Below are 67,678 nucleotides of genomic sequence, written 5' to 3'. Positions count from 1 at the left end.
ATAGAGAGTATAATTTAATGATATATATATATATATATATATATATATATATATATATATATATTTTAAATAGATCTAAATTTCTCATCATCCTCAAAAGCTTGATCATCATTAATTTCTAGAAAGCAAATTTGCTTGAATTAATTTTAAGTACATATATTTTCAAAAAAAAAAAAAAGTACATATATCTATGCGCAACAACATTGTAATATAGTATACATCATAATAATAAAATTATAATAATCAAATTATATTTTTATATTACAAAATACATCATACAAATTTATTTTTCTCTATTACTAATTTATAAACCACACCTTCTAATATTTCATATTCCGTATATAGCTAGCTAGTAGTACATTTAAATATGTACAAGTCGTCTCTTGTCAATATTCTCTTGATCACAAAAGTGAAGACTAAATATGTGAAACATAATTTTTTTTTATATTTAAAAATTACGAATTTAATTATTATCTAAAATATGCTACAATCCATTTCACATGGTTCTATTATTTGCAGGTTATATATTATTTAGGAGTAAGTAGCAGTGGTTGTGAGTTCAAATATTATAATTGTTTAGGTGGTCTATAGGTTTGGATGAAGTCATAAATCAAAATTATTAAAATGCCATGCAATAACGACGCGTCAAAGTGCTTCGAAGTTCCATTTGCAAAGGATGGAGCACATAATAAATTATGTAAAATAATATAAAATGTAATGCTCCATATGAAAACATTACTCCATGTAACATTATAATATTATATTATATTGCTCCATTAAAAAGGATGATATATGCTACATAATACTAAAACTATCAAATAACACCCAAAACTTAACTAAAATTAATGAATCTAAACCCTTCAAGAGATTCTCCAAAACCTATAATTGATTGACTTTCATGGGTGCAAATGATTACTATTTAATGAATCACGCTTAATTCTAACATAAATTTGAAAAAATGTAATGGAGTTAACTCAGTGGTCCGCGCTTGAAGGAATAAAGTAATCATGCAATTGCATTAATTGCTCAAGCTATTACAAAGGATATTATGATTTGTTTTTGTCGGGTCCCAATTGTTATACCATGGACCAGAGTTCATATATTCTGAACAGACTCTAACTATATGAGTCACCGTATCATACTCAGACTAATTCCCGTTCGTACCGGACATACCTAATTAATGGGCAAAATGTTGGCCATATATATTGATTTTATACTTGATTTGCTCTTATACTTGACTTCATCCAGTAATATCCTGCACGAATCGGCTGCCACCCGCTCGGGACAGATAGTTACGGCCCCTCTTGACGACGTTTTCAACTGCCTTGGTCGAGCCCACGAAGGGGGACCCAACCAACCCGGCCTCTTGAGTCTTGAGCTCGGGTTGGCTTGTCTGGGGCCGACCTCATGGTCGGTCTAGCCCAGGTTGGGTTCAACTTGGCATTCTCTCGGGTTAGTTTGTTCGGGACTTATCTCTAATATATTCATTAAGATGTTATATTTTAATTAAAAGTAATTTATATGGATAATTGGATTGTATATTTATATTTTATATATTAAATTATAATTCCACATCTATGAATATATAGAGGGTATGTGGGGGCCGGGAGAGCTGAGTAGCTTAATTAGGGCGGTGGCATTTAATGTGCTGTTTGGTACTTCAATGGCATTATATTGAAGAATGAAGAATATGAAAACTTATCAGAGATGTAAGCATTTCACCTGCACCAGTGCACCACTACTCCATATTCATCCACCAGAATATATTCTTCTACTTTATCCATTTTTTTAAAAATATATTTAATCAATAAAGTATTCCTTCTGTTATATGATTACACATAAATAACATTAATTAGGATATCATACTATGTACTCGTATTTACTCATTAATTAATTGCAGATTCGCAGAAGTTATATCTTTCAATTCGTCACATATATTAATATGATAATGTACTCTGTAGTTGTTATGATTCAAACATGGCTGAAATAAGCACCACAAACTCGTAACCATTATTCAAAATTACACATTAGGTAAACTCTAATCTTGTGTAATAACATGCAAACCACATAAAAAATGTAAATTGCACTAAAAGGATTTAATGTGACAAACTTGATAAAGAAAGGGTTGGCAAAAATCAAACTCATTACTATAGAATTGATCAAAAAATAGAAATACATGTGTGTTGTAAATAAATTAAAAGTGATGTCAAGTTGTATGATGATTTTGTTGTAGTTAGTTGGAGAGAGAGAAAAAAAGAAGAAGAAATTAATGTATTCAATGTTTACAAGCTCCATATATATATATATATTGTATTTAGTGATATTATATCTCTAATAAGGTGTCAAAGACCTTGTGGTCTAATGACACCCGGTGTCCCCGTGTACACTTTCACATAGATGATGGGAGTGTGTTCGAGTCTCAGTACAAATACTACAGCTTTAACAGAGTCAGCCATGAAGTAATGGGAGAGTAAGGGTTGAGTCACATAAAACTTTAATTTTGACCTATTTATTAATTAAGAAAGAGAGGTTAATTACCTTTTTTTTTTTTTTTTGAAACTACTAGAGGTTAATTACTATGCATGCAATGATATGTTCCATATGAAACATATACAAATCCCGGGCCGTCCCAATAAAAATAAAGGTCCTGTGAGATATTTGAATTTGGGCCCCTTTTCACAGGAATATTTATTAATCTATAGAATCAAGGACATCTTAATTTTTTAGATCATATACGTCAAATAAAAACGAATCATTCGGTTTATCATTGTAACCAACATCATCTAAACAACCATCAACATTCCTATATCATTTTCATCGTCACAGTGATACTTATCATTTTTGTGCGCATTATCATTTAAATTTTTTCAAGCCTCACAATCACCTTGATCTTTTTTATGAAGATTAAGTATTAGCATCTAACAAATTTTCATTGGCATCATCTTTTGCTCATCTATTTGATATTTTTTTGTAATGAATTTTTTCAAGAGCTCCTTTTGTGATTGAGTTAATTGCTCAATCCTTTTTTTCTTTTAATGCTTCTCAAATCCAAATGAATATTATTTTTAGAAAACATAATTACAAAATTCTAGAAAAAAATTATTTAGAATCTCTATCAATAAATAATTTATCAAGAAACAAAATCTTGAATATATTATTCAATATTTAAAATTATTAAGCCAATAAGCCATATTAATAAATAATAATTGTGAAATAAATTAAATAATATGTACAATTAAGTTAATAAGTTTTAATTAATAATTACTAGATGTCTGATGGTGAAAGTATATTATTTATGCATGTAAAGTACATTATTTGAATACTAAAAGTATACTATTGTATATACTTTCAAATAATATATATTCAGTATACAAATAATGTATTTTTAGTATATTAAAAATGTATCTTAAATTCATGGTCCATACAATAATTTGTCCATAATAATCTCATATTATATATGTATATAATATTTTCAAAAACAAATTTGGGGCCAATTGTAAAAAAAAAAATGTATATATACTATACAACAGGCTACTGACTGTTGTATAGTATATAAACATATGATGTATTATGGCCTATGGGGCCCCCAAAAATTGGGGGCCCTGTGCAATGGCCCTGGGCAACAGCCCTGTACAAATCCTAATACAAACCTAGCAAGGACAAGGAAAAACAATCAAATTCATTTACTCGATATATGATACATTTCTATTACAAATAGTATTCCTAATACCCGGCCTTCTCAAATTGAAGGAGGGTGAGAAGCAATGCAAAACTTGTTGATCACATAGTACACAGAAACATAAAGAGGTCGGTAAGTCTATTTCTTTGTACGAGCATCATCTTTATATTTTCATGATATGAGATTAGAATACTATTATGTGGTATTAGTTTCAAAGTCGGGTTACATATTCTGAATCTTCTCTCTCCCTTCTTTTCTCTCTTCTTTTTTGGGTCATACTGTTGTCTTCCAACCCCTTTTCTTACGACTTAGCAGTACAACAAAAACACAAAAATGTAGACCAATTAATGACCACTATTGAACTTATGATTTCTTTTAATTAAATCAGTGTAATGAATGTTAGTATTCCGCTTTATTTTATTTTATTTTATTTTTATCTAGTAAGTTATGGCATTATATTGGAGTATGATTTGAAGGGGCCGGGAAATTAAAGAGAGAATAAGGAGTGAAATTGCATTAGTAGCATTCATCAATTAAAATTTTTGAAAAGTAACTATAAATTTAATAACTATCCAAGAAGTCCTAAACAGAAACTAGTAAAAAATATATAACTCTATTTTTTCTTAATAATAACAAGATATGGATTACTTGACTTATAAGTACTCCAAACAATATCCCTAGCTAGCTCCAACACAAACTCATAGGTAGTGGGACCAAATTAAAAGCTAACAACTAGTTGGAGATTAAAAGTAGTGCGGCAACATGAAAGCATACAATTACTCTCTTCTCCCATGCGCATGATCCTCAATCACCAACAAAATAATTGATCTACATACATGTGTATGTGTTTACAGGCCACATATATATAATATAATACACAATGCAAAGACACAATGAAATCAGGCACATGTACTTGTTCCCTAAACAAATTAAATAAACTTCAATATACCAATATACACACACAAGCACTACATATATATTAAGGAAATAAAGGAATGAATACATAATCACCTTAAGGTATGTAAGCCCATCAAACTTCCTAATACCATTTACTTTTTCTATATAGTTTGCAAACTATTAAACATAAATAAAATTTATCCAATACACCCCTTCAAGTAATAATTGCGAGTTTCACTCATAAAAAAAATACATAATCAAAATACAAATTCAGGCACAACAAAGAAGCAGCACATGTAGTTACATACATAATGAAGTCCTAGCTCTTAGTTTCCCCCTAGCCTCTCTCTCTCTCTTTCTAAAGATGCTCAGCTTGTAAGAAATCGACTGTCCATGTTCCATGTATGCAATTAAGTAAAGTCTCAGCTCCTGCTCTTGCAGATTTTCATAGCTCTTGGTGCTTCTGATCCTCTCATTATGCGTAGGCGATTGCACGACTCCACAAACATCCTAAGTATTATCAAAAGAATATTTATGAATTTCTTCGTGAACATTATTAAACGAACACAAGCAAGTTTGTTCACGAGTTACGTTCTTAGCAAAACAGCCTACGATTGTTCAGACTTTGTTCTTTTATGAATCAAACTCTAAAATTTGTTCAATAAACGAATACGAACACGAGTAGTTTACCAAAAACTATGTTCGTTAATAACACCTTTAGTTATTACTACCAAGTATTATTGGTTTAAAGTTTAAATTATTTATGATGTTCATGTACTTGCTTGAGTGTAAATTTATGATGCTCATGTACTTCCTATTAGAATCTTGTCGGTCAAAGCAGGATAGAAAGTAATTTCTTTGATTTACAAAAAAGTTTGTCTCTATCTAAATTAAAGGGGCACCCTAGATAAAATTGTCTTTGTGATCTGACCAATAAAAGACTATAAGGAAGTAAATCAGCATAAATTGTTCTTAGTTGACGGGTTAAAATTGAAAAGTTAGGTCAATAGTGTGTTTTCATTGGAAGTAAACTTTAAAATCTTAATAGTTATCGAATTATAATTCCACTAACTCTCTAGAGTTGAAAGTAATTTGTTTGAAGGGAGAGAGAGAGAGAGGGGGTAGGGGCTTACTCCCAAGGAACGTCTCCCACGAGCATCCAGTCTCCATCCTTATCTTCATAGGTGGGCACATATTCGGAAGTGTTGAGTAGGTCCATCACCTTCCTCTCATTCATGAAATCTATCATTCCATTAGTACCTGCAATGCATATACAATGTACACATATCACAACTTGTACTCATCATTTTACTTTTTAGATCACAATACAGATATGCATGTCTCATCTCAATTAAACCTAAATTTAATTTGTACTCATCAAGCCTTTGAAATAAAGCTAGGCTCACTAGCTAGTTAACTTTGACTAAGAAAAGTTCTCGGTCTAATACCAAAAGGATCAAATTAAAAGATCATATCAAATATCAATTAAAGGTTACCTTTAATTTTGAATCTTAATATATATCAAGATATTGTTGTGTAAAAACTTTTATTCCTAGATGACAATCCAATCTTTTCATATAATACCGCACATTCAATTCTTTTTTTTTTTTAATACTACTAACTCTATCCCGCACATTCAATTCTAAGATGTCTTGAGTGTTAAATGGTGGAAAATGTTGTAGGGGTTGGTTGTCTAATCTAGATTGTGTAATATTTTAGTGGTGCTTTCTTTTTCTAGGTATGAAATAAATACATGCTAGTATTAACTCAACCAAATTAATCATATCAGGCTATTAATTTGGTAACCACAAGATTACAAGTTCAATTCCCAACAAGAGCAACCTATTGGCATATTTGAGCTGGTCAGCTATCTTTTGTCTGTTAGGGATAAGTAAGATTTATCAGGTGCACACCCTTGAGTAATAGTTATGGGTTTAATTTTCCTCCTCACAAAAAAAAAAAAAAAAAAAAAGTAATTTTGTACTAAAGTATATATACAAGCTAGCTAGCTAGAAATAGCATGCACGATGGAACTTACCAATTGTAGTGAAGGAAGTGAACATGTTGGCCAAGGCATCATAGAGGTGTTGGTAGCTTCTGTACATCTTCAAGTCCACCTTTCTAAGGTAAGGCGCACCATCCATGCACACCTTCACCAGATTTGCTGCACTGCTACCGCTACTGCTGCTACTTTTCTCTTCTTCTGATCCCTCTGTGCTGCTCTTCTGGGCCATTTTCTTTCTGTAATTCTTCACTGGAGGCCAACCCACCACTTGTGCCCTGCAAAATTGTTCCAAACAACATCACATCATTTGTGAGTCATCAATGCCCATATTCTATGACAACCCGACCAACTAATTAAGTTGATCAGATCTTAAACTTGATAACTATTATGTTACAAGTTTAATTGAAAGTTGAACCAATTCAACTTTAATTTCTTGGTTTGAACTGGTTTGCTATGGGTAACTTAAGCTGGTTTATATTTTTAGAAAGAATTGAGGTAGTGAAACATACTTGGGAGGTGGCATGATGATAGGTTCATGCTGGGAAGAAGAAGAAGCTTTCATCTTCTTCTCGCAATCCAGAGATGAGTCGTGGTCGTCACTGTTGGGTTGAAGGTTGAGTTTGAGGTCTACAGTCTCAGAAAACTCTCTTTTTCTGGTTATCTTCAAGCACTCTGCAGATTCATTACCACCACGGTCGCCGCCGGGGAGGCCAAGGCAAAGATCAGTCTCTCCATGGATCAGCATTGTCGCCATTATATTTTCCGGCCAACTTCACTTCTGGTTTAATTTGATCACCTTCAATTCGATTCTTTATTTCAGAGAGTAATGTAATGAGATATATGGTTGATGAGTATTGTATATATATGTGGTTCCTATTATATATATATTATATTGGTGTATGTATATCAACACGTATCAAGGTTTCCACCCACCGTGCATGTGGAAACACATGGCACGTACGTTGGTCTTTTAACTCAAGGACGACTGATCAAGAAGAAGGCTTTTAGATATAATGTAAGACATTGGCATCTTGTTTTGTGGGTTGAATGTTATTCAACATTGTGACACACACACATGGCATGTTCAATTCAATTTGTCTTCAACATTAAGCTAAGGTAGATTATGCATATGCATCTAATCAAATTAAATAATTACATTCTACTCTAATGAACTAGTACATGGAGAATACCTTATTCATGAGAGAGCTGTCCTGAATAGGTCCGCACATGACAGAAACTCATATACATTACAAATTCTCTAACTAATTTATAAAACTTAATAGTGCATTACTTGATACTACTCTGGTCCCTTGTCCCATTTCGTTTATTGTTCATTAATCAAACTAACTTTTTTTTTTATTGATTTTCTTTACTATTTTCTTATTATTATTAGTTTTTTGTTGTGTTTAATAGTAATTTTTAATAAATCACTTTTATAAACTAATACTAAACATAATATTATGAAAAATGAATTGTAAATAACCTTAGTGAAACTAACCGAACCAGATAAGATATATAAAATGGGAAAGAGAAAGTACTTAGGATAAGTAAGCTCTAAGTAAGTGTCTTAAATCAAGTATCTATTATTACTATACATAAAAAAATTATAACTAACAACAAAAACACAACTTTATATTTTATATTTATGTAATAGTCAACCCCGTATTTAAATAATAGGATGTTGGACTTGTCCTCTAAAATTTTGCTAATGGTGTCAAATTAAAGACATTAAACTAAATATATAATAATAATAATAAATTATGTAAGGTGATGATATGGTTGTCGCCTAAAGACAGGTCATATCCCCAAGCAGAAGAAGCAAATTAAACACCCGAAACCCTAGCTGTGCCCTTGCCCAGTCAACATCCCCACCTCCAATCTATTTATTTTCCCTTGTTTCTTTCCAACCTGCCCTAATATCATGAATGATCCCATCATCTTCCGTTAATGCCAATATGTTTTCCATTTTTTTTTTACTCAAAAACCAAAATATATAGTTTTCCAATTATTGGACAGGGCTTTAAGCCTCTCAGAGAGATATGTATTACCACAAATTAAGAACTTCATTATGGACAGAACTAATACCAATTATATATTAGTGCTCTTATTATATATTATTAACATGGGTTGGTACGTGTTTGAACTTATAAGGATCAGACCCAACACTACTCATCAAGAATCATTCATGAATAAAATAATTTAAAGAAAATAATTAAGTATTCACTACATAACTTCTACATGAAAATTTAATAGAAAAAAAATCCATCCTACAGGTGTGTATTATAAATTAATATTAAAAAAAATTATTGTGGATTGAACTAATACAAATTGTTGATCCAATTATATATACCAATCCTTTTATGATATATTAACATGATGTTTAAACTTTTAGAGGCCCAACAAAATCTATTAAGAATAAGTCAGGAGTAAAATAACTTAAATAAAGACACAATTTTACATAGGATTCTGGGTCAAGTTTTTCTAGATTAAGACTTTGAATTTTGCAAGCAGTTCAGCTCAAATCCATATTAATCTCAGTAGTCGGGATATTGAATGATGTATGAAAATTAAATAAAAATAAATAAAAAAACTATAGGCTCTTTTTTTTTTTTTTTTGGGTTAAATTAAGCTAAAGGTTTCACTATATCATTGTAGTATGTAGTACATGTGCATGAAAGAGTTTGGTTTGAAAGCCATTAATGCATGGTGTTTATTTTTGGGGCCATATGATGAAGAAGATGAAGAAGAAAGGGTGGTTTCTTTGTTGAGAGGGAAGAGTATAGTAGGTGGTCCTAAGGAAGTGAAAGAAAGACCATTGATCTTGTTTCTTTCATTTATATTGTCTTCTTTCTTCTTGTATAGCTAAACTCCAAATAAGAGGCCAAAGAGAAATTTTTCTTAAACTTCAAATAATAATTAATTCAACTTAACTCCTTAAATGGAATACATGCATGCTTGAATCATTCGTATTTGATCAATAAGTTATTTAAAATTTTCAACTAGATTTCGATGAGTCGTGAATATTTCCAGCATATTAATAATGTGCGTGCAGTGCTTATCCCTTAGCATGAAGTGATGAAACATACATCATTTTATCCATTCTGATATATAGAGACTACTAAACAGGCATTGAAATTAGTGGTCCAAAACACAATTAATAGAAAGCTATTGAATTCGATTGCATTATATATATTATGCAAATCCAAAATGCATGCATGCAGCTAGTGGTCCATCCAAAATGGGTATGGAGTCTCCATCACATACATACACACATGACTCAATTCACAACTAGCTGTGCTGCAGATCAGATTGCATTGGATCCTACAATTATTGGAAAATAATGTAATTAATTAATTCTATGCTTTTGAAAATTAAACAGAAAAAAAATATTGGCCAAACATTCCTTCTAGCCTCCATTATCACATTCAATTCTCAGAATTTATTTCCATCTATCTGTGATTGATAAATACACAAAGACAATATTCTTATTGGCGGATAGAATGATAATAATTATTATATTGTACATTTCTACTCAATCAAAATTCTTGCATTCATTATATTTGCTTAGCTGCTCCCCTGGCTGGCTAGCTAGAGTAGTTGTTCATCATGCATGGAAATAAATGAGATTATATAATTCAAGATGCAAATGTAGATGTATGCTTGAATATTCATCAGCCGACATTGTATATATATATATATATATGAACTTCAATTTCTGGATGGTCTTTATTCTTTAAAGTAAGTAGTCACAAGTAATGTTTGTCTTTTTTGTTCCACATAGCCTAGTTGGATTTATATTGTGAATATGATGGAAAAGAGAGAAGGGCTACCCATTTAGCTCGAGAGCGATGATAGATGGAAGGGTGTCCGTAGTTAGGCACGGAGCATGGTCTTTCTCTTGATAAAAAAAAAATCATAAAATACGTACTATAAGCTACTTAATTAATTGGCAAAACATCTCACATTAACGTGTTGTGATTGACTGATTGTCCAATCATAAAAAATTTGTACACATTGAAAATTGCCCAATTATAAACACATTAAGTTAGATTGTATTTTTAGGTCAAGAGTAACTTTATCATTTCCAAACCGTACAATTAAGAGAATGTGCGTAGGTCATACTGCCATGAGGTGTGCAAATGAGAAGTTAGGCTTATAAATGCAATTATACAACAAAGGCAACTGTGGGTATCTCACCTTCTCTCTTAGGACCACTAAGCAGGAATACTTAATATTAACCCGCAGATTTGTATTATGCCATTAACAGTCATATTCTTCATGTATTCAAACGCATATATATATTATCAATACAATTATGGGACTGGAAAGACACTAACTGCCTAATGTCTCTCTATCCCCATCCCCTTCACTTTTTCTACACTATATACGGCAATCCACCTAATTTGCATGTGTTAAGCCTATAATAATAAACCAACAATGAGAACCACTCTTCTGATCTGATCTCCTCGGATATGGATATTGGATCCAATTATATTGAGTTAATTAACCTGTTTGAATTGGGCTCAAAGATTAGGCCAAGCATAATGAGGTCCAATCATTATTTGATTTATTCCATAGACCATGACTCACACAACCATAAATAAAAAGTAATACATTTTTAATATACTAAAAGTAAATTATTTATATACTACGTATAGTATATTATTTGATTATTGAACGTATATTATTTTTGTATACCATCACATAATGTACATTCAATATACAACTAAATAATGTACTTTTAGGGTGTGTTTGGTTTGCACAGGGAAATCAGAAATGGAATGAGAATCAAATAGTACTTGGTAATGATAATGAGTTTACGTGAAAGTATTTTGCATGTTTGGTAGTAGGGTAGAATTGGAATGATTATCAATATTATTGATCTTTGGTTATTTATGACCCTATAATGGGAATAAAGGTTTTTAAAATACAAAAATAAAAAGTCAAGGCAATTGATCCTAATATAATGACCTCCAAACCAACAATATGAACAACAAAAATCAAAACAAAAATCTAAAAACACTAATCCAAACTTAAAAAATTAGATTACTAATAAGATGGAATGATACCGATTTTTAATTAAGGAATGAGATTATTAATTGAAGGAGCTGAGTAATCAAATCTCATAGTTATGTTTTAAAAAAATTTCAACCAAACACTAACTATGATTTTGATTCTCATTCCTAATGTATAAACCTATGAACCAAATATACCATAGTATATTAAAAATGTACCTTGTGTTCATGGTCTACACAGCTGTGTGAATTATATTCGGCATAAAAATTTGCCAATGAGGTCGAGCCAGGACGGAGAAAGCTAACCTGGCCACCTTACTAGACCACAAGCTCAATCGGCAAAAGAGATAAACCTATAGTAGCATCGCAATCCAATATGAACAAAGCTGGAGACAAGCAAGTTAGTAGTCACCATTTTATTTAAGACAAATCAAAATTCTTTTCCTTAAACCACATGCCGTACGTTAGTGTCGTTTCTTTCATTATTATGAAATGGCTAAGATTAATGAAGGAAGAACACATAAAACATATTATTTAGGTGGTTTAATTAAGTGTAATAAAGTTTGATGGGCCAAATGGCATTTAAGGGTATCACCAAGATTGGGGCCCAATCCAGTGGTGTTAGAGGCACATACGTGGTGTCTTTCCACTCTGACAAAAATGTGCTCCTCTTTGGGCCAAATTATTGTATGGACCATGGTCCACATAGCTGTGTGGACCAAAAATAAAAAGTACATTATTTTTATACTGAAGATACATTATTTTTGTATTATAGATACATTATTTGACCGTATATATCAAATAATGTACCTTCAGTACAAAAATAATGTACCCTAAAATAATATACCTACAATATAAAAATAATGTACCTTCAGTACAAAAATAATGTACTTTTTATTTTTGGTTCACACAGCTGTGTGGACCATGGTCCATGCAATAATGATCGCCTCTTGGGTCTTCAAGCTTTGCAGTCCAATAAATGGTATAGGGTAGGGCCAAATTTGAACCCAAAATTATACTATGAACTAAATCTATCTTATATTGTGAAACTTAATCCAAAACGATATTCAGATTATGTATTTATTATAAAGAGTTAATTCTATTTTTGGTCCTAGATTTATAGGTATCAATTCACTTTTAGTCTTTTTTTTAGAACATTCATCTTTGGTCCTAGTATTATTGTGGCATGACCATTTTTTGTCCTTTGTTAACAAAATCATTGAAATGTCGTTAAATACAATACCATTTTGATCATTTTATACAATGTGGGTTAACTCGCTATACTTTTACTTTTATTTTTTTGAAAAAAAATTTATAATTGAAGACTTAAATGTCATTGTATTTTACAAAATTTAAATGATTTTGTTGATGGAATACAAAAAATGATCATGCTACAATAGTACTAGAACCAAAGAAGGATGGTTTAAAAAAAATGACTAAAAGTGGATTACCACCTATAAATTTATGACAAAAAATGGAATTAACTTTTATTATAAATATAATATATTATGTACCTTCAATTAATTGATTATGTACATAGTACATGCATGTAAATTGAAGTTACATAATATGTTAATTGTAAATATATAATATAGGAAAAAGTGTCAAGTTGGCCCCCTAAGTCAGATGGATAGTGCAATTAGGCACCCTAAGTGAGAAAAGCTCCATTCAAGCCACCTAAATTGGTAAAATTGTTCAATTAAGTCCAAGTTGACTTGTTTATCGGGTCAAATTCGTGAGGTGTTGACACATGTCCTTTTTTTTTAATTTTATTTTCCAAATAAATATTTTTATTTATTAAAAATATTATTTATTATAAATAAAAGATAAATAATATTAAAAAAATAGCCTCCGTCCATGAAAATAAAAAGATTATTTATAATAAATAATATTTTTATAAATAAAAATATTTGTTTTGAAAAATAAAATAAAAAAGACATGTGTAAACACCTAACGAATTTGACCTGATAAACAAGTCAACTTGGACTTAATTGAACAATTTTAACGGTTTTTAGGAGGTTTGAATGGAGCTTTTCTCACTTAGGGGCCTAATCGCACTATCCACCCGACTTAAGGGACCAATTCGCCACTTTTTTCTATGATATATTAATTGTAATATATATGTACATAATTTGTAAAAATAGAAGTAGATAAGATTTGATCCACACTATAACAATTGAAATTGAACAAATCTTACAACCTCCGTGGAGCTGGGCCACACGGTGCTACAGCCGCAGACTGCCAGAATGAGCCACCGCCGCCGGTAGTCCTGGTGTTCGGTGTTCATATTCGACCACCTCTACACGTTTCTCTTTCTGAAAATAATGTTAAGGTGCCGTAGAGGTTCTCTAATGCTAAAATGACCTCGTTGGGCCGAACTCATCCACTCCAAGCCATTAAAAGACATCGAGATGACCTTGTGGGTTAATTAAGGTCGTCAGGTTGAAATCGTTTAACCTTAAGATATGATGATTGTACTCTATCATATATGTAAGTCCGGTCCTACCTTTTTATCGGCCCGGGGCACAATAAAAAAATAGGCCCCTGGTTAATATATATTTCATACATAAAATTTAAATTAAGGGTGTGTTTGGTTCGCAAACTGGAATCGAAATCGAAATGGGAATCAAATACTTAGTAATGGTAATGAGTTTTGGTGAACATATTTTGCATGTTTAGTAATAGGATGAAATTTGAATGATTACCAATATTGATGTTTGGTTGTCTATGACTCTATAATGGGAATAAATATTTAAAAATACAAAAACAAAAAAAATCAAGGCACCGAATATAATAACATCCAATAAAGATGTAACGATACTCCTTTATAATTAGGAAATGTAATTTTTATTGAAGGGGTAATCAAAATCCATAGTTGTGTTTTTAAAAAGTTGTGAACCAAACACTAACTGTGATTTTGATTCTAATTCCTAGTGTCTAAACCCGTGAACCAAACACACCCTAAATAAGGAAAAATATACTAATATCAATCAATAACTTTAAATAAGATTAACAAGTTTTTAACAATTTTATATACACAAGCAATAATAATCATGAAAAAAGTTCTAGGTGCTTTCCTAAATGTAAAATAATAAATAATCGTATAAGTGCTTTCACAACTAAATAATTATATATAATTTATAAAAATAATTAAATAATTTAAAATCGAGTAAACTTATAAACAATAACATTGTTATCATAATATATAATAAATTAAAATATTTCAAAACGTGATTAGAATATTCATAAAAAAAATATTAAATATAATTACTTAGATAAAATAGTTTGAATAGAAAGCATATTATAAAGTACACATCTTCTATATTTATATGATTTTTATAAAAATCTTTTCTTTTAGCTAGATAATTTTCAAACTTTTTTAGATTTAATTTTATTATGATGACACATAATAGAATTAAGCTTATGAAAGAATACATTAGAAAATAACTTAATAAGCAACAAGTAAGAGTTTTGCATAATTTTTTTTCAAAATGTAAAAGGAAGGTTCGATTCCTTGCCATTCAAATAGTAGGGGAGTTGAAATTTAAATATATTATCAACCAAACTACTTAACCATTTGTTAAAACATACGCATGTTATCTACTTATTCACTATATATATACTATATATATGTATATTGGGGGTAGGATGGGCCCCCTCGACGCATGGGCCCTAGGCAAGGGCCCAGCCTGCCCTTGCCCAGGGCCGGGCCTGCATATATGTTGTTCGAAGTATTTCAAGCTGGCCAAGTTATCAATAAGAATGACTTCGTTTTCCTTCACTTGTATTTTACTTTCATAAGCAATAATGTTACTTTCGATTCACGCTCTATACTAATGTAACACTAATTTTCCTGTCAAATTTCACACCATTAGTGACATTATTTAGTAAGATTATATAATATATAGTATGTATGACTCCCCATTTCTTAGCTTCATCGATCTTCAATCTCCTCAAATTCTATCCGGTTTTCAAGTCAAAGCCGGCCTTAATAAGCTAGGGACTGAAATTAGAGTTGGCATAGCAGTGATCCAACCATATATTACAAAATAGCTGTCCAAGAGCTAGCATTGTATGTTTTATGAGGGGTTGTTGGGTACGTACCACAGATCAGATATAATAATACTGACTTTAAAAAAAAAATAAAACAAATACTGAGTTGGTTTTAATTAGCACCACAACTTGGAAAAATGAGATAGATGGCGACTGGGGTGGGTTTCTACAATGTATCTGATCTGATCTGGTTTAGGGCAGTGATGAGTTGGAGTGGCAGGATTGGAGGGGTTTAAATTTGAATTTGATTGTGTTAATTAATGGCAGATATGTATGGCATATCTGAAGGTGTGGAGGTGGAGGAATGTGGTGGCAACATCGGTGTATGGACCATTTGATTTGCAGATGAGATGTGGAAATTCAGTGTTTTGGACTGCTAGCTGGTCCTCCACGGCTGCACTCAACCATAAGGCTTTAATGCAAGAAAAGCCAGTTTTTGGCCTTTCTCTCCGGCCTTACCAAAACACCTAGCTAGGATAGTATTACATTATCTTAATAAGTTGGTTACAACATCCTTCTTTTGATACACAATTAGTTTTGGTCTTTTGATTGTATGGAATGTTTTCATTTGTCTTTGTCCTAATATAAATGAGAATTAATTAGGCAAATGTTAAGATGTACTGTGCCTTTTTTTTTTTTTTTTTTTTAGTACTACTGACTCTGTTACTGTGTCTTAATTGTTTATAAATTGAAGGCATAATAGAGTCAATTCTATACTTTTCTTGGAAGCAAAATTTATTAACTTTTTTAATTGGTTAATCAATTAGTCTATGGTCATTGATAGGAATATACCACGGCCTACGGTCCCTCTCGTCCCGTCCCAGGGACCTAGTCGGGTTCGAATCACCTCGAGGCCTAGGTCGCTAATTCCATACCTAAACCAACCAGAGATCATCACTTGGCCGACCAGACCTGAATGGTTACTGATCCGGTGGACTGACGAGCCGTTATCCTATCTTTTATATGCTCGGTCTCGACCTGATTGCTCGATAACGAGATTGAGCATATATACTCGGCGGCGTCTCAACCGATCCCAATCAACGGTCAGGTATCTTCTTACATGTGTACGTCTTTCCTAAGCCGACCAGGTTACTGAGTGCATGAAGGGCACGTGGCACACATGCTGGCATATGTCCCCTCACAATCCCTATAAATATCCTGAGAGACACATGATTAGGTGACCTTTTTGGCAATACACGCACTATTGCTACCAGCTCGAGGACGTTCGCCTCCAACCGTCTCTCACGAGCCCAATACATTATATACTGAAAACATACCGTTGTCCCCCAACACACTTCCGATCACATACAGATACAAATACTTGGTGGAATTTACCACATCAGCCATGAAATATTATCATAGTAATCCATATGTATGTGGTTCCCTTTGTGTATTGATATATGCATGCAAGTGGCTAGCTTGGTCATTTTGATAATCTTTTTTGGCCATTACGCAATATGTATGCATGATCACTTGATAGTTAGTACTTAATAGAGAAGATTGCCCTTGGGCAGCTCAAAGTTAATGGTCAAAAGGTTGAATGTAGGCGTAGTAACCCAATAAATACCCATCTGAATTCTCAATATGTCGGAGAGGATCTTAACCTTAGGGCAAAAAGTAAGCACTCAAATTCTAGGTAACTGCACCTGAAAGTACCAACTAGCAAAGTAGATCGAATTCATATGCATGTGTATAATTTCAACTCCCTTCGTGCATGCATGTGGGTGGACAGGCAATGCAAATTCATCTTTTAGGACGCAAAATGTTGTGATAGCAAAGGAGATGAGATACAAACCATACCCACGCTCATCTCTGTCTATATCTTTCAGTGCTTTAATTTGTCAGGTTGTGTTTGAATATATACTTGTAATAAAAAGTTAAAGAAGACATGCACGCAGCATTCTCTGACCTCTCCATGGTATTGTAGTTAAAAGAGGTGGCACCGACTCGCACAAGAGGTGTCTTTGGCTTCATTGTCTCATCCTTGCCTGAACAGCCTGGAGCCTAGCCTGTACCATTTGTATACAACTTTGATCAGTTGATGGGCCGGTCTAACACGCAAACTCTCATGCCCCTGCCCTCCCTCCACAACCACACGTGCATCCATGTTTCCTTTTCTTTGCTTTTGGCAAATTTATAGGTCGGTCCAACCGCCAAGTAGGGAACACTTTTCTTTAAAAAAAAAAAAACACTTCTTTTTTGAAACCAATTTGTGAATTATACGCCTCTCCTTATGGATGTTATGAGTATAGGTATGGGTGAGTTAAATTACTGAATGATGAGTTTTAATTTGATTCAATTATTATTGAGTCACTTCTAAGTCTAATAATTTTTTATATTTACTTTATATATATAGTATAAAATGACTATACTCATGTAAGGTTGGCAATGTTGGCAATGTGTCCCACCCCGACGAGAATTCCCCATCTCCGTCCCGTCGGAGACGGTGATGGAGAACATTTTCGAGGAACGTGGACAAGGAATATGTGTGATTCCCGGCCGGGGACATCCCCATCCCGCCCTGCCCCAAATAACTTTACATATATATATATATATATATATATATATATATATATATATATATATATATATATTTGTAGAGTTAGTATTTAATTTTTGAAACTAGGATTTAGATTTTAAAATTTTTATTATTAAAAATTACAATTATTTTATATTTTGACTAAGAGTTGACGGGGAATGAGGAATCCCGTCCCCGCAGGAACGGGGATGGTGCATATTTTCAATTCTCCAGCCGCCAGGAACGTGGATGAGTACAAGTTCGCGGGGACGGGGGCGGGGAGTATACTCCTCGCCCCCATCCCATTGCCATCCCTACTGATGCAATATTATTTTTATTATACTCCCCGACCCACTCCGTTGTCATCCCTACTCATGCAATATTACTTTTTATTATATATGTTATTTGATTGTAAAATATTTATTATTATAATATTTTATATTGAAAATATAAAATTTTGATGTAGTCAAGCTAAGCTTGAATAGCTAGCTAAAGCTCAAAAAATTAAAAAATTTGATCAAGTTTGATATTTAATTTTTTGAGCTAAGCTGAATATCGAACTTGACTTGACTTGATTACACTTCTTGCGAGTATGAAGACCTGAAAAGTAAGACTGGTATATCAATTTATTTTTCTTTTGTTTTTTATCAAACTCACTTTATGCCTCTAAGCTCAAAGGATAACAACACTCTAGGTGTATTAATAATTTATATTGGGAAAGTATATCCTCTTAAAATGTTTGATGTCTCTAATGTGGCTAGCAATTGCATGCACAATGCAGGAATTCTAGTGCCCGACAATACAAAGATTATAGTTTAAAATGTTTTGAATTATATTTATTATAGTGCAAAAAAAAAATTATATTTATTAAGGGTCAAACTTGTGTGAGACCGTCTCACGGATCCTTATTCGTGATACGGGTCGGGTCGGGTCAAAGCACCATGCAAATGTCATACTTATATGTGCAAATATCATACTTATATATATGCTCAAATATAACACTAATCAAGAATAGAATTTTTGCTACTTTTAAGAGAAAAAGTAATACATTTTTCATAATAAGTAATGTTGACAAGTGCTCCTTACTTATAAGGGTAAATATAATACTTTTGAGGAAAAATGTAATACTTTTAAATCGAAATGTAAAAGTATTATATTTTCCTTTAAAAATATTACATTTACCCTTATAAGTAACAAAAATTTTATTTCTGATTAGTATTACATTTGAACATATAAGTATGACATTTGTGCATATAAGTGTTACATTTGTATCTTGACCCGACCCGACCCGTCTCATGGTGAGACGGTCTCACACAAGTTTTTGCCATTTATTAAATATTAATTTGAAATAAATATAATAATTTATGCCAAACGCATGGAAAGAAACAAACTTAACTAATAAATAAAGAATTGAAGGAAATAAACTATGAGTGAAATATCAAGGTAAAATATATATTCAAAGCTTTTGGTACAAACCTTTTGGATGAAAAAATAAAAATCATAAAAATTAGAGTATAATTTTCTCTCACTCTTTATAATTAGATATAAAGAAATGCAATATCCCTACTATCATTTTTTATTTTCTTTTTGAGAAAATCCCTACTATCTTATTTATGTGTTCATTAAATGGATGAGTTTTTATTTAAATTATTTGTAATTTAATATTTTTAATGAAAACCAAACTATTATTTTATAATATATAAACTTAATAATTCACATATAATAATATAACGCGACAAGTTTAACATAAGACGCGTGTACTTATATTCGTCCGTGACAAATTAATCTATAAGTTTTGTCCCCAAAATCAAAATATATTTTCTTGAAAACATTGTAAAATGGATAGAAGTGAGCTAAAACGTAGTTCTAAAACCTCCACGTGTGATTATGTCGTGTTGTCCATTACCCACCGTTGAACTCAACCAACCACTTCTATTTTGTGCCCAAAATCCTTAGTCCCAAATCCGGCACCCACCCCCCACCTATCTGCACATCTTCAGACACTATTCACATGCCCTAACCCTCAAAAAACTACCCTTTAATATTAAAATATAACAGAGAAAATTTATATTGTAAGTCATAATTTTTGTCATTCCAACGAGAAACCGTAAATCCTAATTAGTAAAAAAAACATTAAAAATTCTCTTCAAAAAAAAAACATTAAAAATTCATACGATTAACTTTAATATATTATATATTAATATTAAATAGAGTAAATTTCACAAATTGTTCTGCAGTAAGAAAATTCTTCAATGCCTTCTATAAAAGATGAGAGGGTCAAAATATTTTTTTTAGTGTCGCAGCTTTTATGCAAAACTGCAAAAGTGAGTACTAGGTAAATTTCACTATCTCACCTTATGATCCTAATCAGCAAATAATTGCAAGAAGTAAACTAGGCTAGTTTACACTTAGTTTACTAGTTCAAATCAATAATGCCAATAAGCCGTTCCTATTAAGAGTTAAAATTTGTAACCTTATAGTTATCAAGTTAATACCTTCGCAATCAGGCCAATAGCTTTGTTGGATTAATCTTAAACTCACAGGACCCCGCACCTAGAGCTATTGGGGAGGTAAACCGCAAGTCGCGCAATCGGTCCTCTGATCATATCTTAGTCTTCATGTGAACACAAGGAATCTAATTGAAACCTTTCACCATCTTTATTTAGGCATTTTTTTCATACATGTATTCAGTGGGATTCAACCTACACTACCGTTTTCAGCCATAACCTTTAAATCGAACAACGAACTAACTATTCTAAACCTCGGGAGCAAGGTCAGTATATTTTAGTCATATTAAGGGTTGGAAAAAGTAAATATTTTCTTTCAAAATTATTTTCAAATCGTCGTCAAAATAGGAGGCACCAAAATCTTTCTCCGAGATTAAACATTCAGTAGCTAACATACCAAGCAGGATGGTGCACCAAAGGGGGAACTCTGAGTGACTGAGTGGTCTACTTCAGGTAGGCAAGGTTAGGCAAACACAAATTCAACGTCCCAGATTTTGCTCCCATCTTCAATGCTTCTTCCCATTACACTATTACTCTCCCCCCTATAATAAAAGTGCCCCATATGGGCGGCTCAACCTTGTCTCTCTCTTGTCCCCTAAATCTTGGAACACCTGCCTTAATACTGCTCTTCATACTCCAGACACTTTCCTTTTCATCTGTCCCAAATTTATGCCCCAACCTAACCAAATTAATAAATATATTCACAAATCAGCCCCCAATACTACCCTTATATAACACTTCCCACAACTTCCCTTCAAACTCACCTTTTCCCACAGCCCAATCTTGAACAACAAAGCAACTAACAATCTTTTCATCTTTCAATTAAGCTTTTTGATCCAAACAAACATTTCAAGGAAGAAATGGCACATGAGAAGAATGATCTGAGCCTCAAAGCAACTGAGCTTAGATTGGGGTTGCCTGGAACAGAAGAGTGTGATGACAATGAAATAGTATCAACTGCCAAGAACAACAACAAGAGAGCCTTACCAGAATCTGATGATGAAGATGATTGTGAATCAAAGGCCAATGTTTCACCTGCTGCCAAGTAAGTGAAAATCCAATCCTGATTCAAATTCAAATTAAAGGTTGTGGAACAAAACAGAAATAATTAATGAGATAAACACTGTGATAATGCAGGTCACAGATAGTGGGATGGCCACCAGTTAGATCTTACAGGAAAAATAACCTGCCAGCAAAGAAGTCATCAGATGCAGGTGATCAGAATGGAATGTTTGTAAAAGTGAGCATGGATGGAGCCCCTTACCTTAGAAAGATTGACTTGAAGATGTATGGGTGCTACCCAGAACTCCTATGTGCTTTGGAGAACATGTTCAAGCTCACAATTGGTGACTACTGTGAAAGGGAAGGCTACAAGGGCTCAGAATATGCCCCTGCCTATGAAGACAAAGATGGAGACTTGATGCTTGTTGGAGATGTTCCTTGGGAGTAAGTTCTTTTCCTCCACCTCTACTTTACACTCAACATCTCACCATTCATTGTTGTTAGTGTACTAATTAAGGTTTTGCTATGGTTATTGCAGAATGTTCTTGTCATCATGCAAGAGGCTAAGACTAATGAGGGGATCAGAGGCAAGAGGTTTAGGATGTGGAGTATGAAATAACACAAAGCCACAACCCAAACTGATCTGAGCCATTAGAGCAGTAAATTAAAACATGTGAAGAAGACTCTCAGAGGAGAGGGAGTCTTTGAAAGCTTGGGTCCTCAGAATTGAAGAAGCCCAGACTTGTTCTGAGAATATTTTTGTACCCTCTCAAACACTTTTCCCTGCACTACAACTCACAAGTGCCAGCAAATCTATAGTTAAAATTGTAATGTTTTTGTTGCTTTGCCAAAAGCACAGCAAGAAAACCATGGAGGTTTCATTATCCTATGATATTATTTTTGTTTTTTTGTTGAAATCCCAAAGTACAGAAATATATATAGAATGTAAACTTCAGATGTAAATTGTATAAATAACTAAAATATAAACTTGGTATATCAAGAGTTTAATTTCTTAAATCTTTGCATACCCACCCTTTGATCTGTGGATATTAATGCCCCTTCTGTATATTTTTCATGAACTGACATCAGAAAACATTCCCCAACATAATCTCTTCCCTGGAACATGTTCTACAACACCATAAAAGTAGTTGAATGCTCAATCAAATATCCATGAACTATAAGAACCAGGTTCATCTAAAAAAAATGGTGGGATACTATAAATCTGTTAACAGTTAGGTTTTTATATAATAACTGATAAATATGTATTGTAAGTTCTATACTTCTATAGACAAATATTAGCCATGTATCCATAACAAACTATGTGAAGACGCAAAATCTTTAATTTGATTGGAAAAAAACAAAATTTATATAGAAAAATTGAGAAGTGATTATGCTATGTCAGTATTAATATTATATATGGACCAAAACTTGGAAGTCTTCAATATTCTGTATTTCTGTAACAGAGCTAAGGTGAGATTGAATACAAGAGCATGAACTGCATTTGTAAAGCTTAAACTTTTTTTTACATACTGCAAAAGATGAGATTAATCCAATTGAACTTCAGCCAGACCCTATTTGAGACTCGTTTAATCTAATTGAACTTCAATCAGATCTTATTCGAGACTCCATTAATCCAATCAAACTTCATTCAGGCCTATTCGAGACAACTTCAATCAGATCTTATTCGAGACTCGATTAATCCAATCAAACTTCAGTCAGGCCTATTTGAGACGGCTACTATAGGGGTGTTAGAAACAAAGAAAAACATAAATCTCACTTCAGCTTTGTTTTCCCCTCTTCCCAACTGATTCCTACTTTTGAGTTTTGACTTTTCCCAGTGATGCCCTCCTGCTTCATGTGGCATGTGCCAGATTAGGTAAAATTTACTACTACTAGTATAAAACTTCAATCATTAATGAACATGCCTTCTAACAAAACTGCTCTCTTCAGTGAGGGAATAAATGGGACAGAAAGATTCCTGTTCTAATGATTCATGTGATAATCCTTCAGCTTGATTCTTAATCTATGATTAATTTTGATCCAATAGCTATAACATGAGAGCATTTGAACACTATCACAAAAGCATCTTTCTTAAACAATGCATTATGTTAGTTAAAAGGTTGACACAAGGCATTATCCAATAAACAAACCTTTGTTGAGAATCTTTTGAGAAATGAAGAAAAATATTTCTTGTGCTTTGTAAATGTTTGCACTTCACAAAAAGAATACTTTGCTTCTTTAATAATATTAGCTTGGAGCCTTGTGCCATAAAAAAATGAACTAAAGTTGCTAAAAGATGGAAAGATAATACAGGAATGATTTCCCAAAATCTGAATGGATAGACCAAATATCCTAAATGTTTAATGAACTCCACACACAATCACATGCAAGGGCAAGAATTACGAGGTAACTGCATAACTGCTTAAACTTAACAGTTTCAAGATATACTCCATAGATTCCATTGACAGCACCAAACAATTAAAAATTTGTGTTAAAAGTATTCACCACATGCAAAATGATAAAAATGCCAGAAACTACTGTTAGGTTGTTTGTAAATTGTAGCTCATTTGCCAAACACTGTCAGCCTGTGTGTCACCACTTTTTTGGCCTTTTATCAACTCTCCCTTATATGTGATCAATTTTGGCCAAACACGACAATCCCAACCAATTGGTCAGACTGATGATTTGTTGGCGGAAATTGGCCTTTTTTTTTTTATTTAAGACGGTCACCTATAGGCAACTCAATCTAGGTTGGCTTACTTTCTTGTTCTCTTTACTGGCTAGGGTCACAAGGAGAGATATACTGGTAATGATTACGAGTTTCTCTCGTGACTTAAAAAAAAAATTGGCAAACACAAAAATGAAAGACTCCATAGTCCATACCTTCCATAGGTGTTGAGATTTAATAAATAAATTAAGCTGGAGAAAGGAAGCTTAATAGCAACAGTATACCTTTCTGAAGAACCATCCATTAAGTCTCTGATTTATGTAATTGACATGAATTGCAGCAAATTATGTGAAATGCCTCTTTACACAGTAAAAGATCAAACTTTGACAGTGTCCATAGCCTTAAAAAAAAAAAAAAAAAAAACACACACACACACATTACAATAGATGAAACCAGTTAGTACCTTAGTGGACCATTTCCCATGCACGGGGAAATACGTCGAACAGCTTCGGTGCATGATTGACGGCACAAAAAAAGTGAATAAAGGCTGAAGATTTTGTCGATGATGATACGATCCAACTATCGACTGTTGAATGGGCTAGAAATCCTAGAATTGGATTTAGTATCTTCAGGATTTACCGTCTATGGGAAAAGGAACAGGTTGCAATTTGGCCCAGAACTTCGGTTCGGATATTATTGGGCCACGAACTTTTATACCAATTTATATTTTTTTAAAAATATTGGTCATGTACCATATCAATTCATGTGAGACGTTTCACGTGAGACAGTTTTACACAAGTTTTTATATTTTCTAGGTGCATTACATGTCATTAAAGGTTGTTTTAGGGGAGATATAGAGGAAGTGTATGCTAAACTTGTATGTGATTTTTATTTTGGTAGGCATTTGTCTCCCTTTGCAGGGTTTTTGGTGCTTATAAATGTGTTAGTCTTATGCATCAATGACTTCTTTATTTTTTTAAGCAATTGAAGTTATTTTGAATATACTCTGGAACCAAACGCTAGAATATAATTCATATTCTATTCCTTACTTATTCCATTTCTTATGGAATAGTATTTCTATTCCCTTAAAATTTATTCCGTGAACCAAACGTGCTGTAAGGGAAAGGGTCCATATGCTTCTATCTGTGTGGTATTGTTTTGCAAAATCCTTGTTTGTGTCATTACACACATGTTTCATAGTAGGGCATATCATGACGTGCAATACTCTTTACAAATGTTGTGTATAGGTTCTATAAGTGTTGTTCAAATTTGTACATAGTTGTGTTCTACAAATGTTTTGCAGACATTATAAAACTATGCAAACCTAATTATTGCTTAAGCATACGCTTTTCAAAATTTACATTTATATATTTACGCTTTTCAAAATTAACGTTTACATATTTGTTGTGCGTTACTTTTACTTTTCGCTTTTCAACATTAACGTTTCTATATTTGTTGTGCGTTACTTTTACTTTTCGCTTTTCAAAATTAACGTGTCTATATTTGATGTGCGTTACTTTTACTTTTTTATTTTTGACTTGTGCCCAAAATTTGTTGGTTTACACGTGAAAGAGGGTGAAAAATGTCGGTGCGGTACTTTCCACATATGCTTACTTATTCTTAAGAGGTGTTTGATTTAGGTTATTTCACAGAACTCCAGAAATATAAATATTATACTACATTCCCTAGTTTTGTTTAAGGGGATGTGAGATTCTCAAACATTGTTTTTTAGTTCATTTTTTTGTAACATTCATGAAAATCACACTCCTTCAACATGTTTAGAGTGTGTACGTAAGATTCATAAGAATGCTATATTACCTTAAAACTTCTCTTGAATCAAACACACCCTTAAGGGTTAGAGTACCTATGACACATCATTTCATGTTAGCGTGACAATGATAATGTTAATGTTATAGATCGAAGCAAACAGACCAATTTTAACAGTATTAATGATTGCTTTTTTCTAAAAAATGATTATTCTTAATTATACCATTTTAAAAAGTATAATAACTAAATTTCACAAAAATAAAATATAGAAACTAAATTACACAACACTATAATACAAGAATCTCATTTGACATACTCAGCTACTCTTAAGTAGGAAAGGGGTTAGAGTTGAAATAGCACTAGAAGGGTCGAGATATGATTAGGCATCCCTAGGATACTAGGTTAGCATGTATTCTAATTAATAATAAATTGACAAGTCATCATCTTAAAAAAAAAATGTGACAGTAGACTATAGGATATTAATCATATTTTCGTCTTGATAATACAAGGTATTTTCTATGTAATTTTAAAAGGAGAATGCTGCCAATGACCTTGTAATCCAATGGCATCAAACCCTTCCCTTTATATGAGAGGTGGTGGTTCGAGTCTCAGTGCAATCAATATTGACTCTTGTGCATTGTAATAAAGCCAGTAGTATTCAAAAATTTTCCTGGATGTTTTTACAGTCTACAATCTTTCCTTGATATTATTAAAGTGTCCACTATTTTTATTTTTTATTTTTAAAGTTGAATAGTTAAAGTATTTTCAACTCATGCGACAAAGAAATGCAGTGAAAAATAGAGAGGTGTAAAGCAACACTCATTTTAAAATTATTTTATTATTTTATTTTAAAGTGGTTTTAGTGCTTAAAATTATTGGTAAAATATATTTCTTTTCTACAATCTTTTTACCCCGTGAACCAGGCGTAAATGTTGCAACACATTTTCTAGAAGCAATCTGCTTGAAAAAGATTTTTTTTTTTTATACCCTATTCCAAACAGCTATTGAGTATTGATCACCACTTTTGCTGGTAAAGCAAACCATGAAAGAAGTTTATTGCACTCTCACATTTTGTAAAGATAAAAAGTATTATTGTAAACAAATGGTCAACCTTCAAATACCTGTTGTAGTTTTCCCTTTTTACCCAAAAAAAATAGATACCAAAAGGTATTATTGACCAATAAAAGAAGTTTTATTACACTTCCACAAATTCTTTAGAAAGTTAACTTTATAACCATAAAGTTATAAAGTAGGAGAGGTTTATTGTCTTTTTTCAGTTTTTTGGTTTGAGCTAATAAATTATGGACAACTTAGATTGATTTACCTCCTTGTAATCCTTTACCAATTAAAATCACAAGACATATTTACTTTGTCGACACCTTTGAAACAAATAGTGACATTAGATTTTATTTACTACTCAAAAATAAAATGTGAATAAACAATCAACCTTGAAATATTTGATGCGATTTTCCCTTTTCACCCAAAAAAATAGATACCAAAGAATATAAAATCAAATAGTTTGAGACGTTTAAGTATAAGGCTGAAAGTTTGGATGCATATAACATAATCACACCTCAATCAAAACTTGAATGAATCTCGTACGACATGCAAGTACTAATATAAGAGATTAAGAGGGAGAAAAAAAAGTAGAGGACAAATGCTCTTTACAGGACGTTTGATTAGAAGGAAAGAATTAGAAGAGAAATGAATTATAATTCAGTAGGAAAAAAATAAGGTGGAATAAAATAAGAATTGAAATTAAATTGTTTGGTAGAGAGAGATAGAATTATTGGGGATTTGGAGGAAAGAAGTTGTATAAAGACTATATCCTTGTGAGATAGAATTATTGGGGATTTGGAGGAAAGAAGTTGTATAAAGACTATATCCTTGTGTAATAATAATACTAGTAATAATCAAAGAGTAAAAAAAAGTATTTTTCTTCCTTTTTTTCCTTTCCTGTGCCCATTGAATTACAATTCATATGGGAGACGAGAGGGTATGAATTGCAATTTAACAAAATGAAAGAATACAATTCCTTCCAACCAAACACGGTAATTCAAATGGCCAAAGAATTGTACTGTAATTGAATTACAACTACATCTAACTAAACAACTCATTATTGTTAGTGTGCCGGTTCAAAATGCTCTAAATAAAGTCCAATAGAAACTGGACTTGGGAGATAATTAATTTAAATTATATATATATATATATATATAAGATAATTGGAGTGGAGTCCAAGTCCCTTCTCATTATCTAATTCTAATCATCAGTGGGAAGTGGAAAACATGCAAAGAATTTGGGCAAAGTCCACCTTGAATTGAGTAGTGACCACATCAGAGACAAGAAGACAGACAGACAAGAAGCAACATGGTACAAATTCCACTTGCATCATCCATTCCAACAGATTTAACTTAAAATACAAATTTTTACTTACTTACACCTACCACTCACTGCTTTTATAATGTCATACAAAAGAAAATGTCCCCACCATCCCACAAAATTAAAAATACCAAAAATAAAACTAAAGGAAAGGCTGAGATAAGTTTGAATAATATGCTCACCTCTTTTTGAGCATGTTAATAATGGATATCAAGTGCTTTTGTGCCTTTCTTCTTCAAGCTGTGACATCATACCTTGTTTGACAAAAGTGGCCAATGGCTGTGCTAAAAAGCAAAATTGTGGCATCTGACTTTGATTGCACTGCCATCGAATGCGAGGACGACGGGAATGGAATGGAAAATGGACAGGAAGCGATGACGATAGGAGTAAAGAGAGATGATATAAAGGGGAACGGGACACGGGGCCATTAGGAGCTCGCTTAGGCACGTGCAACGGATACGGGATCTACGACGGGGCAGACGGTTCGGGCTTGATGGCCGAGGAGTCGTCCGATTGGTGAGTCGGATAGATGAGTGCCGCGAGTGATATCGGCATGATGCAGAGCGATTTCGACTGGAGGTACTGCATAGCTGCCCCAACATCTTCTTCCATCAGCTTAGCTACCTCCCTTTCTGTTTCGGCGTTTGACCACTTCTCCCAAACATGCTGGTTAGGTCGGTTTTCACCACTTTCACCCTGGATATTGTAAAAAAAAATAGGGTTAGGTGAAGGTGATATACACAAGTTATCATTATAATAAAATGATGAAAAACAGGGAATTCAATGACCTCAACAGACTCCAGTGGAATGTCTGCAACAAGTTGTGCCACCGCACTAGCTCCACCCAACCTACTCATGCTCAGTACCTTTAAGAAGTCAAACGAGAAGTATTAGCAGAGTTGAGATAAATAGGATAGATGTCGGCAATTCCAAGGAGTTTCTACTTTCTATGCACGAGAAATAACACTTTTATGCAACAAGGAATGAACAGTAAAAGGTACGAGTCTATTAGGTGAAGTCTGGTTAACAGGACAAGAATCAATTCGTAGGATGTCTCTAGTGTTAGGGTTAACAGGACAAGAATCAAGTTGTAGGATGTCTCCAATGTTATGGGAAAGGTTTCGGTTATCTTTCAAGTGGTAAATGTCACAAGAAAGTAACAAGAATCTCCCAAAAAGATGAACTCCTAGTCCTAATATTTATCGAACTCTGAGAAATATGGAATCTTTGGTACAAACAAACTTCTGGCTAAAAATTTCAAGTCAAAATGAAAAGAGTTCCATCTTTCTTTGTGTTTTTTTTCCCAAAAACATATTGCAAGAATAGTGCTAAAAAAAATAAGAAATTGTTTGCTTTTATTAAACAAAGATAGACATGTGGACCAGATGAAGTATAGATATCTATGGACTATGGCTATCACCCAAAAAAAATAATGCTAATAATACAGACTCATCAAGTTTAAATTCTAGTTGGGTCTTATGGGTCAAAGTTACAAGTTCAACTCCCAGCAGCCCAACGGGAGCAGCCTATAGGCCTTCTTGGTTTGAGCTAGTCAGATATAGACAACCTAGGCTGGTGTACCTCCTTATGGTCCTTTGCCGGCAAAGATCACAAGGCGGGATTTACCCAGTACACACCCTCAGGTAGTGGCTGTGAGTTTCCCTCGTCACCCAAAAGGTTCAGCTACTGCTTAAAGTAATTTCAATATATATGCTCAAACAATTGACTAGTTTGGAGGACCTACACTTGTGACTTGTTCCAATATTTAATCAACTGATCACTGCAAACATATACTATCTTAAGAGCTTCCAATCACCCTAGAGTGACTTCATAACTACAGAATTAGTTCGGATATCTGTGGCATATCATGTTACCTTAACTTGAAGACGCAGAAACTTCACATAATCCAGAATCTCATCCAGCATTGCAGCCCTATCTGTCTGGCAAGAAAAAGTTTCTAACTTTCACTACCACACTGACTAAAATGAGTTAATTTAAGTTTTGGTTTTGGTTCTTCACGTAGACCGAGTGACAAACAAAAAGTACTAACCTTGTTACAGCTGGGAACAAGTTCCTGCAGAGCTTTTATTCTTTCCGATATTCTCTCTCTTCGTAACTGGAAAGGAGGTGTAATCATTTACTTAGTAAAACTTCTGGCGCACTCCAACAGCACCGTGATTATTTCAATATATAACTAACATCGCTATTCAAACCTATCCATATAGCATGTTTGTATAAATAATATTACCCTCTCAGCAATACTGTGAGGATCTGTGGCCTGTCCTCTTCGTGCTCGAACCCTAGGTCGAATAGCTGGTGGGTGTGGGACAGTAACCGCTGTGCTTGGTGTTGGTTGGCCTTGAAAAGGCTGAAATGGAACTAGAGAAGTTAGCATCTTAAAAGAATATTATAACATAAAATTGATATATAACTTCTGTTAAGGTTTTATTTGATAAAATGGAAAAGATGTCCGCAAGCATGCAAGTGATAGATTTAGAAAAGTTTAAAATTTTAAGAATCAAGAACGATCAAATATATGTGGCAAGGCACAAACGAGACAGAGGACAGAGAGAGGGAGGGAGAACAAGAAGAAGAAAAGAGAAACATCCTTTAACAATTCAGTCTTAATTATACTCATGCCAGCACCTTGCATACTATAAAGCGGTAAAAGATAAAAAGAATTCATGGCTCTATACTGCGTCTTCTCAGTATTATTTGAAAAGGCAGTTCAGTATACACAAAGCTTCAATTATTGACACCTCTTCCACAACCATCTTCAAGCAATTACAGCCTTACTGATTCCGATTATCACTGATTATGTCAGCAAAGCTTATATATCTTTTCCCAAATGCTCTATTCAGATTCCATAATTTTCAGAAACTATCACTCTCTCAAGCCATGAAAATCAGTGAATCAGCAGATGTATGAAACATAAATGCTATCAAACTCTTCTTTATGATTCAGATCTATAAAGTCCTTTATAGACAATTAGACATGAAGTGAGCATCCAAAATTGATGTCTCAGAGAGGAAAAGAGAAGCAGAAAATTAGATCTAATAAAAACGCAACATCTAAGGCGTACTGGCAAGCCATGTTTGGCTTGAATGGCCACCTTCTCAAGCCAAGTTCAACAATTTTTCAGACAAATGGTTCAAATTCCCCAAATTCCACAGTTCTCAAGAGCAAGAAACCACCAAACTTCACTCAACAACTAACTCAAATTAAACTAAAAGCAGACAACCTTTTCTGTCCCTCTTGATTTTCAGGAGCCAACTTTAAGCCACAAGACTATATGCTCACACACAAATGAATACAATCATTAACAAACATGCCTAAAAAGATACCTAGTACCTAATTTAACATTATATAAGCAACTTGTCAACAAAAATTTCAAAGAAAATCCAGGGATTATTGATTATTTAACCTGGACTTGGTGAACTGCCGGAACAGTATGGCGAACAGTATGAGGCTGCAAATGTTCCAGCCCTGAATACAAATTCCCCAAGTTCACTGCTTCTCTTTCCTGCAAACAAACAAGAAAAATCACAACTTTTAAGGGGGAAAAACACAAAAAAAAAAGACTCGATTTTTCATTTCAAATTCCACGAATTACGACAACCAGAGGCTTACAGGCTTGACAGCAAAACCTCCGGTGTCGCTGACGTCATCGCGGCCGTTATCCAAGCTCAAGCCGAGCGGGAACAGCGGCTGCTGGAGGCCGCCAGCGGCGGAGCTGAGCTGGGAGATGGTGGAGGCGGTGTCGGAAGAAGCGCCGCCGACGTCGGTGGCGGAGAGGCCGGCGTAGGAAGGGATGGCGAGTATCTGCTCGAGGAAGTCGTCACCCCCGGCATACCCCTCCGGCGGGTTGGTCGCCATGTCAGAGCCGCCTCCGGAAGCCTAAGTTCTCCGGCGAGAAGAGGGATAGCGAGCGGAGGAGCGAAGGAGAGAGTTGAGGTTTCGAAGGTTAGGCTGAAATGGGAATGTCCGTGTTTGTCTTTCGTGCCCTGTGGTCTGCTTTTAAAAAGCGTCATGATTTTCGCAGAATGTTTTTTTCTCCTGCGCTCCTCTAACTCTTTTTTAATCTCACTTTCACCCCTATATTCCTCTAAATCCTTATACTCCCCATCTTCTCTTTCCTTTTCTTTTTATTTCCCCTTTCATAGAGGTACTTTCATTCAACTCAAGAGCCAATTGATGCACAAGGTAAAGATTCTTTAAAAAAAAAAAACATACAAAACCACAATAATTCTACAAAGATCTATTGTTTATCTCTTTACTAAAAGTTACCATTAGTAACGAAGAATAACTTTGCTTTTTTATACTTGTATAGCAATTAACGCTATATTTTGATATTAGATTTTTCAAGTCTCTATCCAACAAATTTTTGCTTTTCATAATTATTACGATGTAGCATAGCATGCTATTGAAGTTCAAAACACAAAATTGTAGTCAATATTTTAATTGTACCCCTTTTTTATCAAAGAAAAATGTTGAACGCATATAAAATTATGCATGTAATTCAATTAATCAATTTGTAATGAGACCAAGATTATATGTAACTGATGAATTGTAAAATCACAATTTAAGAGATTAATTCTCAAACCTTAAGTAAGGGATTAGGTTTTTTGGACTAGTAAGAGCAACCTCATTGTTTTGATTTTTTTTTTTTTTTGCACACCCAGAAAAGAAAAATAAGAGGGAAGAGTGAGAAAAAATAAAAACAAAAACAAAAAAATTAAAAAAAATACAAATTAATGTGCTAGCTGGGTGCAAGATGTGCACTAAACGTGCAGAAATGCAGTATCTTTCCTCCATTCTTATCTCGGGACTCACAAAAAAACTTGTAATTACAAAAAAAAAAAAAAAAAAAAAAAAAAACAAAAAAAAAAAAAAACAAAAAAAAAAAAAAACAAAAAAAAAAAAAAACAAAAAAAAAAAAAAACAAAAAAAAAAAAAAACAAAAAAAAAAAAAAACAAAAAAAAAAAAAAACAAAAAAAAAAAAAAACAAAAAAAAAAAAAAACAAAAAAAAAAAAAAACAAAAAAAAAAAAAAACAAAAAAAAAAAAAAACAAAAAAAAAAAAAAACAAAAAAAAAAAAAAACAAAAAAAAAAAAAAACAAAAAAAAAAAAAAACAAAAAAAAAAAAAAAAAAAAAAAAAAAAACCACTAAAAATCACTTCCCACGTTAGCTAAAAATCACCTTTAATTTTTTGTTTTCTACAAAAAAACTAGCAAAAAATCATTAATGGTTTGCTTTCATATATATTGCAATTTACACTGTATTGAGGATATGGAGGCTGTCCATTTTGTACGTTGTGCATTTTTGGATTTATATACTAGATTGGCTTGAATGATTGTTTTAGCATTTGTACTAGAATTTGGACATTTGCATAAGAGCTCGTAAAGTTTCTTATCTTTGTTCCTCCTTTTTTTTTTTTGCCGATCGACCAATGATGATAACTCTCAAATTCGTAACTCACATTAAAATTGTTTCTTTTTCTCTGAAATTATCAAGTAAAACTATTTATGATATACCTAATCATACTAGGCAGTGGCCGGAAAATTTTTCCAGTGGGGTGAAATATTAATACAAAAGGGATAATTAAAGAAAAAAAACTTAAGAAATACTGTATAATCATAAATATTTTTAGATATAGGTGAAAAATAAAATATATTAAAACTTTATAAAAAAAAGTTTATAACAAAATATGAAACATAATTAATTTGATAAAGTAATTCAAATAGAAAACACATTATAAATTACACATCTCATTATTAATATAAAAAAATTATATATATATAACCCCTAACCATTTTTAGCACAAACACATCTACCAACTAATCATTTTTAATATATATTAAGCCATACAAAAGTCATAGGAACCGCAATAAAAAAAAAAAAGAAAAAAGAAAAAAAAAAAGATATGTTGGTCCAAGGTTTCAAACCCACGTCCCTCTATAAGGTGAAACACGCATCAATCACCTAATCTAGCAAATCCATTGTTAGTCACATATGCTTTTAAATATTTATACTAAAATATGGGGTGGGATGGGGTGAGTTGGGGCAGCTGTCCTCATGCTGGATCCGCCTTTGATACTAGGTGTTTTGAATGTCAATATTGTTAATTAGAGATGATCACAAGGTAGAGAATGCATAGGGTATATTCATATTTGGATGTCCCTGCTCTTGAATTCCCTCCCTAAGCACACTCCCCGCCCTGTCTCCATGCACCAAGAAAATAAATCTCTTCCCAATCTGCATCATTGCAAGGATTATCCGTAGACAAAGAATCTCCAATTATGTAAAAATAAAAAATAAAAAATAAAAAAATTAATCAACATTAAATTATTTTACAAATAAAAAGAAAAAAAAAACATAACCATTTTTTCCCAACTTTTCTCCATCTTTCTCATTTCTCTTTAAATTTCATGGTCAACACCAATACTAAATTATTAAAAAAAAAAAACAATAAGAATATCGGGAACATGAAAGTGTCTCTTGACCTTAAAAAGGATTATTGTGTTTACATCTTGCCCTATTGAGTGTGAATAGACCTACAATAGTGATCTTGAGTGTGTTGTGCAGACCAGAAGAGTGAGGGAGACCACCTAGCTGGTCTCGCCTGCGGGTACCCCCTCCTTACTTGATCGAAAAAAATGCAAGGAATTGAGTTTCCTGTCAAGTTTAGGGACAATGGTCATCCCTACTGATAATAATAAATATAATACGTCGTAAATAATATGTTTAACCAATATTATTAAAACATAAGGCTATCTCTTAAATTGATATATGTTATCCTAACTTTTCACATTATATATATATATAGTTCCTACACACAAACATATATTGTAATGTAAAAAAAATTTGTAATTATTACTATAAATACAAAGGAGTTGTAACATTTTTCTTTTAAAAAAAAAGTATAACTTTAATTCTATTTACAAAAAAAAAAAAAAAGAAAAAAAAAAGAAAAAAAAAGTATTGATACATTCTCTTCTTAAATGATATTGATTCATATTGTATTGTTGTAATAATAAGTAAATTCATTCGTTTTTATTCAGGATAAAATTGACTATGGGCAACATATAAATCTAAAAAAAAAATTATTACCACATTATAAATTAAAATATATATTGAGAACTAAATAACATTGTCATTGCCAAAGATTTTGCAGTTAAACAACATAACTGAAACTTTCTAAATAGACAAATTATGCATTGTAACAGAATTAATAGTACACAAAAAAATAACAATGTCATTATAGAAATATATATGACCCTCCATTTTATTTATAGTAATGATAACATTTTTTTTCTTATTTACTTTACATATAAATTGATTATGCATTTGCAACCTGTCAATCCTCACCAAAAAGGCAAAAACAAAAAACCTCATACATGTTTCTAAAACTCATAAATTATTTTAAGAGTACGTACGTACATTATGCTATATAGTGAACTCTGGTGCTTCGTCTTCATCTTATCTGGCCGTCACAGGTCCCGACGATGATAACCCATCGTCGGAGACATCAAAGAACAAATCATTACTCTTGGACAAAGCGTAAACAATATCCACCATGGTCGGCCGTTTGGACGGATCGTTATTCAAGCACGCAACCGCAACCGCCATCACATTAATAACGCTCTCCATCGAGCAAGATTCCCTAGCCAGACACGGATCCATCCACTCTCTAACCTGCGCCGCCTTCCTCTCCTCGCTCCCCTTCAACACCCCGGCGCCGGCGACTTTCCCCCACAGCGCCCGCCCCTCGCCGTCCATGGCCTCCTGGCCGGTGATGAGCTCCAGGAGGACGACGCCGAAGGCGAAGACGTCCATCTTGGTGGAGACGACGCCGTCGGCGAGGTACTCCGGGGAGATGTAGCCCTGCGTGCCCACGATGTGCATGGTGATGGCGTTGCACCCCGACTTGGCCAGCCCGAAGTTGGCGATCTTGGCCCGCATGGCCGCGTCGAGGAGGATGTTGCTGGACTTGATGTCTTTGTGGACGACCCGGGGCCGGGTGTGCTCGTGGATGTATTGTAGGCCGTTGGCGACGTCGGTGGCGATGCTCAGGCGGGTTTTCCAGCTCAGTTTGTCGTTCCGGTCGTCGCCGTGTATCCATGAATGGAGTGAGCCGTTCTCCACGTACTCGTATACTAGATAGCAATTGGCTTCCTTTGGGTCTATACAGAAGCCCTCTAGCTTCACCAAACTCCCATGGTTTACCTGCAAATTAAATTAGGAATCATATATTCTATTGGGTGACCAAGAAAACTGCAATCACTATTTTGTAATCTTATCCTAAAACAATAAGGAAGTAAACCAGTCTAAATTATCTATAACTGAGTGTCTTATTGATATTCAAACTTGTGATTTTGGCCCTGTTTGGTAAATGGTTGTTAGTTGATTGGGTTGGCGGTTTGGGTTAGAAGGTATAATTTGTTGATAACATTGGCTGATTGTAGAAAGTTGTTTGATAAATTAGCTGATAGCTGATAGCTGTTTGGTATAATTTCTTTTCTCAAAAAGCTAATTGAAAATGCTACTTTGAGTAGCCTTTTGAATTTTAGCATTTTGAATTTACAAAAAGCTTATTATTTACCAACTGGTCAAATAAGCCAAAATTGACTGATAGGCTGATTATTTACCAAACAAGGCTTTTGTGATTATTTACAAGTTTATATCCTATTAAGTTAGTATGTTACTCCAGAATCATATAGTTGTCTAGGTTGTAGCTAGGAATCTCCAGAATTTTTTATTTTTTATTTTTGTGTGTTGGGAGAGGGAATCTATGCAGAGTAGATCCAGCCAAAGCCATCATGCAATGATGAAATGATGAGAGAAATTATTGAACCAATTCCAATCATCTTTTTTTATGCAAATATACTACAACGTTAGGTGATTGATATAATATGATATCATTATTAAATCCTACACATAGCTTGCATCTAGTTTATCTATTTAGCTAGTAGGGAAATTTATTGATGGATAAGACACATCTTATAATTTATCTCTTATCTTTTAAATTAATCTCTAAAGAAAAGGTATCCTTTTATAATATCAGTATCACTCAAATTATGTCTTGACAAAAATTTTTTTTAGTGTAGTTTCATCTATCTCCTATGTAATTTATAAGCTATTACACAGAGGAAAGTAAGGTTTACCTAATGCACACACAAGTAGTGTTGTGAATTTTTCTGTTTACCCTATATGATGGGCAGGACGAAATTAATGAGAATAGAGTCCTCATATACGAAGTGAGACTACCCAATAGAGTTCATCAAGTTTTTGAGAAAGAAACACAGTATCAATTTTATAATTATGAAAAACTTTTAAATTTTCAATATTTATAAGAAGGACCTCACATTTTTCTATTTATTTTCAGTAACTCACACTCTATCTATTCATATGAATGAATCATATCAACTCTAACTTTTGACGTGGGAACATGTTCTCATCTAAACTCTCATCATATGTTATATATATCACCGGGAGTCTCAAACAAATACTATTTCCTTTAAAAAAATGATTCAATTTAACTTGTATTTCAATCTAATTAAAAAAGAATAGTAAATATGAGGTGGAGATATAGTAACAACTATTGTTATTTTTTCACTAATATTTTTGAAATGATCAAGACTTTGCATAGCACAGGAAACTTCTAGTTATAATCCTAACACGTCACACTGGAAAAAAAAACATTTAAAGAAACTAGAATTACACTAAAGGACAAAAATGACATATATAGAAGAATAAATAAATTGGAAAGGGAAAAGCACTGAATAGATACAATAATTTTGACATAAAGAAATGAATTTAATAATATCTTTGTGTATAAATTTCAAAGCAGTGGACTAGTGGCAAAGGCAATGTGGCATGATGATATGAAGAATTATATATTGTATTTATTTAAATACGGAGTACCTCTCATGCCTAGAAGGCTAGCTAGAAGAAAAAGACAGATCACTAAACCTAGTTAACAATAATGGTGTAATTACATCTTTATTACTATTTTAATTGATGATCATAGAATTGAACCATGATGACGAGACATTTGAGAGAATAAATTTTTAACAAAATTCTCGTAAAATGGGAAATGGAATAATTCCCTATCCTCACTAGAGAACAGGATGTAAAATCGGGTGTAGGTGTAGGAATGGGAACATGACCCTGCTCCCTGTCTCACCTATCCCGGGACAAAACTATGCCTCAAACTTGAAGAATCTTGAGTGGAATTTATTCTTATTCTTATTAATTATATAATAGGAGGGTGGAAAAAATGAAGTATAGAGTTTACCTTTTGAAGGATCTTGAGTTCTTCACGGGCATTCCATTTGAGCTTCTTGATCGCGAGCATATCGCCGGCAATGGAGCCTTTATACACCGACCCTTGAATCAAGCAGTTATCGTTAAACCCATCGGTGGCTTCCCAAAGCTGTTCCATCGTGTACACTTTATACTTATCCAAACAATCAGATACATCCGCCATCAGATTCACCTCCATTTCCTTATCCTTAACCGACGATTCCTTAATCTTCCCAAATTCACTCTCCCTCCTCGCCACATCCGCGTATTCCCCCCTCTCCTTCCCCCTCCCCTTCTCCCTATAAACACAAAACCCAATCACCCCAACCAACAAAGCCACGCAAACCCCCAACAGAACCGCCAGCGCTATAACCGCCCCCTTCCTGTCCCTGTTCCGCACTATAACCGCCGGGGGCGGCGCCGGCGCGGAATTCGCGGGCTGCGTGATGTTCGGGAGCCGCGAAACCGGGACGAAAATGGTGGAGTTCGGTCCGATGTTGTTCCCGTTCACGTCGATTAAAGCCTGCGGCGTTGTGCCGAATTTCGCGGCGATTGTCGCGGGGGTGTCGGAAATCTGGACCGGGTAGGTGATGAGGAGATTCCGCCGGTCCGTGGAATTAGGGCACTTGCAGAAGATCGGGAATTTTATATGGTCGCCGGGCTGGAGAGTGGTGGGGACGGCGTTGGGATTGACGACCATAACGGATTCGAAGCTGGTGAGGTTTCCGTATTTGAGGGTCGACACTCTGTAGAAAGTGTCGCCGGAAAGTATGGTGTAGTCGAGGGGGGCATAAGAGATGCTACCGAAAGTGGAATTAACGTTGTTGCAGGAACATGTGATGGGGATAAAGAGGGATTGGTTGGCTTGGAGGGTGGCGTTTGCGGCGGAGATATTACTGGCTTCTGCAATCATGCGGCGGCTGACGGAGAAGAGGTCGCCTATGGCGGCCAGGTCGAGGAAATCGGGGGCGGTGGCGGTGTAATAAGCGTAGGTTTGGCAGGGATAGGTCTGGTTGATGTTGCAGGGGTAGCCGGTGGTGTTTGGTTGGGCTTCGGCATAGTGTTGGCTAAGATTGAAGAAGAAGAAGAAGAAGAAGAAGAAGAGGAGGAGAAATGGTGCAGTGGCAGCTATGGGGTTGTATGAGAGTTTCATTTTTGTTTGGTATTGGGGGATGTTGAATTGCATATAAAAAAATGAAATTTCTATTGTGTTTGGTTTTTAGAGAAGTGGAATATAAAAAGGGGAGGATTTTTTAATGGTGGCTTTAGGGCATAGCATCATGGAAAAAATTTTGACTTTCCAAAGTCTTCACAATTCTTGTCACTGGTAAATATCTTATGTAATAGCCTATAAATTATATGGCAAAAATAATTATGCTATTAGAATGGTCATGTATGACAAAATCTTATAAAGAAAGATTGAGAAAAGTGTTAGTAAGAGTTAAACTTGTGACTTTTTAATACAGAATAATACTCTACATAAATACTCATTATTTTTTTAAGACATAAAAAGAATTTTATTGTTATATTAAATGATTAAGAATTTTAGTGAAATTTTGTAATATAAATCTATTTACTCTTCTTATTTTTTATTTACAAATTTAATTATTTAATTCTTAAACAAATAATAAATTCAGTATTCCAACTAATTGAGATATCAATTTTTGTTTGTCTTATAATGAGTTAGGTAAGGTAAAATTTATAGGAGAAAGAGAGGTATATTCAATTTGTTTTTCAGATTTTGAATTTATAACTAAAAAGCTTAAGAATAATTAATAAATGGGAAAATTTTGGGTGAGACCCTATCGGGTCAAGACCAAATATAATATTTATACTGAAAATGTAATACTAATAAGGAATAAAATATTATTTTGAATGAAAAATGTAATACTTTTATGTTTGTATTCAAAAGTATTGCAATTTTTTTTCAAAAGTATTATAATTTTTTTTAAATATATTTTATTTATAATTAGTATTACATTTTTAGTATAATTATTACATTTTTATTTTGACTCGACTTGCGTATATTGAAACGTTAACACAAGTAATCCTTAATAAATTTGGTTTACCCGTTTAAATTAGTTAGAGCATCCTTACCAGTGATTATTTGAAGGATATTGTCAGATGATGAACTTTGAGTTGGGAAAGAAAACTGATGTGAAGCTCCAAAGTTGTTAAGTTATTTCTCCTGCAAAATCTTGGAGGAGAAGAGAAAAGAAATAATATATAAAGGAATGCAGAAGCCTGATTGGTCTGCAGTTTATAAAGCAACGCAAAAAGCTGATTCATTAAGTTGTTGTCAGCTTTTAATATTTGTTTCATTTTTCATTTTTTCTTTTTTTTTTTTTCATCTCATACTCTCTTTCCTAATCACTCTTACAAAAACTCTTCAAAAACCACAAAAAAAAAAACCCGCTGATATGAATGCTCTTACCTAAGTATGGAATATTGAGAGGTGAAAAAAAAATCAATTAGGATGCCCAGATCTGGACGCTTTCATAAATGATCAAGATAACGTCTGGGTCCCACATAAAAGAAGTCTTGAATTGGTCAACCATAACACAGAGAAAACTTTGTTGGTTATTTTTGTTTTTGACAGCAGTAAGAACATGGGTACTGGGTAGCCTCACATGTTTGGACCGGTTGTCTGGTCTTTTTTTTTTTTTTTTTTTTTTTTTTTTTTTGGAAAACGGTTGTCTGGTCTTAAAACAATAAAACATATCAACCAATTTATTAGAGTAAGCTCAATAATAAAAATTCATTTTGAGTTTTTTCTTTTTAATTTTACTTTTATATATTAGATGTCCTAATTTATGATAGGCTAAACTTAAACCCTAAAGTATGTGTCCAGTAGGCTAATAAGAAGAGAGAAAAAAATTTGTCAGTGGAGGCGATTTACCCGATTGACATGCTTCATGCACCAGACACAAGACACACACATTTTTTTAAAAAAAATATAAATTCTCAAATGCACGATTTTTCTTAGAAAGATTAACCTCAAAATTCTCTCTCATCTCACCGCTCTCTTCCAAATCAACATGTTTGCTTCAAAATTTGGAAAAAAGAAAAGAAAAGAAAAAAACCTTCAATGAGAAAGCCCTTGCATTTCTACAATAGAATTCCACAAGATAAAAATGACAGTTACATAATTTTCTTTGGTCACATTAGAATCCAACAATGTGGTCCTAACACGAAATTCAAATTCACATTTTATCCATCTAATAACATATTAAATCAATTAGTAAGTGATCACATGAATTGCTAATCTAATTCTACGATTGAAGATTCAACCCTATCAAAAAACTATGTCGGCATGACTTAAAAACAGTAAGGTGGCACATTATTATTTTGTATGTATTACGTCTGCTCCATACTTTGAACATTATAATGTATTTATTACAGTTGTTCTGAACTTTTTTTTCTTCATGTCTACTATTGACTAAAATTATCTTAAATTCTATATTGATTTATATTTTTGGTGGTAAAATTATATTGACATGGGATTTTGATTATCTATTTTGCTATTTGCAAATCTAATTGGTAGAATTATTAGTAAATAATCAATTATTCTTACTTATTTTTCTTCATAAACAATCATGTTTACTTGTTCCTTTTTTTTCTTTTTTTTTTTTCAAAAGTTCATTTAATTTCATAGCTAAATAGATTTATCATTAAAAGAACGGTAATATTTTTGAATTGAATTTGAGTGACAATAATAGTATTCATAACGATGTTGGGTTCTTATCAACACCCTTTCCATCGAGCCCATTAATTAGTTTTCCGGCTATCATATAGTGACGGTAATTTTCCTTTATCACAAGAAAAAAAATATCTATCATAGTAAAAAAGGAATACTACTTTATTTGGTTTAATTTCCTTACATCAGTGATCCACAAATAATTAAAAAAAGAAACTCCCAATAAGATTAATATTAAATAATATCTTATTATGCAGCATTATTAAGACCTTAACAAAATACAAATTTTAATAAATAATATCATCTGATAAAGCACACACATGCACACAAGACATCATCATTTGAGACTAAAAACAGTTCAGTGTTGAATTGTCAGTAATCTGAAAGCAAAATAATATCAGAAGAAAATGTATGTGGAAGTGATAAAGAAGTTAGGTGCAAAAGATAAAGAGGTAGTGTTTCATTTTGATTAGTAGTTGACTTGAAACATAGGATTGGATGACTTTGAAAAGAGGAAATGTTTTTCATTTGCGGGAGGGAGTGGTTACCAAAATAGCTGTCATCTTTGAGTATATATAAGTATATATGGTAGATTAAAAAAAAAAATCCTAAATATGAACAAAGTATTATATAATTGACTCATAATAAGATTAGTTAATTTATAAATTATTAACGAATATAAAATAAATATGACACATCATATATATCACATGCTACAAGCTAACTAGCTAATTAAGTATGATAATTGGTGGAAAAAAAATTATCTGGATACTGTCTCATTTTAACTGTCACATGGTAGGCTTAGTTATTTGTGTGAATGATACAAGTATGCATGCATAAAGAGAGTGGGACAGTGAGGCACAGAAAGTCAAGGTCATGAACAGATCTTATACTAATTTCCACCCTGAAGCCTTGACTACGTTTCCTAGACTAGAAGCAGAGGTTGATCCAAACATCACGGGGCATTAAATCTCATCCAAACCAAAGTTGAGAAAAATAATCATATGACCATTTCTAGCTCGCTGGTTTTTTTTTCTTCTTCCTGAAATACATTGCACTTGCAATATAATAATTTTGACAAGTTCATATGGTAGTGTTGAGCTCCAAAAGTTGAGCATGACTTGAAGTTAATTAACATCCACTACTGGACTAATTACAAATGGGATATGATGTTGGCTTATGCTGTACTGGATGGAGTGGTAATCAAATAGATAGTCAAAACGAGAGCCAGTAATATTTGCACTGTATGCATAATAATTCCAGGTCTTCACTTGAGTATTTCACACTACATATGATATATTAGACGCGTTATCAAGTGTTGTCCAATATGTGACCTCTTGTCCATCATTTATTTCAACCAAACTTCCAACTTGCCTGCTGGTGTTTTTATTTTGTCCAAATTGTTTACTTTTTTGGTACATATACTTCTTGGTGATTTAGGGTGTACTTGGAAACCAAGAAAATGACTTTTGAAAAATATTTTTATCTAAAATGAATTATTTTTTGTTGCATTTCAGAAAACTGTCATGATGTGTTTGGTTCATTTTTCGGAAAGTGAGCATAAAAGATAAAGAGTCCAATACCTAAACTTTATCTGGACAACTCTAAAGACAAAATTGACGACCAGTGACGATCCAATCGCCTTCTACTAGAGATGGAACGCGACCGGTTAGTCACCTTCTCATCTCAGAGAAGGCAACCACATATCGCGCCTTCCTATCTCGCCGCCTAGGAGCTTTTTCTTTGATTTGGAAAATGGCTTTCTCAAAAAAAAAATGGAAAATCATTTTTCAAAATATTAACTTTGTTTTCCTTTGACAGGAAATCAATTTCCATTGATTTTAGTATTTTTCCCATTGATAAACACTGAAAACTCAAAAAAATGATCTTCAAAAATTATTTTTCGAACTTTCAAACACATCCGTGATAGAATGAAATAGTTTTTGGATTATTTTTTGACGAATTCAGAGTCAACAAGAGTGTTGAATTGGAGTGTGAAATATAATTAATTAAAGGAAGAACAAATACTGGCCAGGAGTTAACCATGGAGGAACGCCCTTTTCCCAGGGGAATCTGTCAGTTGCCCAAAATGCAATGTTTTAAGGTTTTCTAGAACCGGTGGAACAGTCGTTTCATACCTTCCCAGATTTCAACAAATGGCTTGCACACCCATTCCACCCAGCTTCTCAAACTTTCAGTTACATGGAATGGGACACGAACTCAATTTCTTCAATTGTTTCGTCCCGCTTTAAATCTTGCCCAAAAAATACAAAATTTCCTAACTCTTAAGAGTTAACCACACATTTTCAAAAAAAAAAAAAAAAGAGTTAACCACACACTACACATTGAGTTTAACTCTTATACTGCATTATCAATGCTCGATTCTGTATCTTTGGCCATAATTTAGCACTTACGAACTAACTAAATTACTATTGCGGGTCTAAGGATTGAACTTTGAACACCCATTCCCCTGCCCATTCCAATATGCTTCCAAGCACAACTTTGACATTTATTTCAATGATTTATTATTCTTAGATAAATTCTAGCTACTTTCTTGTTTTCATTCACACTTTTTAAGATTAGAATAGACTTAGATTTATTTTCTAAATATATTTGGGGTCCGTAAACAACAATTTTACACTTGGACTAAAAGGTTTATTTTCTACAGAGTATTTCAATAGATAAGTTATATTTTATTGGTTCATACTTTATCCTTGTGTTTTCATCCTATTTGTGTATATGAATTGAGAGTAGTTTGTATTATGATAGTGTAAACATTTTAAATGCTTATTTTTCAGTATTGCATAAAGGGTTAGTTTATTGTCTAACCTAGGGTTCTAAAATTATAAAAGTGTGTTGTTATTTGCTTGTTAATGTGTATTAGCACACTGCATCCATTAATATATTATCTTTGAAGGAATTTTTACAACAACTAGAGTTGGCTCAAAAGTCTAAACCACTCTTTAGATAATTCATATTTTCTACTATAAGAATAAAGGAAATATGAATTTTTTTTTTTTAAATACTTGTGCTAGAAGAACTTTAGAACAATATGAGAGTGAGGTGATATTTTGTTCTAATTCTTGTTCAGTTGATTACCAAAATGACTATTTAACTTGGATTCTTGTGTGCTTTCTCCTTTCAAAAACTTAGTATAATGTAATGAAGTTTGGGTTGACAAATATTAAAAAAAGCTTGTGATTTTCTACATTTTATAGGTATAATTGTAAGCTTATAATATTGTTTTCATCTATCCCTGCAACTTCTTGGAGCTACATTTCCAAAGAAACACCAAATCCACTAATTGCTTTAATTTCATCTCTTCATGATATCATCTGCAGTTGTTGTGACAGTGAAATCCCAGAGGTCTCCATACTTCTCATTGAAATCCCAGATGTCCATGGTGTTGTAATCTGAGATTAACTTGTCCCTGGCCCCTCTCTCCATGCTGTAAATCTGTGGCTCAAAGTTGTGTGCCTCACTGGGCTTGTCCATTTCAATGATGCAGAAGATTATGGTGAACACACCTGCTCCAATATACAAATACTCTCCCTGCATATATCCACTCAAACAACACATTCGGCATTATATATAATTATATATATTGTTTTAGCCACACATTCCAAAATCTGCATTGAATTATATATATTGAGGAGTTGTGGTTATATATACCGGAACATTGAAATACATCCCTGCTGCAATTGCAGGAAGAAACATCCATGCTATAAAACCTACTCCAAACCAGCACAGGCAGGTGATGAATAAAGATGTGAACTTTAATTTCCACCATTTTTCTCACATGAATTTGGTAGATCAGAAGATAGCTATTGATGAATTGATACCTTGAAAGCCAGTTGGTGGTCCAATCGAATTATACTCTGCTGAAAGGGTTTCCCAAAACCCACCTGTAACACATTTCAGATCACAAACATTTCATCTGTAACATATATTTCCCAAAGAACTTAACCCAAAATAAAGATTTCAATACTAAAATCCTATATATCTCCTTGAAAGTTACACTTCAAGATAAACGTTTCAGTTCAAGGAGATAGTATTGAGTCCTAACAGTCACAGTATAAGAGTTTTACCCAATGTAATGGACACTAAGAACAGGTACTCTAACCAAATGGGTTATTGAGTCACCATCATTTACTTATCTACTATATCCTGTCAGATGGAGGTGTAGGGTACGGGAATTTCACCTTTTTCAGTTTCAGTACAAAAGTAAGCCTAATTAAAGTAGATGTTTACCTTTTATATCTTCAGCTTCATAGTATGTATGGTGACTATCATACTTCCCATACACAAAATCTTCCTGCAGCGAACCATCAACAAACCTCAATTTCTAAACTATATATGAACAAACATTCAAGCTAAGCCAACCATAATGCACTGTTTATGTGTATAATAATAAGACCACATTTACTTCAAAGACAACAAATGTTTATCATTAATAACAGTAAACAAACATACTGCGGAAATGCCATTAGTCCTAAACTGGTCAACCGGATCCTCATTAAGGTCTGGCTCAATCTCTGCAAACCCAGCATACAGCCTTCTTGGTCTCTTACCTTCATGTTTTCTTCCAAGATTCAAAGAAAATGGTTTTATGTTACCATTCATGAACACCCTATGCTTCACTTGACATCTTTCAGGTTTTGGAGACCCGAGTTTAGGCACTGGAATTTTAGAGACCAGTGACAGTGTTTCTGAACCCGCCATTTCCTGCTAAGCTAGATGATGTTTTCTTGAAAAACTTTGAGAAATTAAGTTATTGAGTGGGTGGATGAGAGCAGTCCATTTTTGTATCTTATCCACTTTTTTTTTTTTTTTTTTTTTTCCATGGATGGGTTGGTTTTTATGTTTTGTGTTTTCATAATTTTTTTTGCCATGATAAGGCACTTGTTTATACACAATTTTAGTAGTATAATATTTTTTAAAAAGAGACTAAAAATAAAATAAAAAATATCCACAATACAAAGTTAACACCAATATGTATTGGTATGTATTAGAAAATATTTTACTATAAATAAGTAGAATGTGTGAATAAAATTTGCCAAATAAAATAAAAGATGATTACAAAAATATATGATAAAAAATGTAAAATTTATATGATATAAGTTTAATAATAACTCACATTATTATCTTACATGGACTTTCAAAAAATATGTTGCATTTTACTTAGATTAGGTATGTGCATTGCTTAATTAACATTCATAAATATTTAATTTAAATATAATCTACATTTAAAATTATTGTTATATGATTATTTTAATAAACATGATCATAAAAAATGTCAACAAAAATTATTACAATGTGGACCAAAGATATTAAAATGTCAACAAAAAAATATAAGATATGAAATTTAATTTTATATTTGGAATTAGATATGAATTGCAAACATTAAAAAGATTGGCCAAAGATGATTTTTTAAAATACCAAATTAAAAAGTGTTTCTACATTTTCATTTTTTCTATAAAAAAAAGTACATGTATTAGGTGAGATGATTTTAAACATGTTTTTTTTTTTAAATTAACATTCAAATATTAACATATTTCGACAATTATAACCGAGTTATTCCAATTGAAATTTAATTTAATAAATTTTTTTTGGCATATAACATCTAATATTACCACCAATTCCCTATAGTGGTAAGTTTTAAAATGTTGGTTTTTTTCTTTTTTTTTTTCTTCTCATTTTTCGTTTTAATTCCAATTTTCAAACTTATTAAAAATTGCCACCTTAATTAGGAGTGTTTATTTTGTGAGTGGTAGGTGTAAGGAGATTTACCGTTATCTCTAAATATTTCAACTTACTTTACAATTTGTTATATTCATTAGTCAGATAGATTTTATCACAAATTGATTACAAAAATAAACAAAGTAAATCACACAAATTTATATAGAAAAATTCTGTTACTGTATATAACATCATTTATTAGTTTGCTTTTTATAGTAAAACAATAAAATAGTAAATAATTTTCCTATTTTGGATTGATTTACAAATTTGTTACTATATATATTTGTAAAACCATAATAACTTCAAATCAATGCATATATATAGCAAAGAATGGGAGATCAAATAAAACAATAAAAAGCACAAATAGAAATACACAGAAGAAGATCAAGATGGCATCAACAAAAATGATCCTCATGTTTGCCTTCCTAACTGTCATTCTATTAGGTTTCTTATTATCCATTCTTCTCTATAATAATAAGAAATTATTACCACTATAATACTAAAAAAAAAAAGTACAGTGTTATGCTAGTTTACTAATCTAATATGATTTTTATTTTTGCAGGTTCACCAATTTTGAAGGTTATGGGACAATCTATTTCGAAAGGTCATGATGATTTTGCTAATCGTGGTCCACATTGTAAGACAGATGAGGATTGTCAGAAAATTTGTAATAATTTTTCAAAAAGCCCAGCTAAGTGTATCAAAGGGTCATGCGTTTGTAATGAATTGAAGGTGGAAACGCTAGCTAGATATTAGTTGAGGTTAATTTCTTAATGCCTGATATAATTTTTCAAATGAATTAAAAAGTTGTTCTACTTTTTTTTTTTTGTTTGTTTGTTTTGTTTTTGGATATGTTAAGAATAATTCCTCAAATTTGAAATTTGAATTCATATCATTTCCCTTATGTTCTGTTTTATTTTTGTTGACATCCAATTAATTAACTTGCTGATAATGCAAATGGAGCGATGCAAACTGGAATTTGATGAGAATATACAGGTGCATAGAATCACTTATTTTGGTAAATTCACTGGGTTTTTTTTCAGACATTTAATGGTTCGGGTTCGTCCGCGTTCACTCCAAGAGGCATAGGAGTGAGTCCAGGGGGAATCGTTGCTTGTGGAAATCGAACCCGGGTTATCCTGAAATTCTTCCCCACAAAGAGAGCTCATTTGCCACTTGAATTACCTCATTGGGTTACAGTTGCATGGAATCACTTATATTATTAACTTTGGAGTATTCTGAAGTTCAATAAACCTTTACGGGCCATTTGGTTGGATTGAGGAAATTATATGGGAAAGGATTTGTAATTTCATGGAGATGAATAATGTGAGAATAAAATGATAATTTAAATTTCAGTGTTTGGCTTACAGGAATAGAATTACTACTGGGAATTTCAATTCTAATGTTTGGTATAGATTATAATTGAAAGGGAATAAGTAGTATAAAGTACAAAATGTCCATACTTATTCATCATCATCATTATTATTATTATTATTATTATTATTATAAATCCTAAATAAACAAATTCAAATTTTACTTTTGAAAATTTATGTAGCACATTGTAAATGAACTTCGGAATTGCATAACGAAAGCACACAATAATATAAATAATGGAGTTTTGAGAAAACGTATTTGATTGAGATTGACCTACTGATTGACGTTCTGTGTTGCGAGTAGAAGAAGAATACATGTCATAATAGGCCGTTTGGTTGGAGGGAATTTGAATTTCATTCCACTTGATTTCCACATAATTTCAAAGGCAACTAAATTCCTTAGTTTGAATGGAGGGGAATTGCAATTCCCTCATTTTCATGGAATTAGAATCCCATGCCCCCCTTGGGATTTTAATTCCGTAAATTTTAGGAAGAAAAAAAAAAGAGAATCCTAGGACAAACTTACCCCTCTGTTTTTTAACTTAAAATTAATGTCTAACATTCCCTTTTAGATGATAGCGTGTATTATTCTCCGACTACTGTCAACAAAGAACGTTGTTTATGAGCAATAATCATTCTAGGCCAACCTTAATCAAGTATGTTTTCTCAAAACTCTCAAGTATTTAAATTTGATGTGTATATAGCGTATTGGCCTACATTTTGAAGAACAAAATTTTGAACAACAAAATTTTAAATTTAATATGTTATATTTTTTGTGTTTGAATGTGCAAATGGATCCAAGAGATACTTGTCATATAAGATGATTAATAATAATAATAATAATAATAATAATAACAACAACAACATACTTACATATGAGTCAGTGTTATGAAATGCAACTCATATGAGGTTGGCCGAAACGCTCTCTAAGCTGATACGGTTTCCTTCCGTAAGTTAGTTAAGTTTGGTAAGTTCTTGTTCTAACCTAGCTGTTGCGGCGGCGGGTGGTACCTTCCGATGGCGCAAGCGTCACCTGGTCCAGGTAGTGATCCGCCAAATGCCCTCATGGAAGATGGAGATCCACACTCCCGTTCAACGAAGAAGCACTATTCCATGAAGCGTTCTTTTGTGGATGCAGTGGCGTCCATCAATAGCTCTGCTGCCGGAGATTCGTCGCGTGTGGATGCCAATGAATGGGCCTTTGAAGACATTGACGTGGAGTCCGACTCAGAACTGGATGCTAACGAGATGGCTGATGGTAGACCACGAGTTACTTTCTCAAAGGAGCTACGTAAAGAATTGTGCAGTGCATGGAAGATGGCGTTGATCATCAAGTACTTGGGGAAGAATATTCACTTTAATCTCCTGAACCAAAGGCTTCCCACCATGTGGAATCTTCAAGGAAAAATGACCTTAACCGACATCTGTTATGGATGTTTTGTCGCTCGCTTGGACAATAAAATCAATTATCTCCACACCCTTCTCGACGGTCCGTGAAAAACTTAAAATCGGTTACATAGTATAAATAAAGGATTCATTTTTAAAAAAAATATAATGTAAGTATTATACTTTTTTAAAAATATTAATAATCATGTATAAATTATATTTACAGTATATGTATAACAACTATTAATTTCACAAAATATTTTTTTTTTTACAAAATGTGAACTTAAATTCAGTTACATAGTATATATAGGGGATTCATCTTTTAAAAATATAATGTAAGTATTATACTTTTTAAAAAATATTAATAATAGTGTATAAATTTCTCTAAAAGTATATGTATAATAACTATTAATTTCACAAATATTCTTGAACAAAATGTATATATGGTATTTTTATGTCATTGTAACCCTATGGGTTTAATCATTCTTTGAATATTTTGTTAATATATGTACATAAATAAGGAATGATAAGGAAGGGCATTATTTATAGCTTGCCGTATTCCTCAATTGATATGCAAATTTCAAGGGAATTCCGAAATATAATTTCATTTGTTTAAATGGAAATAAAATATTGAAGGTAGAATGATTTAATTTTGTTAAGTATTGTAATATTATGTTGATTGATTTCAAAATTTTAAATAAATAAATTAATAAATATATAAATACATAAATAATCTACAAACACACAACCGTATAATTGAATAGCATTTAATTGCGTACATTAACATAATATAGTAATATTTTTTAAGACTATAATATACATCATATAATAATTTGATTGTTGAAATTTTTATTTTTTGAGTATTATCATGAGAGAAATTTAATTGCGTACATTAACATAATATAGTAATATATTTTTTAATACTATAATATACATCATATAGTAATTTGATTGTTGAAATTTTTTTTGAATATTATCATGAGACGAATTTAATTACGTACATTAACATAATATAGTAATTTTTTTTAATACTATAATATATATCATATAGTAATTTGATTGTTGAAATTTTTACTTTTTTTTAATATTATCATGAGAGGAATTTAATTACGTACATTAACATAATATAGTAATATTTTTTTTGAATACTATAATATACATCATATAGTAATTTGATTGTTGGAATTTTTTTTTAATATTATCATGAGAGGAATTTAATTTCGTATATTAACATAATATAGAAATATTTTTTTTTTGAATATTATAGTATACATCATATTGTAATCTATATATATATATACACACACACACACAAATAAGGAATCCATACAGGAATTGAATTGAATAAAATATTTCATTAATTTCTGTGTATAATAAGGAACAGAATCATATTTTGAATATTTTGTCAATTTTAGTCATAAATAAGGAATGATAAGGAAGGCTAGAATTTCTGATAAGGAATTATTATATAATATTATGTTGACTGATTTCAAAATTTTTAGACTAAAATGAACGGGAAAGCTAGCACTTCTGTTTTAATATATATATAGATATAGATTATATAGATAGATATAGATAGATTATATAGATTAGTCATATTGATTTGATCACAAATTAATTTTAAAAATTAAATTATACAAATTTATATCAATAATTTCATGTATATAATGTCATTTATTAGTTTGCTTTCTATATATAGTAAAACAATGAAATATGAAATATTTTTCCTATTTTGGATAGATTTACAAATGCGTTACTATATATTAAAAAATAACCATAAATAACTTCAAATCCATGCATATATATAGCAAAGAATGGGAGATCGAATTATACAATAAAAAACACTCACAGAAATACACAGAAGAAGATTAAGATGGCATCAAGAAAAATGATCCTCATGTTTGTCTTCCTAACGGTCCTCCTATTAGGTTTCTTATTATCTATTTCTCTCCTCAATAATAAAAATTTAGTTTACAAATACAATTATTATTATTATTATTATTTATTTATTTATTTATTTTTTGCAGGATCACCAATTATGAAGGTTATGGGACAATCTATTTCGAAAGGTCACGATGGTTTTTCTAACCTTGATATGGTTGATAGTCAATGTAAGACGGATGCGGATTGTCTGAAATTTTGCAAGTGTCCATTAAGGTTTAGTAATTGTATCAATGGAATATGCGTTTGCAGTTGTAGTGAAAGTGGCAACTAACGGTAGTTATTAGTTGAAATTGATTTTTTAGTGCCCGATATGATTTTTCAAATGAATTAAAAAGTTGTTTTATTTGGGTTTAATATATGTAGAATAATTATATTCTTCATTGAAGAAATTTGAATTCATATTATTTCCCTTATTATGTTTTGCCTTATTTTTGTTGACATTTTCTAACTCTTAAGTTTTAACTCTGAATGTCAAATTCCAATCGATTAACATGGTGATAATGCGAATGGAGGGACGCAAACTCGAATTTGATGAGAATTCATATTATTTCCCTGATACACCAAGTCAAGCGTCCTGTTGAGTAAATTATACTACTAACATCTCGGAATTAATTCACGAAATTTCCCGATCGAGACGAAGTCAATCGCTGAAATTGTCTTGTTTCTTCCCCGAATTGATTTGTCTGACTTTTGATTGTCAAGAAACAATGCAGTCTGACATTGATAACCCGGGGCCTTGTGTCTTCATTTCATTGATCCCACAATTTTTCTTCCCAGAAAATGGAAAGAAAGTCACTATTTCACACGAATTTTTTTATTGGGAGTCGATTGACCTCTTGACTTCAAAGTCCATGGGGCTCCTTCCTTGCCGTATAACACAAAGCAATCGGCAATACAGTTATCTCAAACTGATGCTAACAGCTTCTTGAAGGTAACCCCTTGAAACCTAGTTTTTTCCTTAATCAGTAATCTTTCTTGATAATTCATGCTTTGCACTGGATTTCTGTAGATATCTGAGATATGTCTGTCCTTTTGTTAATTTTTTCCTTTTTTTGGTTTTACTTTTAAGATGTTACATAGTTCTGATGAAGTATTTTGGTTCTGAGCAAGTGCATAATTTGATAATTTCCCCTATCCCATTGACGACAAAGTGTTTGTTGAATTGTGGGTTGTGTTTATTTGTATATTGTTGGAGAAAAAGTGTAATAGTTTCCCAAATTTTGTCTGTTGGTTCAGGATCAACTTATAGAAGATTTAGCATTTACCACAATGGCAGAGATAATACCTATTGGAACCATTCTGGCTCTCCTCACAAGCCAGGTGATCAAAACGGCTCAAGCTGCGAATGATGTGATCTTTGAGAAGGAGAGTTTCAAGAGTCTAGCAAAGCATCTTTTGGACATTGAGCCTGTCTTAAAAGAACTGCAGTTACAGAAACTAAATGATTCCCCGGCTGCTAGACAAGCTTTAGAATCCCTTGAAAATGATGTCAAGAAAGCCAATAACTTGGTTGAGAAGTACAAGAGCCGAGCACGTTTCTACTTGCTGATCAAGTGTAGGCATATCGTCAAAGAGGTGCAGGATGTGACTAGGGATATTGGGAATTCTTTAGCAGCGTTATCCCTTGCTAATATTGAAGTCCTGTCCGGGATTTCTGATGAGGTGAATAGGTTGCAAAAGGAGATGCAAAGGGCAAGATTTGAAGCTAGTCAATCTGAGCTTCAAATTGTTGACAGGTTAAATCAATGGTTAACAGATCAGACACATGACCAGGAGTTTGCGAATAACATGCTCAAGGAAATAGCAAGGGTTGTTGGGGTGTCAGTTGAGCCAGCTGAGATAACCAAGGAGCTTGACAATTTCAAAAAAGAAAAAGAAGAAGCAGCTAGCAGGAAAGAAAGAGCCGAAGTTTTATTCTTAGAACAAGTTATTGAGCTGCTCTCTCTTGCAGATGCTGCAAGAGATTACGAGGAAGTCAGGAACAAATATTTCCAGAGGGTTAAAATCATAGAGCGGTATGACCCTAGAGAAGAATACATCCAGCCATTTAAAGCTTTTATCTGTTGTATAACCAAAGAAATTATGGTGGATCCTGTTAGCCTTTGCACTGGCACTGCATGTGAGAGAGCTGCTATACAAGCTTGGTTTGACTTTGGGGAAAATACTGATCCAGAAACCGGTGAAGTACTACAAGATTTTTCCTATCGACCAAACCTTCAACTCAGACAGTCAATACAGGAATGGAAAGAACTGAACTATTGTATCTTTATCAGGTCATGCAAGGCAAAATTACTTTCTGATGCAGATTCATTTATTGAAGAGTCTCTAGTCAAAATCCAGAGGATTATGAAGGAAAATTCAATAAACAAAGAATGGATCTCAATCGGAGGCCTTACATATATTCTGGTTTCTAAACTTGGTAGTTTGATTGATGGAAATCTGAAACTGAAGTTGATTACTACATTGAAGGATATCATACAGGGGCACACAAGAAACAAGGTAAGTAATTTAATTTGTGTTTCTTAAGAAATTGTACAAGTTTAAATACATATAACATCTCTGCTTGTACTGTTCATTAATAGAATTAGTTTATGACTATAAACTGAACATAATATTTTCCATAATTTTATAGGGTATATTTGTTGAGAATTCGGGTCTTGAGAACACAGTAGCATGTTTGTGGTTGAAAACAAGCTTATCAAATGCTGCAGTTGAATTGCTGTACGAAGTTCTGCAAGATAGGCCTGGTTGGAACATGTCCTACTGTGCAAAACTCTCCCAGCAGTGTAATACAATTCGCTCCCTTGTCTCCCTGCTCAAAAGAGAGGTTGGTGTGTCAGTAGAGAAAGCAGAAGAAATCCTGTTAAATCTTTGTGATGAAGATGAGGAGAACATTATTAAGGCTGCTAAAGAGGGCTGGTATAAGCCTCTCGTTGATAAGATTATTCAAGGTAATAATGCCTTTTCTCTTGGCCAATTGATGCATAACTGAATAATTACTAATTAGATAGCATTAATTTCTTTGAAATTGATGCTTCAAAAGCAATAAGTTGGATGTTATTATTGAATAAACAGTGATAAAAAAAGATTATAGAAAGCGAATATATGTAGCATGACATTAAGCTATGTTTGTTCAAGCTTCAATTTTGAAACATTTTTACCTGTTTTTATGTGAAATGACACAATTCACCTGCTTCGTAAATCTTAACATAAGATAAAGGGTGGTTATACCATGTGACTCAGTAAAAATGGCACTTCTATTTTGTTTCTTTGAGTTTAAAAATTTTAAATGCCACTAAAATCATTCAGTGGCTTTCCTAGGTTCAGCACCTTCAAGAACATCAACTGTGGTGGCACTTCTTGGTTTGGAACTTACTGAGGATAATATCAAACTTCTTGGTGAAAAAGGAATTATCCCTTCTCTGCTGGAAATGTTGTCTGGAAGCTTTGAATCAAAAGAAATTTCATTATCTGCCCTCATCAAATTATCACACTGCTATGATAACAAGAAGCTTATAGCTGCTGCAGGTGGGGTCCCTCTCATCATAAAGACGATGTTCTCTTCCCATTTGTACACTGCTATCATTGCTAAATGCTCAGAAATTCTTGCAAATCTTTGCAAGAATGGAGATGCAATGAAGTTCCTAGTTGATGAAAACGGAAATCAACTCAAAGTAGAGGTCATCATTGCTGACCTGTTGGCTTTACAACAGAATCTTGACTTCTCAGACATTGTTCGAAGGCCCGCTTTGCAGGCATTGCTAGGAATCTGTCAATCTGAAGCTGGACTTATTAAGTCCGCAGTTCTCTCTGCCAGTGGTGTTTCAGTTGTCCTACCGCTCCTCGATGACTCTAACCAGGAAATTAGAGAAGCAGCAATCAGTCTTCTCTTTCTGTTCTCCCAGCATGAACCTGAAGGAGTTGTAGAGTATCTTCTTAAGCCCAGAAGGATGGAGGCTTTAGTTGGGTTACTCGAGAATGATGTCAAGGGTGATGTACAAATGGCTGCAGCTGGTCTCTTGGCCAACCTTCCAAAATCAGAGATGTCACTCACTGAGAAGCTAATTGAATTAGGTGGACTCAAAGCTATCATAAACATTTTAAAATCAGGCACCATGGAAGCAAAGGAGAATGCCTTAAGTGCTCTTTTCAGATTCACAGACCCCACAAATCTTGAGTCTCAGCGTACCGTGGTTGAACTTGGTGCATTTCCATTGCTCATAGACTTCCTTAAAGTTGACTCGATAACAGCAAAAGCAAGAGCAGCCGCTCTCTTAGGCGATCTGTCTATGCGCAGTCAAGAACTCTCATTCATGTCCAGAAAAGACGGTTGTTGGTGTATTATTAACCGAGCTCGTGTCCCTGTATGTCCTGCACATGGTGGAATCTGCAGCACAAGCAAAACATTTTGTTTGTTGGAGGCAAATGCTTTGCCAGATCTCGTTAGACTTCTAAAAGGAAAAGTCCATGCAACAGCCTACGAAGCCATCCAAACATTCTCGACACTAGTTCAGGAAGAATCCCCTCACAGAGGATCCAATGTGCTGCATAAAAATGGTGCAATTGCACCAATAATAGATGTTTTGAACTGGGGATCAGAGTCATTGAAGGGAGAAGCTTTGGTGCTTCTGGAGAAAGTATTGATGTCAAGGGAAATGGTTGACATCTATGGACCAACTGCAAGAATACCGCTATTTCGTTTGACAGGGCGCCGTATAAATGAGGATGGTCATCTCCAGAAGAAGGCAGCTAAAGTGCTGTTACTTATTGAACGTTATTCAAGATCATCAAGATCTCTTGTTTCAGGGATAAGTGGCTGACAACTCTGAACTGCTCCAAATCTTACATAACACACAAGTACAATGTCAGGTTCTTCCCTCAACACTCTAAAATTTGATTAGGATTTTGACAATAATAACAACAATAATGTTGTTGTTGTGGTTGGTTTTGTTGTTATTGTGTATTTTGGTCTGAGCATTTTCTTTTCTTTTTTTTTTTTAATAGAAAAAATGCTAATTCATTTAGTTACAAGGATATCTCAGTATATTATTAGCTGTTAGAAGGGATCACCATTGACAACCAGTGGATGGGGTATATGTCTTTGTAAAAAGGTTCTAGGATAAAAAGTATTTTTAACATGCATTATTTTAAAAGTAAAATAAAATTTACCTTTAATTCTTAGATTTGGTTTAAATTTGATAGAAAAATAAATATTTTTTAAATAGCAAATATACACTATATTATAATGGCAAGTTCTCCTCCAAAGATCCGTGAGATGAGTTTTTGATAAGTATTATATTTTCTCACATCAGTACAATTTTCATCATAAGTAACTCTTCAACTCTTAATATTACATTTTGATTTAAAAGTATTATATTTTTCATCAAAAGTATCACATTTTTCGTCATATATTTTCTATCATAAATAACAATTAAACAATTTATCTATAATTAATATTACAATTTTTGTCATAATTAACTATTTAACCCTAAATATTACATTTTTAGCATGAGTATTATATTACCGTCTTACAGATAAATATCATTGAGAAACTCTATTATAATTCCAACTAATCAATGAATAACTGTAAGTCACTCAAATTACAAAAACATTAAAAATGATGAAATATTAATTTCAAACAATGTAAGAAATGAAATGTGAAAAATGTGTAAATATATAAATAAAGAGTTAAATTCATTTTTGGTCCTAGATTTATAGGTGACAATTCACTTTTAGTCCCTTTTTTATTAGAACATCCACTTTTGGTCTTAGTATTATTGTGACTTGACAATTTTTGATCTTTTATCAACAAATCAGTTTAAATATCGTTAAATACAAGGACATTTCGGTCTTCAATTATGAATACTTTCAAAAAAATAAACATAAAAATATATTGATTCAACATACTTTGTATAAAAAATATTGAAATGTCTTTGTATTTAACGATATTTAAACAATTTTGTTGCAGAAGGACTAAAATTGGTCATGCCACTAATACTAGGACCAAATGAAAATGTTCTAATAAAAAATGATTAAAAGTGGATTGTCACCTATAAATTTAGGATTTAGGACGAAAAATGAAATTAACTCTATAAATAAATAAATATAGTACTAGACTAATGAATAAAAGTAATAAATAATTAAATACTACAAAATGTATTTGAAATAAGAACACGTCGGAAAAAATAGAATAAAATGGCATTTTTAGTGGCTATTTTGTGATACAAATATATGTGGGGTCCACTCCCGGTTTGTGTCGGGCCAAAGTGGATTCGGGTTCTCCGTAGTTAGACGAAGAGATTGATATATAATACGCACAAAACGGATAATGGGTGAATGAGAAATTGGTTCTCAAAGTTGACTCATTTGAGTTGGAAAAATGGTGGGAAAGCTTTGAAGTAAGCTTTTGTCCCACATTGATTTGGGAAGTGGGTTTGCATCACTATTTATACAAGAACATTTCTATGGCTTAGTGACTTGTATAGCATAGAGGCTCTCTCTCGCGTGCAAGGGGTACATATCAAATCCCGAAGGCACCAAATTAATTATTAAATTAATAATCTCGAAAACTCTGCTTTTACTCCTTTCTTCTAAAATGTGTTCATCCCGTTGCTCTAGTTCGCAACCCTTTCCGTTTTTCCTTTTCGTTCTTCTCATTGTTATTTTCCCAGAAATATTATTTTCGTAATAATATTTCTAATATTTCCCAACAGTTTCCCGAAAGAACACAATGCCCAAATTTCAAATATACCCTTAAAATTTAAACATTCTAATTGTTCACATTTCCAATTTTCCATTAACATCTTTCTTCAAAAAATACAAACACCTAACTTAAGCTAATGAATAGGGTTTGCTGTTTAAGGAAAAAAAATATTTTTTGCAGAGTCGTTGGACACCATACGTGTCGTTGCCTAGCTACTTCGCAATTGATGGAATGATGGGCAATGGGTTTGGCGCGCAAATATAGTTTTAGAAGTTGAAAATTGAACAGAGTAACACATTCGGCACGCAATATAAGTTATACAAATAGTCACAACACGTGCTAATCTTGGAAGACAAATCAATGGCAATTTCAACAAAATTAGTGACATGTTTTGTCGTTTTCTCCTGATCTAGATAACTAATCTCCTCAAAAACCTCATAGCTCAGACTTGATCGATGTTTAATTGACACTGATATATATTTAACGTATTATATATATATATATCTATCAACAATATCTAATGAAAATATTCTTAAATAAACAATGACAAAATACTCTAATTGTGGCCGACCTCTTAACTTAATTAAGAAGGTGTCAAACTTACTAACTTAGCCATCTATCCTATTAATTGTTGGGAGAAGATGAGATGAGAGGCAGGCCACCAGGAAGGACCGCAGACTTGCAAGTAGAAGAAACATTCAGACCACTTGGCAATCAGAGTCCCTACTACCTTAATTTGTAGGCATACATATATGGAACTGACCTGGCACATACTTGGAAGAAATCTTTTTTCGTCCGAAACACAACTATTGATTAATACTGTACTATACCTACCTATAATCAGTATAATGTTCTTACTTCTCTGCTACCCCAAACCCTCAAGTAATTACTTTTTTAATTTTAAAATGAAAACATTTGTTTCCTTAATTATCTCATTAGTAGTAGATATGATCTTTTAGTTATGAAAATGGACATATTTGGTTCTTTAATTATCTTAAGATGGTCCCGTGGTTAAAAAGCCTAGATGGAGGAGGAGTGAATAGACTTTTTAATTTAAAAAAATATTAAAGTGAAAATGATTCGTGATATTGAGTGAGTTAACTTTTCAACATTGACCCAGAAGGTTATGTTTATGTTGAAGACTATACAGGTCTATTTTATTAGAAGGTTTAATTTCCCTTCTATGGAAATATGTTGAAGGTTACAAACAGAAACACTACTGTTTATTGGCTTCTCTGTGTAAAGTCTTATAGTAGTAGCTTATCAAGAAGTTTGACTGGTTAAGACTTGTACTGCATAATAACCCTCTTTGTTGACTAAGTTATATTGCTTGTAAAATTCTGGAAAGTCTTATTGTATCTTGTAATTAAAGCCATAGTGCCTATTTTCAAAAAAAAAAAAAGCCATAGTGCGTAGATGTTTTATTGTTGATGATGTTCCTACGTCACTTCTTAACTCTTGTTGTATATGCCAAAGACCTTGTAGTCTAGTGACATCTGGTGTCCCAATTTAGACTCTCATATGAATGATGGGAGTGGATTCGAGCTTCAGTGGAGTCAACTGTTGATTCTTTGTGCTAGGAGTGGGTTCGAGCCTGACTTCTACTACATGTAAACTCTTATTGCTGCTATCCAACCTTTACTATTGCTAATATCATAGTTTGTGTTATTATTAAAGCCTTGTTGTTGAGTAACTCTTGTTGCTAAAATCTCTTGATGTTTTGATTAAATCATCCTTACATCATTACTAGACTTGTATTGCATTGAAGTCTTCCTGTATTTGTCACTTGGAAAATTTTGTGTGATAACTTGTATTAAGAAGTTTATAAGGAAATTTGGAGGTTTAATTTCTAATTCTAATTTACACTTGCATCAATTGAAATCTATTTATACACTTATTCATAATATTTCTTCAGTTGTAGATATGACCCTTTAATTAATTTATAGCGCAAAGGTTTATCATAGAGTTTTGTTGATCTACTATGGTCGTACAATAATAACGGAGAAAGAAAAAAAAAACCGTTATTGAGATTGGAGAATTACTGAATTACCAAAGCATTCCTCCTTTAATTACAATTTCTTGCCCTATGTTTAATTAAATAGAGATTTATTTGCTCTATAAGTGGAATGACCATATATAGGGACTATATTTTAACATCTAAATAATTAGGAAACTAAAAATGTAGCCTTGAACCACAACTCAACTAGTGAACAAATTCAAAGTAAGTTGAGAAACTTTGATTTTCTAGCCGTTGTATGGTGCAAGGTTAAAGGGGACATGTACTTCAGTTGAGACACATCTCGTGATTTACTTCATCTAGTCTCCAAGGGAGGAGTGATGATGGATTATCAAGTTTAGGGTTCACACTTGAGAAACCTAAAGTCTGATTTTTTTTTTTCAATAATTAACTATCAATTTATTATATCATACCGTAAAGCTAATTTTTTAGTGAATGTGTCTTATCTACCTAAATATATACGATCAACATTTTATATATGTGTTTTCAAAAAAAAAAAACATTTTATATTTGTAATTAATGTATAGGAATTAGTGGTGCCGAAGATGGTCCAACACCACATTTTTAATCTTAAGATATATTGAAGATACATTAGATTAGTAGCGATTTATAATTTAATAAAAGTTCCTCATCAGTGTAACGAAAGTTTAGCATGGTCCTGTAAACTTGCAAATAAGAATTATGAAAACAATGGAGGGTGAAGGTGGACCATGTCTTTTCCGACCAAAATATATAAAGGAACTGACATTCTTACCCAAAAAAAAAAAAGAGTTCGATTTTATTCATTTAAATGTTCGATTATAAGATAATATATCCCGCAAATTATATCGTGGACCATGGTCCATAATGCATTGTGGACCGCGCATCGACGTCGTTTTGATTAATGAAAACAGACAGATGAATTCGCGCCACTCACTTTCAGTTCATATACACTGCAGTTACATTTCAACACAACTTCAGTTACATTTCAACATAACTGCAATTACATTTTGATATAACTACAGTTTCATTCGATAATATAAAAACACAAATGTGAAACTGTTATTCAGTATCAGTTCATATACATTGCAGTTACATTTCAACATAACTACAGTTACATTTCGATATAATTACAGTTCCATTCGATAATATCAAAACAAATGTAAGGCAGTATCTTTTGAGATGAATTGTAGTGTCAATTACGGGCTCCGTCTCCCACTTACTGAAACGACGTCGTTTTGGGACCACGGTCCACGATATAAGAACTGAATATATCCTAGTAATTATAAAATTTAAATGAAAAATAAAAAATAAAACATTTTCTATTAATATATATCATTGATCAAAATCTAGCAAGTTCTATCAAACACACTTGACTAATTCTATTACTAATAAAATCATACACTTTGAACTTTACAAATTATTATTTTTATTATTAGGAACAATTACATTTTTATTCTTCAGTTATACTCGTGGTAGAGATTTAATCCTGAGTCATATGTGTGACCATCTTTAATCTCAAAATTATATACAAAGTGGTGAGTTTAGTCCTTAAATGATAAAATCCGTCACTTTATTAATTAACATATTGGTGAAAAAAATAATTTTCAATGAGCTAAAATATCATTTTGCACATAACTTAGCGATTAAAGATGGACACGCATATAACCCATGAAATAAACTTATACCACATGTATAACTGAATGACCAAAAATATAATTTTTTCTTATTATTATAATTATAATTATTATTTACCTAATTAATTTTAAATTATTTTCTTTAATATATTTTAATATAATCATTATTTTACCGTAGAATGAGTACATTATACACTTTTTTTTGTGTGACAAGCTAGCATGCATATTTTACCGTATAAATTTCTTGTTTGACACTCTAAATTAGAACCTTCCAATAGGAAGAATGGTCTTCTCCATGTTGCTTTTGGTTTTTGTAGTCCACGTTTCCTCAGAGCCATGTACTATGGTTTGACTTCATATTAATTGATTTGTTTACTTAATTAACTATAGTTTATTAGTAATATCAAAATCATCCTTTGAACAAAACAATGGATAATTGACTTTGTTATAATGTTATGGCCGTTCACACTAATTTTTCTCCGACCAACCGCGCGCGAAAATGATGTTAGCAGGCAGGATTACCTCAACATAAGCAAAGTTAATTAAGTTAACTAAAATATTATATTTACGCTAAATTAATTAATTGATAAGTACGTTTTGTAGGTTAGCCACCCGTAGTTAACAACTTGATTATGAAGTTTACACATACACTGTGGGAAAAATATTTTAGCTACCAGCTATCAAAAATAAGGCAAGCAAAAGACTTTCACTATAGACTTTAGTGCTATTTTCTTTTTTAAAAAATAATAAAAAATTTTAAAAGGTTATTTACCCCACTAGACTTTTAACTTATTTAAAACCAGCAAGGAGTACTAAGTATTTAATTTTTGTGTCAAAAGTAATGTGAACAAAACAATGATGGCTTAGTCAATTTTTACTTATAGTCACGAAAGATAGTATGAATAATATTGTTGAAGGATTGATCAATTCACAAAGGTCAATGAACATTAAAGCATGGGGTTTCATAGCTTCTCTAGAAATAAACTTTTTTTTTTTTACTCCATTCTCAAAAAATGTTACTCATAATATTTTTTAGTGCGTCTAAAAAAATTGACCATATTTTAAAAATAAATGATAAAAAGAATTTCATTTTACTATATTACTTTTGTCATAAAAGTTTATTTTTAAATCATATATACTTATAAGGGTAAATTGAGAAAAACATATATAATAACAACAACAACAACAACAACAATAATAATAATAATAATAATAATTATTGTTTTTGTTGTTGTTGTTGTGTATAAAGTAAATAGGATGCCTTGTTTAAAACAGAAAGGGTAATTTTTTTTAGAGAGATTATATATAAATCATTCTTGTTTTTGTTCCATACAATAAAAATTACTCCGTATAACGTAACTCAATTACAATTTAACTTTGATTTAGGGGGAAGCTCACAACTGCTATTCAAATGTAAGGAGACAAACCAATCTAAGTTTACCATAACTGACCGACTCAAACAAATAAGGTCAATAGATGGTTTCCAGGCAAATTATTGTGTGTTGTGTGGACCACGGTCCAAAACAACGTCGTTTTGATGTTTAAAAAAAATCCCTATCCCGCATACGTGTTAGAATAATGAACATTTTGGGTAAGATAATGTATTTTATGAGTTAAAATAATGTATTTTATGTGTTAGAATAATATATTTTATGAGTTAGAATAGTGTACTTTATATGTTTTTGGACCACGGTCCACATAATAATGATTGTCGTTTCCACTGGAGTTAAATTTAAAACTTTTTAATTATATAAAGCCAACTGTCCAACCATCTAGATTGAAGATTGCTCTAAAATTACTTTAACTTTCTAACATTAAACCTCCTTAGAACTATAATAATCAACACGTACAAATATTGTCTCTAAATCAAATAACCGCCATATATAGATCGACAACCCTCTATTAAAAAAAAGTAAATTTCTTGAGTAAAAAGTGAATTTTATAATCTCAAAATTAAATAATCATGCATATATTGTTGTGGGGCGAAACGTAAACCGTCGTACCGAACCCCTGGTCACCAAGTCTTTCCTACTAATGTGAAAGTTGGGAGATGAGATGTTGATGGGTTTCGTGTTGGTTTTGTTGTTTGTAGCCCTATCATCTCCAACCATATCATAACTTCATAAGATGAGACGATGTTGTGGTCAAACAGTATTATTATCTTTTCGGTAAGGAAAGCCACCGAAGTGCACCACAATTAATCTCATATCCCCATATATCGTCCAACCTACATCTATCTTTTTATTTATTCTATTTTTTTTTTTTTTTGTTGCATTCTGTAAAGTTGTCCTCTGTGGGTGCAAGTTGGTGGATGGCTGTTGGTGAACTGTGATATGATGTTTGCATTTATGACAAGAAAGCTTGGTTCACACCTTTCCGTATTCATCTTTTTTTCTTTTTAGAAGCTTCCGGCTTACCTAGTGTTACAAAAATTAGATTGAGATAAGGCTCGATTGTTCTTATAGTTGCAGATTTGGGATTAGATTCATAGTGACAACGTGGTTTAGAGATGCATTAATCCTTAGAGCATGTCCATTGATTGAGGTTTTTTCGTGAGTATTTTTGTAGGGTCTCTTTAATTTGTCAAGTTAGAAGTTTGCAATATTTTAAATTATGTATAAAGAATAAAGGAGAGTGGTGACCAGTTGGTGATCATTCTCAACTGCTCGCCCGTGCCCATCAAGCACCATGTGTGCATGTCAAATGTTGTTTTTCTGTTTCCTTTTCTTACAAAAACGTACTCCAAAATAACCTCTTAACTCTTCTCTCTTCAACTATTTCGTCCCATGTTTCTTCCAACACATACAACAAAAAAACTAATGAAAAAGTTCAATTGGAAGTAACTTTACAAGCACTAGTGTAAAAAGTTCTTGGTTTCTAACTCGAGTCACGTCTCAGCTCATATATAATTTATCATATCCCCAAGGCTTTAGAGGTTGATAGTGGAATTATCTGCTATATGTTGGGGTTCAATTTTTTTTTTTTTTCTTATTTGGTCTTTGAAACCAAAAAAAAAAAAAAAAAAAAATGCAAGTTGACTTTTATACGCAGATTTAATTGTGTTTAGTTAACTATTATGAGGAGAGAGAGAGGATGGATATGAATGACTTGGTAAGGTCAAAGTATGCGTGCATGCAGCTGCCATTCGGAGAAGTTTCATTTTCATTAGCTTTGTGCTTTCTCATTTCATCCCCATTCTGCTCTTTGCTGAAGGAGATAGAATTCAACATATATATATCCATTAGCCATGCAACATGCATGCACCACCTTCATTCTAACGTACAATTATTATTATTATTATTATTATTATTATTATTATTATTATTATATAAAGGTCCAACTTCTATTAGAATTAGACTTTCTCTAGTAACAAACAAATCACGCATATCCGTCCATTTAAGATGATCAAGGACTAAAACTTAATAAAGAAATATGGTGACATTTATGTAATTACAATTGGGCATTCGAAAACGCTTGAGAATGCATTAGCAGATAACGGATAATGCATTTGTAAACACGTTTCTAAATGTATGTTAAGCATTTTCAAATGCACAATCTAATTACAGCAATATCACCATTTCCCCCTTAATTTTAACTCTTGATCATCTTGGGGATGAATTGTTCTAATTTGCACATATATGTGTTTGTGGTTCAAATTAGAACAATTCCCCTATCAAAAATGATGGGTACAAAGTATGGACTCGTCTTACGGATCGAGTTGGGTGAATAAAGATAATTGCTGAAAAATAAGGAGGAAATTAAGAAACATGTTTAATTTTATAAATATTGCAAATTTGAAAATTTGAAAATATATATATAATTGACCTCAATTTTTTTTTTAATATTACTGACTCTGTTACAATGCAGTATTTGTTTATAACTACTTTCTCAAGCACAAAGAGTTAATATTGCCTCTATTGAGGCGAGAACCCACCCCTCTGGGAGTGCAACTCGGTGCCACTAGACCACAAGGTTTTAACACCTCAATTTATTTTACTAAAGCTTTCATCATTAATAAATCATGATAGACTCTTTTGATCTTTTACCAAGAGGACTTTCTTCTTATTTGTCCACTCTCCTCGCGTTTTCTCCATTATATATCTTACTCCATATTTAATGGTGGATGGTTTTCAATCTTGTCAACTATGTATCAAGACACCTAAAATAATGAATATGTTATTATTATATGAACTCGTTTCCATATGCAGTTGTTCCTGACTTGGTGAGAAAAATAGGTAACGTCACAATCTCCTTCGTCCCTTCACATTAGGAAGTAAGGCATAATCTAGGACAATTTTAGCCGAATTAGTTAGGTTGTTCGCTTGTTAACCACATGATTCCAAGTTTGATTTTCAGTGAGAACGACCTATTAGTCTTTTTGGTTTGAGTTAGTCAGTTATAGACCA

At 32.6% G+C, this 67,678-nt stretch overlaps 6 protein-coding genes across 7 annotated transcripts; 2 read left to right on the top strand and 4 right to left on the bottom strand.

Moving 5' to 3' along the window:
* Window positions 1-4,633: 4,633 nt before the first annotated feature.
* Window positions 4,634-7,458, bottom strand: LOC116015001 (auxin-responsive protein IAA14-like). Its single transcript, XM_031254987.1, has 4 exons — window positions 7,091-7,458; window positions 6,615-6,856; window positions 5,710-5,836; window positions 4,634-5,086 (listed from the first exon to the last, which is right to left on the bottom strand). The coding sequence occupies exons 1-4, from the start codon at window positions 7,333-7,335 to the stop codon at window positions 4,999-5,001; spliced, it is 702 nt and encodes a 233-aa protein (XP_031110847.1). The 5' UTR covers window positions 7,336-7,458; the 3' UTR covers window positions 4,634-4,998.
* A 13,814-nt stretch (window positions 7,459-21,272) lies between these two features.
* Window positions 21,273-22,693, top strand: LOC116015140 (auxin-induced protein IAA4-like). The gene is made up of 3 exons (XM_031255155.1): window positions 21,273-21,719; window positions 21,812-22,120; window positions 22,215-22,693. Exons 1-3 carry the CDS (start codon window positions 21,535-21,537, stop codon window positions 22,288-22,290), a joined length of 570 nt encoding a protein of 189 aa, XP_031111015.1. The 5' UTR covers window positions 21,273-21,534; the 3' UTR covers window positions 22,291-22,693.
* A 5,713-nt stretch (window positions 22,694-28,406) lies between these two features.
* LOC116016871 (transcription factor UNE12-like) lies at window positions 28,407-32,472 on the bottom strand. The gene is made up of 7 exons (XM_031257310.1): window positions 32,121-32,472; window positions 31,915-32,013; window positions 30,739-30,858; window positions 30,541-30,606; window positions 30,365-30,430; window positions 29,279-29,356; window positions 28,407-29,186 (listed from the first exon to the last, which is right to left on the bottom strand). Exons 1-7 carry the CDS (start codon window positions 32,364-32,366, stop codon window positions 28,956-28,958), a joined length of 906 nt encoding a protein of 301 aa, XP_031113170.1. The 5' UTR covers window positions 32,367-32,472; the 3' UTR covers window positions 28,407-28,955.
* Window positions 32,473-35,750: 3,278 nt separating this feature from the next.
* Window positions 35,751-40,115, bottom strand: LOC116016619 (serine/threonine receptor-like kinase NFP). The gene is made up of 2 exons (XM_031256970.1): window positions 38,790-40,115; window positions 35,751-36,718 (listed from the first exon to the last, which is right to left on the bottom strand). The coding sequence occupies exons 1-2, from the start codon at window positions 39,981-39,983 to the stop codon at window positions 35,972-35,974; spliced, it is 1,941 nt and encodes a 646-aa protein (XP_031112830.1). The 5' UTR covers window positions 39,984-40,115; the 3' UTR covers window positions 35,751-35,971.
* A 5,508-nt stretch (window positions 40,116-45,623) lies between these two features.
* Window positions 45,624-47,260, bottom strand: LOC116015265 (photosynthetic NDH subunit of subcomplex B 5, chloroplastic). The gene is made up of 5 exons (XM_031255294.1): window positions 46,968-47,260; window positions 46,746-46,809; window positions 46,337-46,399; window positions 46,167-46,225; window positions 45,624-46,046 (listed from the first exon to the last, which is right to left on the bottom strand). Exons 1-5 carry the CDS (start codon window positions 47,214-47,216, stop codon window positions 45,810-45,812), a joined length of 672 nt encoding a protein of 223 aa, XP_031111154.1. The 5' UTR covers window positions 47,217-47,260; the 3' UTR covers window positions 45,624-45,809.
* A 6,275-nt stretch (window positions 47,261-53,535) lies between these two features.
* On the top strand, window positions 53,536-57,913 carry LOC116017409 (U-box domain-containing protein 43-like). 2 transcript variants are annotated; one of them, XM_031257993.1, is made up of 4 exons: window positions 53,536-53,867; window positions 54,173-55,435; window positions 55,569-55,887; window positions 56,258-57,913. In XM_031257993.1, exons 2-4 carry the CDS (start codon window positions 54,206-54,208, stop codon window positions 57,754-57,756), a joined length of 3,048 nt encoding a protein of 1,015 aa, XP_031113853.1. In that variant the 5' UTR covers window positions 53,536-53,867; window positions 54,173-54,205; the 3' UTR covers window positions 57,757-57,913. The 2 variants fall into 2 exon arrangements, with proteins under 2 accessions (XP_031113853.1, XP_031113852.1); XM_031257992.1 differs by having other exon boundaries at window positions 56,246-57,913.
* The last annotated feature ends 9,765 nt before the right edge of the window (window positions 57,914-67,678 follow it).

This window comes from Ipomoea triloba, chromosome 4 (assembly GCF_003576645.1).
Source record: "Ipomoea triloba cultivar NCNSP0323 chromosome 4, ASM357664v1".
NCBI lineage: Eukaryota > Viridiplantae > Streptophyta > Magnoliopsida > Solanales > Convolvulaceae > Ipomoea > Ipomoea triloba.
The sequence above is the reverse complement of the archived record's forward strand: the minus strand, read 5'-3'. Positions and strand labels throughout refer to the sequence as shown.

Excerpts from the sequence above, each read along its gene's own strand:
- LOC116017409 (XM_031257992.1), top strand. The coding sequence starts at position 54,206 with ATGGCAGAGATAATACCTATTGGAACCATTCTGGCTCTCCTCACAAGC. Across the intron at positions 55,436-55,568 it reads AGGGGCACACAAGAAACAAG|GGTATATTTGTTGAGAATTC; the intron begins GTAAGTAATTTA and ends ATAATTTTATAG. Across the intron at positions 55,888-56,245 it reads CGTTGATAAGATTATTCAAG|TGGCTTTCCTAGGTTCAGCA; the intron begins GTAATAATGCCT and ends AAAATCATTCAG.
- LOC116016619 (XM_031256970.1), bottom strand. The coding sequence starts at position 39,983 with ATGCAATTCAACATCCCCCAATACCAAACAAAAATGAAACTCTCATAC. Across the intron at positions 36,719-38,789 it reads AACTCAAGATCCTTCAAAAG|GTAAACCATGGGAGTTTGGT; the intron begins GTAAACTCTATA and ends TTTAATTTGCAG.
- LOC116015265 (XM_031255294.1), bottom strand. The coding sequence starts at position 47,216 with ATGGCGGGTTCAGAAACACTGTCACTGGTCTCTAAAATTCCAGTGCCT. Across the intron at positions 46,810-46,967 it reads GGACTAATGGCATTTCCGCA|GAAGATTTTGTGTATGGGAA; the intron begins GTATGTTTGTTT and ends GGTTCGCTGCAG. Across the intron at positions 46,226-46,336 it reads ACCACCAACTGGCTTTCAAG|GTTTTATAGCATGGATGTTT; the intron begins GTATCAATTCAT and ends GGTTTGGAGTAG.
- LOC116015140 (XM_031255155.1), top strand. The coding sequence starts at position 21,535 with ATGGCACATGAGAAGAATGATCTGAGCCTCAAAGCAACTGAGCTTAGA. Across the intron at positions 21,720-21,811 it reads AATGTTTCACCTGCTGCCAA|GTCACAGATAGTGGGATGGC; the intron begins GTAAGTGAAAAT and ends GTGATAATGCAG. Across the intron at positions 22,121-22,214 it reads GTTGGAGATGTTCCTTGGGA|AATGTTCTTGTCATCATGCA; the intron begins GTAAGTTCTTTT and ends TGGTTATTGCAG.
- LOC116015001 (XM_031254987.1), bottom strand. The coding sequence starts at position 7,335 with ATGGCGACAATGCTGATCCATGGAGAGACTGATCTTTGCCTTGGCCTC. Across the intron at positions 6,857-7,090 it reads ATCATCATGCCACCTCCCAA|GGCACAAGTGGTGGGTTGGC; the intron begins GTATGTTTCACT and ends ACAATTTTGCAG. Across the intron at positions 5,087-5,709 it reads GTGGGAGACGTTCCTTGGGA|GATGTTTGTGGAGTCGTGCA; the intron begins GTAAGCCCCTAC and ends GATAATACTTAG.
- LOC116016871 (XM_031257310.1), bottom strand. The coding sequence starts at position 32,366 with ATGGCGACCAACCCGCCGGAGGGGTATGCCGGGGGTGACGACTTCCTC. Across the intron at positions 30,859-31,914 it reads CGGCAGTTCACCAAGTCCAG|CCTTTTCAAGGCCAACCAAC; the intron begins GTTAAATAATCA and ends GTTCCATTTCAG. Across the intron at positions 29,357-30,364 it reads TTCTGCGTCTTCAAGTTAAG|GTACTGAGCATGAGTAGGTT; the intron begins GTAACATGATAT and ends GACTTCTTAAAG.